Source organism: Alosa pseudoharengus, unplaced genomic scaffold (genome assembly GCF_046254945.1).
Source record: "Alosa pseudoharengus isolate Yale_2024_CS ecotype anadromous, Long Island Sound unplaced genomic scaffold, YU_APseudo_1.1 YU_APseudo_1.1_scf_8, whole genome shotgun sequence".
NCBI lineage: Eukaryota > Metazoa > Chordata > Actinopteri > Clupeiformes > Clupeidae > Alosa > Alosa pseudoharengus.
This window is the reverse complement of record NW_027468870.1, coordinates 22232749-22304837: the sequence shown is the minus strand read 5'-3', so window position 1 is coordinate 22304837 and position 72089 is coordinate 22232749. Positions and strand designations below refer to the sequence as shown.

The 72089-nt window shown below is 41.1% G+C and overlaps 2 protein-coding genes and 1 long non-coding RNA gene across 4 annotated transcripts; 1 reads left to right on the top strand and 2 right to left on the bottom strand.

Moving 5' to 3' along the window:
* Window positions 1-12252: 12252 nt before the first annotated feature.
* On the bottom strand, window positions 12253-21375 carry LOC143112499 (uncharacterized). Its single transcript, XR_012984769.1, has 3 exons — window positions 21313-21375; window positions 12568-12602; window positions 12253-12296 (listed from the first exon to the last, which is right to left on the bottom strand). It is a non-coding gene; the product is annotated as an uncharacterized LOC143112499 (long non-coding RNA).
* A 13818-nt stretch (window positions 21376-35193) lies between these two features.
* sar1b (secretion associated, Ras related GTPase 1B) lies at window positions 35194-48092 on the bottom strand. 2 transcript variants are annotated; one of them, XM_076273473.1, is made up of 7 exons: window positions 47967-48092; window positions 45189-45263; window positions 42208-42327; window positions 40942-41007; window positions 40570-40673; window positions 37726-37857; window positions 35194-36867 (listed from the first exon to the last, which is right to left on the bottom strand). In XM_076273473.1, the coding sequence occupies exons 2-7, from the start codon at window positions 45244-45246 to the stop codon at window positions 36751-36753; spliced, it is 597 nt and encodes a 198-aa protein (XP_076129588.1). In that variant the 5' UTR covers window positions 45247-45263; window positions 47967-48092; the 3' UTR covers window positions 35194-36750. The 2 variants fall into 2 exon arrangements, with proteins under 2 accessions (XP_076129588.1, XP_076129587.1); XM_076273472.1 differs by having other exon boundaries at window positions 47943-48089.
* Window positions 48093-48554: 462 nt separating this feature from the next.
* sec24a (SEC24 homolog A, COPII coat complex component) lies at window positions 48555-71449 on the top strand. Its single transcript, XM_076273519.1, has 23 exons — window positions 48555-48898; window positions 52041-52577; window positions 55494-55673; window positions 56360-56431; window positions 56554-56717; window positions 56852-57033; window positions 57949-58051; window positions 58526-58652; window positions 58780-58889; window positions 59071-59183; window positions 60187-60305; window positions 60895-60950; window positions 61278-61484; window positions 61894-62017; window positions 62291-62449; window positions 62656-62829; window positions 64840-64950; window positions 65794-65969; window positions 67512-67649; window positions 68241-68345; window positions 68705-68797; window positions 69829-69932; window positions 70204-71449. Exons 1-23 carry the CDS (start codon window positions 48841-48843, stop codon window positions 70316-70318), a joined length of 3327 nt encoding a protein of 1108 aa, XP_076129634.1. The 5' UTR covers window positions 48555-48840; the 3' UTR covers window positions 70319-71449.
* Window positions 71450-72089: the final 640 nt, after the last annotated feature.

Here is a 72089-nt window from a genome sequence, read left to right as displayed (position 1 = left end):
TAGGCTACTTGGCTACGCAAAAAGGTTTCTATTACAGCACAACCCCTATTCAATGAATGGCTGCCTTGTCTCGCAATAAACAGCGGTGGAAATCCCGACACTTTTTCAACTGCATGAAACATAACAGTGAACCATCAAATATCTCCCAGAGTTCAGTGCCCATCAGTCCCAACATTTAGCAATATAATCAAACAGTCCAAAAGTAAATTAGATCCCAAACCAAACCGAAAATGTTATGCTTTTGATGGCCTACCAGTATGCCGCTCCAAACGAAAAGCATCTCTAATGATGGTTGTTAGACAAACTGGCTTCAGATATCCAACAGAGTGAATATGAGATTGTGCAGTCTTACAGTACTGTAGATGGCTGTGGTTAGTGATGTGATGCTGTTAATGGGGGGTTTTACATAGTTAGCGCAAACCCTATAGGTTATTATTTATTTAGCCTATATAAGGCTTTTTTTCCTTATCAAAAGTGAGGGGGACGATGGCCGTCTCTTCAGCACTGCGTGGGACACATCCCCCACGTCCTCCGTGCCTCCTGCGCCCCTGGCCTCAGGTATGCCATTTTCAAAGTGTTGCAAGGCGAAAACTGCACCCTTGTACAAGAGCAAGGATTCCCCAAGAAGTGTGTAGTCTTTCTGTGCCATCACACTTTGGTCAAACTCGCTGAAACCCTGTTTCCATCCAAAAGATATTTCGCATGAATATGATGTGGCGCATCAAACATTCAGTAGGCCTACGACACACGTGATGACAAAATAAATCGCTGTAACCTTTGGACAAAAGCGGCTGCAAAATACCATAAAACAACCTTGGTTTTTTTCACGCTGCGTTAATTCGCTTGGCAGAGGTGGTTTACCGAGAGTTAAAAAATGATGTAAACATTAACTACAACCTGACGACCAAAGTGATACAAGCCAACAACTCCACAACCCCTGACTACTATAGCGCGGGAATGATGCCAAAAACCTCCCTTCCTACCGGTGGATCCATCAAACGTCATGTCAAATGCCTTTGGTTTTGTTTTTGGTGCATTTTGTCTGTTTGTCTAAAATCTAAGACAGTAGAAAATTATGTTTAAAGACTTGTCTTTAAACATAATTTTTTACTGTCTTAGATTTTAGTTTCACATTGCAAGTAACGCTTAACATGACCAATAGGGCTACAAACTGTGGTTAACTAGTGTAGATAGCATATTGCGAGTAGTTGTGAACCATAGGAACTTTAATCGTAGCCTATAGCCAAATTGAAATAAATGTGAATTTATGATAAGCCTGTCAGTTCGACTGGCAACCCACAGATGGATAAGCAGGTTCCCCCCGAGCAGTCTGCATTGCTATACTGAGGGCTTCTCTGTCTGCTGATGTTTTGTCAAAGTCCAGGCGGTCCACATATAGCCTTCATGCCATTTCAGCTGAAAACACTTTTCATTTGTTAGCCTACTTAATAAACGTATCTTTATTAGTGTCAACATTACAGTATTTAGGCTATGTTAATCTCAAGCCACTTTAAGAAATGGCCGTAGGCCTACATTTACAGTACAGCACAGCAAAATCTATTCAAATTGCAGTCCTAGGGATATTGTCCATATCGTTGTTAAACTTAGCCTATAGGCTAGGATACATAATCACATATTTGGAGATGATTTGAAGTGGGCTCATATGCTTCCATAACGTATTGATGTAAAAAAGAGAAAATGTGGTAAGGGTTTAGGGAGTGAGGTTTAGGGGGGTGAGTGTAACAGATGCCAGCTAGCTTAGCTGTGCTTGTGAAACGTTGGTAACCTCACTCCCTGACGGCTTAAGAGTGCTGCTGGCATGCGAGCCAGTAGCCTGGGCTATTGGCTCAATTGTTAGCGCGCTCGCCTCCCGATCTGAGGTGCTGCTGTTCGCGGGTTCGAGTTCGGGCGTGTGCAGGGCTAAATCGCGCAGGTTCAACACAACGCAGGTTACACCTATCCCATTTCAATTAGGCAGCACTACACCACCACGAACAAGCTGTTTTTGCGTTTAGTCCTACAACTTTTAAGACGTGACGTTTCTTTGGCATTTAGCTTCACCATCACGTCAAGTTACGTTACGTATGCGCAATGCTCATCTAGGCTATGGATTTAAGTGGATTAAAGGCAGCAAAAGTGGGATATAGTGCAACTGCTTCCCCAAAACAATTCCTTCATAACTGTGTATTTAATCGTTTGATATGTGGATAACTTTCAGTGGACTAAACAAAAGGTAAAGATTTTGTTATCACAAGGCTAGCTGGTTATATGGCGAAGCATATAGCCAACTTTGTTTGCAGCAGTGAAGCCGAGTTTGTTGTTAACATTGTTGGTAACTGTCAGGGAATTTAACCCCAACATACAAGAACCACAACACGTAGTATGGCTTTGCCCACAAACTCTGGTACCAAGAGGAGAGCCTGCTAATGTAAGGAAGAATTCCTCACACCATCAGTCTCTGCAGCCCAAAAGCTGTGTCTTTTATTGTACAGATGCACAGAAAATAGGAAGCAAGACTTAGCGACTTTATTGTGACATACTCTTATCTCACCCACACACACACACACACAGACAGGGTGCAGTTCCTGTCTGTTTGGGTGCACACTTAACTTGTACTCTCTGTTCTTAGAACTCAGCACAACAACATTTAACTTGAACTCTCTGTTCTTAGAACTCAGGACAACAATATTTCTGCTTACAGCTTACACAAATGGTTATAAAATGATAATAATTTCCTTACAGTAACGTTAACGTTTCTTCAGTTAGGAGCAGTAGCCTACTGTTTTTTTATGTTGCATTAATTTTCATTGGCAAAAGCTAGCCTAATATATAATATAAAATGAGAACCTATATAGATTTGAGGGAGCTGCAGCTGTTAGCATCAGCACGGTCATATTAACACAGCAGGCACTAGCCCAGTGAAGGATCGTGTAAACCCCATCTCCAGAAACCAGTTTAAAACCAAGCTTGCGCTGATGATGCATGATCACTGATCAAATTGCTATTTTCTGACAGGATGAGCACTACCATGCAGGTTGTGTGAATCTCAAGCTCTTTAGCCTAGCATCTTAATGCTGTATTCACAGCACGGTGAATGACAAACGGTGACAAAATGCTGTTGTTTATGAGTTCATAGCCTGGTTATTTATCAAGGACTATATCACGTTTGATATGTTATTATGATCACTCGCATCGCATTACCATGGGGTTACTGTGTAGTTAATGCTACGGTTAACTTAACATGCCCACCATTACACTGGAGAGATGTTAGAAAACTTTTAAGGTAGTTTGCTCATTATCTCAGATCAGTGAAGAACAACCAGAGAAAACGTTGGGGAGAAAACTAAAACAAGTTAATGTTAGACTTAGACTAGCTGTGTTACAGTTTCTCGTTGCAAAATTAAAATCTCATGCGCTTTTGTAGGCACGCAGTCTCAAAAACACTGTTTACAGCTCTTGAGTCACGTACTAGGTCATTTTTTTTATAACGATAATTTAGATAGGCCTAGGCTACACTTATGGGGTGGGTGCTAGTGTTTTCTAAGAATCTCCCGTCTTGGTTTTGTACAGAAATTAATATTAAGTGACACATACGTAAAAGGGAGAAACAAGCTTCCGATATTTAGCAGGCTATGGTCTGGAATTTAATTTAATAGCCTATTGTTGTAATGGTAGGATAACTACACAGTTTACACAATAATTACACTGTTGATTATAAATATTGTATATCAATGCATTTATTGTCTGTGAATTACCCAAAATTGTGGCTCTGTATCTCATTGAACAGTAGCTTATTTAATGCATTCTAATTTCTGATCTATTCTTTATAGATCAGTTATTCTAATCCATTGTCAATTACTTCCTGGAACTTTTTGAAGTTTACATGAACCACGTGACCTTAACGAATTTTGAACACCCATTGTCGCAACTCTACCAGAGAGCGTTAAAGCGGAATGCTAGTAGCTAGTAATGAAGGATCTTTGACTCTACCATAGGACCCTTTCAAGAGAGTTCCATAGAGCTGCACAGTCCCGCCCACAGCCAAAATGCGGTTAGGTGCCGGATGTAAGATTCCCATTCATTTGTCCCATTGACATTTGGAAAAATCCGTACCTAAAGAGTTTTACAGCATGTCTTAGGCTAACCAGCTACGGCATAACTCATAAGCATACAACATATAATTTCGAGTGAAAAAACGAAGAGAAAATCCAAAAAAAGTCAAAGGTACAAGACTGTGTACTAGGGCTGTAACGATTTACGATTCGAAACCGAAATCGCGACATTCATATCCACGATACTGTGTCGCGGTGTGAAAAGGCAGAATCGCGACACACCCTTTCTAGTGTTTCACGCAGTGCTTTGCAGCTTATGCGGCTGCAAAAGCAACCCACAACTCCCGCTTTACTTATCGGTAGCCTACGTTGTCCAAAAACAAATAAATAAATAAATAAATAATTATTTAATACCTCGCCTTGCTTTCATTGTAGACTACTGTGCAACTTTACCAAACAGTAGAAGTAAACCCCCTCTCCTTGCCCCGCTCTCTCTCGCGCTCCCTCCCTCTCAGTCTCCCTCCCTCTCCTGCTCAATGAACACGCTGACTTAAATAAAACATTCACAATCGTAAAAGCAAGGACGCATAGACGACTAGCTAAATTACTATTTTAATCCGCTTAGCATCATTAGCATGCTGCACATATTTGTTTAAAACTCTTGCATTGAAGTTGACTGATCATCTCAATACCAACGTTTCCCAAAAGGGCCTGTCCCAAGGAGAACAAGTATTACTTTAAGTATTACTTAAACACACATGGGGAAACTGAACAGTCCAATCAGTAGACTATGATAGGCTAAGCTATATGCTACTTTGTTTACAATATTTCCAGGCTTCAACCAGACAGCTGAATTAAAGAGGTAGAGTTGTAATAAAAAATAGTAGGCCTAGGCTATAGGCTAATCTGCATAAAGTGTGCTGTCATAAATATGTCATTCAGAAAAATATTTTTATATCAGGATATAAAATAAAAGATATATTATATTGTAATCCTCTGGTGTTCTAAGGGAGGTTATTAAAATGTTATTTAATAAAATGCCCCCCCCCCCCCCCCCAAAAAAAAAACAAAAAAAAAAAATCGAGATTCATATCGAACCGTGCGTCAAAAATCGTGATACAAACCGAATCGTGAGGTTGGTGTATCGTTACAGCCCTACTGTGTACATATTTTAATTTCCAAGCGAAAGAACTACTCATCCCATACATCCCTCACTGAATAATATAGGCAAAATAGGCGCGATTTATTTTGCCATTTCCAACCAGCGACAGCACGCGAACCCTTTCCTCCAAACAGTGATTTTTATATAGTGAATGTGCAGTTAATAGCAGTTATTTCAGGAGTAATCGTGTAAATAATAGTGTTTTGATATTGAATTTTATATTTATCATCGTGTATTTTATATCGTGTGTCTGTGAAAGCGGTTAATGTTAACGGCAGGGCTTTGTAACGTTACCTAACTCATCCTATGCTGTCATCACTGCTCAGTCGGGCTGATGCATGGACTGGTGCATGGTCTGCTCTTGGACCACCATATTCAGTTTATTAATTTGCCGTGAATTATTACACAAAATGTTCATTAAATGCACGAAGTATTCCTAGGTTAATGATTGATGTGAATCATACAGTATGAAGGCTACAGTAGCCTAGCTAATGTTAACTAGTACTGCTAGCAGCATTAACGTTACCAACCTCCCTGCTTAACTCACCACAACTTTGTAGGTCTTGTCCCTCATGCTGGCCCTTACAAAACCCACAAACTGACTCTCGGACACACAACAGTCAATAATGTGACCCGATTTAAAGCTTTCACCCCTTTGGACACTTACTAAAACATAATATATTTCATACCCAGACATCCCAAGTCTCCCGGAAGATAGTGGCTCCCTGACGCCCGCAAATTAGATAAAATCTCCCGGAATCTAGAGCGAGCGATCAAGAGCGCGCATGCGAGAGGGAGACCTAAAATCGCGTGTGCATCTGAGTGTAGCGCGCACACGACAGGGGAGAGAGAGAGGGGTGGTGGTGCGTGTGTCTGAGCGCATCCAAGACAGAGAGCATCCTGATCAGTTCAGTGTATCTAGGAACAGGAGAGTCACGAAAGAGTCAGTGCCCCCAAAAAAGGAATATGTAAGACCCATTTTAAAGTGTACCCTTGTTTATAAGAGTAAAAAATAATGATAGGCCTAATCTTGCATGCTGCACTGTTTGTAACAGTGTTAGCATTGCCCATGGTGGGTTAAATGATTGCAAAAACATGTTGAGGTGAGTTTAACTAGTGTCAATTCATGTGCATATTATTCAGGCCTATACTAGATGGCTTAGTTGCCAAGGCTACATGAAAAGACCAAACTGCAAGATCTACATATTTTATTTTCACAATTAGGCTACTATCTATAGGCCTTCCTTATTTGGTGTACTGACTAGACATTATTGAACAAAAATATGAATCTCTATTTCAGTATAAGTAGGCTAAAGTTGTTTTTAGTATTGTTATTTATTAATTTTTATTTATTTTTTATTTTTTTTAATATATTTTTATTTTTTTGGGGGGGGGCTTCGTGATACCTCCCTGAAATGACTTTTTGCAGGTTGGGATGTCTGCATACCTGTGTTGCAGCATGTAGGCTAATGTTAGCTGCATTATGTAAGTTAATGACATACAATGTCGGAAATGCTAAAGGTTAGCCTGTCGGCTACCTGAAAAGTTTAAGTGTTTAAACTAACATTTACAGTGGTCTATTTGATAGTGTATTGGCCCTGACTAAGTTCGTGTGATGTATAAACCCCCAACCTTGTTGATAAAAGTACCAATATTCGTCAAGAAAGTTTTTAATCACATTAATATTTTCGCCATAGGCAGTAAAAGACTCCATCTTTGTCAATATTTTTCGCTGAGAAAGTTTCAAACTATGACCATAACGGCCTTTCCACCAATCAGAGGCATCACTGTGGGATTGTGGGATTGTTCAGGATTGTGGGTAATGAAGTACTTATCCAAGAGATCGCGAATAAAAGGCATTTATCTCAAAACAAGGTTAGTGCCCCATGAACTCTTGGTGTCTATAGGAGCATATACAATCGCTTAGTACAGCCGTAGCTGGTTTTAAGTCTACCACGTGCAGTTAAGTTTTTATGGCTTATACCGCAATTGTCAATGGAGAAATTGCATTGAATTTTTTCATCCGGCATCGGCTGTGGGCGGGACTGTGCAGCTCTATAATCAGCATCATAGTTGGCCCCACAAGACTTCCTTTTTAACATTCCATATGTTATCTTAATAGACCTCTCCGGAATAAGTCCCGCCTCCGTATCCAACTTCCGGGCGTCAATTGTCTATGGGAAATAACATGGCGTTTCGAAATATCATACCGGTAAAACATCTGTAGGTAGCGAAGTAGAAAAAGCTGGTGGCCAGATTGGCCTACACACTTCTGCCATCTAGTTTCCACTGGATTTTTTGATTGTCGGTGCCGTTTAAGTAGTATACTACAGACTATACTACTTAAACGGCACCGAAAAAAAAAAAATCCAGTGGAAACTAGATGGCAGAAGTGTGTAGGCCAATCTGCCCAGCAGCTTTTTCTACTTTGTCACCTACAGCAGCGGTCCCCAACCACCGGGCCACGGCCGACATTCCTAACCGGGCTGTAGCCTACGACAAGAGTTTAAAAAAAAATGCATGCAAACTAAATAAAATCAATTTAATTCGCAATAATGTCACATTCGCAATAATACCCACTGACGATGGTGAGCCAGATACCTCAAAGAAAAAGAAGGGGTCATTCAATACGAAATATGACGAGTCATATTTAAAATATGGTTTCGCAGAGACCGGTGACTCGCATGCACCAAGTCCTTTATGTGTGGTATTTGGCGATAAGTTGTCAAACGAAGCAATGAAACCATCAAAGCTAATTCGACATCTAGAGTCCAAGCATCCTACACTCAAAGACAAACCCCTTGAGTTCTTTGAGCGTAAGAAACGCGAACAAGAAGGACAAAAAACTAGTGCGTAAAGCAACCACATCGATGAACGTGGCTGCGCTAAAAGCCTCATTGTGGCTAGTCGGATTGCTAAATCTAAGAAGCCCTTTAGTATTGGGGAAGAGTTAATTCTGCCTGCTGGTAAAGACATGTGCAATGAACTCCTGGAGGCTGCAGCTAAAAAAATAGCTAGGGTGAATGGGTCACCGTGGTACGCTATCCAAGTTGGTTGGTTGCAGGTCACTGGCCAGAGTGTTTGAGTTGCGAGAGCCGCTGCAGAGATTTCTTACAGAAAAAAAGTCACCGTTAGCTGCATATTTTAGTGATGAGGGCTGGGTGTCAAAACTCGCTTACCTGTGTGACATATTCGGGTTGCTTAATGACCTCAACCTGTCACTGCAGGGGAGAATGACGACTGTCTTTAAACTGGCAGATAAAGTCGTTGCATTTAAAGCCAAGCTTGATTTGTGGGTACGACGAGTGGATCGGGGTGTAGCCTATTTGATATGTTCCAAACAGTAGTGGGGGTTTTGGGAGAGACTGAGGCAGGGCCCTTTCTCTCGCAGCTGGTGCGCGATCACCTTGTTGCGCTTGAGTTTGAGCGTTACTTCCCATCCTCCAAAGATCCATGGCAAACCAATGAGTGGGTCCGCAACCCATTTGTCAATATCCCGAATAGTCCTAACTTGTCAACGCAGGAGGAAGAGCAGTTGATCGAAATTGCAAATGACGGTGTCCTTAAGAGTGTGTAGGCTATGAGGAAACCTCTCTGGCGGGTTTTTGGCAGAAATTTTGGCCAAAGCAGAATATCCCGAGATAGCCGTAAAAGCGCTGAAAACGTTGCTACCATTTCCCACCACGTATCTATGCGAGGCCAGGTTTTCGGCAATGACTGCAACTAAGACCAAATTGCGCAATCGACTGGACATTTCAAACACACTGAGGGTGTCACTGTCTTCCATCACCCCCATATTGTTCAATTTTCACTTCTTCTAGTTTTTCACATTTTTAAGAGTTTGTTACCTTCACTGTTCATACATAACTGGAGCTAGTTCTTTTCAAGTAATGCATGCACAACACGGAACACGGAACTTATTCTGGAGAGGTCTATGCAGAGGAAGTAGATTGGGGCCCAAATAGAACGTTCAAGCATTGTTTTTGTTTTTATTCACCTTATTCCGCACGCAAACATGGGGGCGCTAGCTTTGCCCACATTGTCTCCGAACTTCCGATTGAGCAGTACATCCATTGCGATACATTGAGATAGCAGAGCTCTATCGAGATGACTGGCATATATTATGGATTTTGGTGACTTAAGACATTTCTGTTATACAGCTTTCCTATCTGAAGTTAGGAAAAAACTGACTTTGGAACGGCTGTTCTGTAAGTTAGCCTCTCTGCCGTGTTATCCCAATGAAGCTAACTAGATGTAGCTAGCCGACCGGAAGTTTAAAGACAACGTGGAATTTTTAAAAATGGGCGGGGCTGAATAAGGTTGAAAGGGTCTCTGGGTAGGTCTATGGGTGCATTCAGAGCACCTCGGAATGACAAGGACCGCCCCCATGGCTACTTTGTTTTTCGACAGCAAGTGTTCAAGTGCTTTGCCATCGAATGTGTGACAAACACGGATGCCACAACAAAGGTTGAAACATACACTCACTAATCCTAAACAAACAACTGTATTTGCTTAAAATATAGTGTAAGATGCTCGTGAAAGAAAGATATGCAGCTTTTCAAGTGATAAAAAGGGCAAATTCCCAAGTTCACATTAAAACTGTTGGACATGAAAGGCCACATGGACTACAAACAAACTACAACATGACGACAAAAGTGATGACGAGCCCCTAACTGGGCAACTCTGTTAGCAAAAGTCAGACCTCTGACTCACACATTAAGTGACGTGAATGACGCGGAATGATGATGTTTTCACTCGGAGAAAGGTTTTTCCGAAGCCCATGAACGCTATGTATTTTAATGCAGCTGTCAATTGACAAGCGCGCCGGTATTATCGCTGTAGGCTATTTATTTATTTGTACAAAATTTAACGTGATGGTAGGCCTATGTTGTTCAATAGGCTAGCCGTTCTAACAACAGCAATAACAACAGCAATACAGGACGTTCTAACAACAGAGCCCTAGAGTCACCCACTGTCAGAAACATACCGGTCAACTTTTTTCCAGCTGTCTTCCTGTTTTAATATTTTCCCGTAAAATATCCCATATAGGGCTGTCAAAATAACTGATTAATTTGGATTAATTAATTTGAGAAAAAATTAGTGCAGATTAATCGATTCCGTATGACCTTTGACCCCGAGGCGTTCTAGGGTGCGTTTCCCGTACAACTACGGAGGTTAGCTTTTTACTAACGTGGTACGATGCATCGTTCAACTAACCAACATGCAAGTTACGACTGTTCCCCAAAGCCGTCGTACTTACATAGTACTTTGTTAGTTTGAACCATGTTGGTTTCAACCAACATAGTTCAGACTACAATGGTTGCAGATGTGTTCGGAGAATGTCGGGCTCTGTCGGTTAGAGCCGAACGCATGAAGTCACGTAAAAGTAATGAAATTTGACATTGCATGACGTTTCCTGGGCCCAGCAGTTATAATATCAATAATAATAATAATAATAATAATGATAATACTTATTACAACAATAGGCAGTAATTTCAATAGGCCCTAGGCTATGTATGCTTTTAAAATATATATATATATATATTAGGCTATTAATAATAATAGGCATAATAATGATCATTTTAATAATAACGTCACAGTCTATTGAACGTAGCCTACTAATTAGCCTAATCAGTGAAGCATAAATCGCCAACCGAGCAAATGTGAACAAATAAGTTACCCATTTAATGAAACACACCGAATAGCCTATAGGCTAAATACTGGCCAATATTTTCATTTGTTGTAGCGTGACAAGGTGGCGTGAAAGGATAGACCTCTGCATTTCGGATATTGTAGTCGTGGGTTCGAGCCTAGATAATGATCAATTAATAATGGTGTTGGAATCTTGGATAGGCTCAATCACTAAATATTCCGCTGATCGTTTAGAACCTGTAGTCCTAGTTTTAACTACTGATTGGAGACCATATGCTTACTAGCCTAGGCTTAGGATAAATGTATATTATGTTCTATGAAAATTGCCATGGTTAGATTAGATTCAACTTTATTGTCATTGTGCAGAGCACAAGTACAAATACAACCAAATACAGTTTGCATCTAACCAGAAGTGCCAAAAAGGCAGAAAAGTGCAATGTGATATATAAAGTATAGACAGGTGGTGCATAGACAGGACAATAAATATAGTGCAGTGACAGTAGTATACAGTTGGTTTGCAGAAGGTGGTTTACAGTAATATAAATGAAATATAAATATGTGCAGTATCTTATCAGTTACCTTACAGTAAGAGCAGAATAAATATGGATATGTAATATGAACAATGTTGAACATGTTGTTATGTAAGTGCTTTGGGTTTCACTCTGTTCTAAAAGCGCTATATAAATGAATACTTTACTTTATGATTGCCCTTCATTTCACTGGAAGTTTTTCATGCCTTTATGCAGCATTTTTCCAATGTTGCCCTTGTTATGTGTTTTCACTGTGACACTGAAAATTGAATACTGTTACCACACACAAGTATTTCATGATATTTTAAATGCACAGATACAGTTTTTTTACCATTACTTTTCATCCATTGTAGTTATGAAGTTGTGTGTTGAATCACAACCACAAAATGACAGTTCACATAGCACAAATGTTTCAATGCTCAAATGGTTGAAGGATCTGCGCCAGCTGTACCAATACACACACACACACACACACACACAGTGTTACTGTAGGTGCTGCTGAGATAGTAGCAAAGTCTATACTGTTCAAATGCATGTCTATATTCCCTGAGTGCACTGACATTTCAAGACCTACTTTATTCCATCAACCCCCTATGATAATACAAGCATGTCAACTGCTCCATCTAGGAGCCCAACAGCGAGGCAGAGGTGCGGTACAACAACGCCCATAGCCGGACCCGCGTTGTTGTGGAGAGGGCCCTGGGCATGTGGAAAGGTGTGTGAGCAAATCCTCTGGTGGCCTGAAGCTCCATCCTGCAAAGGCGTGCAGTGTAGTTTTGGTGGCGGCGCTTCTGCAACATGGCCCTTCAGGATCACATCCCACTGCCGACTGATGAGGAACTGTTAGTGGAGGATGTGGAAGAGGTCATTCCAGTGGCTGCTGCACACCTTCCTGCTGGCCTGGAAGCACACTGGGAAATAGTTGCACATATGTTTGGCCCCTAAACACCCAAACCCCACAATTCCCTGCCACATTACCTGTTTTTTCCCCTTTTGTTTATGTTTTTTACATTTCTTTTAGTTTGGTGGGGGTGAGGGGGTAATGTAATTAACTTTCCCACCATCACTTTCTCCCCATGACACACACACACACACACACACATGTTCCCTATGAGCCATGACATCAAAATACATACACAGATTGAAAGGTCACAAAGCAAAGGCAACTTACCATTTTTCCGCCTCCCATGACAGGCCTACCCATACCTGGGCCATGAAGGACAAGTTAAATCAGTGAAAATCATGTCACATTTTGACACTGACCACAGCACTCTGCATGCTCACTTAAGTCCCAGAGGTCTTAAAGTTCTCCAAGCAAGAGGCTACTCAACTTCACAGCAGCATTCTCCAATGTCATTGTACCAACATAATTCAGCTATGTGTTCAAATATCAAGATCATATAATAACTGAGAGTAGCCTAACTTATACACCCGCTAAACATAGCTTGTGATCAGACAAGATACAACACAAACCCCACTCCACAGGCATAGGCTACTCACCTCACACCCATCGACTCAGTCTTGAACCCCTGACCTCTCTAATGTAAAGCACACACGCTACAGTCTCTGCCACAGCACAGTCACTTCACCACATCATAATGGGCTGTAGAGTCCATACCGTTAGCTATGTGTATGATTAGCAGATGCTTCATCCAAACACACTTAACATACGACTACAATGTAACGTTATCCTTTTATAACAATTACAATGCTAGCCTCACATAACAATACCGTTGGCATTCAAAAGCTTTATCACCAGATAACTTAACAGGTGTTCGAAAGAATCTGTGCTGACACATTAGCATTAGGCTACATGTAAATTCACGAATAATAACAACAAAGATGATTGCGGTCACCATAACACTTCACCACAGGCCGCTCTGTTGTAGGCTAACTCCACAACACTTCACTTTCCACTGTACCACATAACGTTGTCCAGTAATTTGCAATTGTAGCTTCCAGCAATGCTATGGTATGGTATCCCACAGCAATGTTATGGGATCGTTTAATGGCTACATCTCAGATCTGTCCTCTGCGTGTTCCGTCATCAGGGTTACGTCGTCTACTATGGTTCTTACTACTTACTACAGGTCGAGAGGTGTAGCTGTAACTACACAACTTTACGATAGTGGTTGCGAACGTTAGTTGCTACTATGGTTTTGGGAAACACTGACGCAGTGACACGATGCATCGTACTATGTAAGTTCCACCACTATAGTTCACACAGAGCCCGTCTACGGAGAGCCTTGCCACTCCGTATTAAAGGAACACGCCACCCAATGTCAGTAGTAATATATGTTCTTACCTTAACTTTCACGAGTTGAGTCATACCTCTCCCGTGTCCGTACATGCACTCAAACGCTCTGGTGCGCGGCTGGACTGTGTTAGCATGTTGCTATGCTAGCGGGCTTTGACGGCAACTAAGCGTAGAAGTAATCAAAAACATCCACGTTTTACCGACTTAAATACAGTTGCACGAGTAGTTGATAGAAATGCTACGGCCACGCAACGTGAAACGTGGCGATTTTCCAAGCGAATAAACCGGAGAACTACAATGTGTGGCGCAATAGCACTTGGGAGTACTTCGACCTAGCGTAGTAGTATTGTTAACACCTACATAGGTGCCAACTCTCACGCATTGGCCGTGAGACACACGCATTTGATTAGTTTCACACGCTCACACGCCACACCCCCGATTTCTCACGCTGAAGTGTCAACCCGGTCGGTCAGATGCCTGAAAAATGAGTTTAGCCTATCTATAGATCTACCTGTTGAGCCACGATTATGCTTTCAGAGACGGTGAGAGGGTTCAAGAGCACGCCCTGTCTGTGGAATTTTCTAAATTTTCTCTCATTTGCGATGCTACATCAGAAGCCATCCCAGGCGCATCCCCCCCCCCCCCGCATTTCCCCGGCTTCAGGTATGCTTTGAGTATTATTGAGTATTTTTCACGCTGAAGTGTCAACCTGGTAGGTCAAATACCTGGCAGATGAGGTTCAACTACACACATCATGTGAACGTGCGGAATCTAAGCTTTCCAATGATATTAGCGCCAAGTTGCTGTGATAAATGGTTCGCGAGAGAATTAACATTGAACCGACGTGCAATTTAGGCTAATCATATTTGCATTTACCCATTACTCTCGGTTTAATATTTCACTAACCCTTCACACAACACGTGGAAAACCCTATTTCACAATAAACAGCAAACCTACCGAATACGAGGATATAAAGCATGCCTCTGTGCAATAAGTGGTTCCTGAGTAATCCGGTTTTGAAATTGCAACACATTTCTACATAGCCTCATTGGGGCGAAATTATAATGTATTCTAATGTTAACTATTTGTCAGTAGGCCTACATACATTTTTGTAAATTGCTCAGCCAGATTATCCCACTATCATGGTTCTTATATTGTCAGGTTCCAGCCAATCCCATTACAGATAAATGAATATATTTATATTGGCATGCTTCATAGTGACATTAATGCAAAAATATGAAGAAAATCAAATAATGAGACACAAATATTGATATAAAGCCTGACATAAGCCATATGCAACCATTCACATCATGCAGATATGGGTACATCCTGAAAAAGGAATAGCATGTAGGCTATAGGCTATGGCCATTACAATGACCAATATATTATCTTAAATAAACTAGCTGAATAACACAGGTGACCACTTCTGCATAATTTCATGGAGTGCTGAAATGTACACACATTTCTGAACTGTGAAATGTAGCATATGTTTTTGTGGTTGTGAACTTATTGCAATATCACCATAACTATTCCACCTGTGTGTGCATGGTTATAATTCTGAAGTGCAAAATAGCTTAGGCTACAGCACAAATATTTCCATAAAAATAAGCAAGTCTGACCTCTGAATTTATTTTGAAAGTGCATCTGATTGATGCAAAATATACAAACATTTCTTAAATTCTTACAAAACACCCACCCACTCTTTAAAATTGTTAGTTTGGACCCCCCACCCCCACTTTTGCCGTGCGAAATACCAGTGCTGTTTTCAGCATCTGTTTAGTGCTTCATTGTCATTTTCATTGGATTCTCCCATTTTCGCGTAAATCGCTCATAAACTTTTTTTTTTTTTGTTACACGCATTCTCCCATTCCGCTTCTGTCACACACACAGTGACAAGCGCCAAATCCCCCGCAGTGTTGAAGAGATCAGTCGTCCCCCTCACTTTTGATAAGGTAAAAAGCCTTATAGGTATGCCAAATAAATAATAACCTATAGGTTTACGCTAGGCTATGTAAAACTCCCCATTAACAGCATCACGTCACTAACCACAGCTAAGACTGCACAATCTCTATTCACTCTGTTGGATATCTGAAGCCAGTTTGTCTACTTAGATACTGTAAATCCTCAAATTATGGCCGGGGTCTTAAGACAAAGTACAGGCCTTTAGGGGCAGGATTGTATTCGAGACAGCCCTTTATTTCTTATGCGAGTTTTATTTTGAGACATGCGTTTCTTGGAGCGGCATACTGGTAGGCCTTCTAAAGCATGACATTTTTGGTTTAGTTTGATATTTAATTTTTTACTTTTGGACTGTTTGATTATATTGTTAAATGTTGGGACTGATGGGCACTGAAATCTGGGGAGGTATTTGATGATCACTATTACGTTCCATGTGTCGGGATTTCAAACAAACCATCCGCTTTCAAACGTTCATTGAACGTCCGCGGTGCTGTAATGGAAACCTTATTGCGTAGCCAAGTAGCCTATTGAGTTATTTTTAAATTATACATGATTTACTTTTTATTAATTTCGTAGGCTGGCTTTATTTTGTTATATAGAAGTATCTAAATAACCTGTTAAAATGTACCAGAATTCAGGAAATTGCATCTAGTCCAAAAAAAAATTTCTGGGGGAGGACCCCCATACCCCCGGCTGAAATGTCCCACCCACTTTCACAATGCCTCCGACGCCCATGGCCCTAGTAGTAGGCTAGATCCCTTTGATACCAATGTTCATATAACTCTGGGACCCTGGTCCCAGGGATGGATTACTGCACGGGCCTTCCGGGCCCAGACCCAGGGGCCCAAGGTGTCAGGGGGCCCTGAAGCCCAAGCCTTTGCATGGAATCATTGCCTCAAATATCAACACATCAGGATGTAGGCTATGAATCTGATTGAATTTAGTATTGCCCATCCCCAAAATGCACCAGAATACAGGAAATCACATTAAACTAATTAAAAAAATTCTGGGGGAGTACCCCCAAACCCCCCTTCCACATATACGACAATTAGTGGGGAGCCCTTAATACATCTGGGCCCAAGGGCCCGAAAGCTCATAATCCGTCCATGCCTGGTCCCTACACCTGAGAACCACTGATGTGCGTTTTTTTTACTGTACGGTATAATGCTGAATGAGCCAAACAAAAATTTACGCAGCAAAATTTTGGTTGGCCCCACCAAATCTCACTCCAAGGTTTTTTGAAAAGTTGGCAGCCCTGCACCTAATTGTAGATCCTATCCACCACAGAGTTTAGAATCCATGCTGGATCGACCCTCAGCCTCTCCCTCCCCTCTGAGCGAGAGAGAGGCACACACACTAGAGATGCGCTGATGGGCTATTATTTCAACCATAACTGCATAGCAAAACTTATCATCCATCAGCCATCCATCAACACCAAAGTTTTTTGACCAATTTTCGAAACGGCACCCGCCCACCATCCGCTGATTGATTTAATGTAGGCTATATGGGTGATGCAGCGCTGCTGACGTGAGGCTAGAAAGCCCTTGCCTGTTCTAGGAAGACTGATCCAATGCAGCAAATATATTAAAAGGCTAAAGTCGTACATTGGCTATGTTGTAGCCTATCCCCAGAATATCAGCAGCAAACTCAGTCTCTGTCTCGCAAAACAGTCTCCAAATAAAACGCACATCGGCCTGTTGCCTATACTGCCAGCTTGTGACAATATATCGTCCAAAATGCTTGATTGCATTGCATTCTCCACATTTTTAGCTACATATTCATGTACCACATCAGCATTGTTGTTCAGTGAATCTTTTGTAAATTGCTTTGAAATGAATTGCGCTGTCTGTCTGAAAAAGACGTGCTTGTGCAGTCAAAATGAATGGGAGTCTTCAGAACAGGCTTTCAGTCACCCTGACATAACAGTGTGTAAAGTAGCCTATAATGTGAATGACTTGTTATTTTATCAAGGATAAAGTACAATAGGCATTAATTAGTAGGCCAGGAGCATGTTGAAATTATGTGGCAAATTGCGTTTTTTATTACAATGATAAAATTGTAAAAGGACGTGACCGAAGCTGAGGCAAGCCAGGCAATAGGCCTATAGGCCCGACGGTAATTGTAAAGCAATTTACAAAAGATTCACTGAACAAAAATGCTGATGTGGTACATGAAAATGTAGCTAAAAATGTGGAGAATGCAATGCAATCAAGCATTTTGGACGATATATTTTCACAAGCTGGCAGAAAAGGCAACAGGCCGATGTGCGTTTTATTTGGAGACTGTTTTGCGAGACAGAGACTGAGTTTGCTGCTGATATTCTGGGGATAGCCAATGTACGACTTTAGCCTTTTAATATATTTTCTGCATTGGATCAGTCTTCCTAGAACAGGCAAGGGCTTTCTAGCCTCACGTCAGCAGCGCTGCATCACCCATATAGCCTACATTAAAACAACCAGCGGATGGTGGGCGGGTGCCGTTTCGAAAATTGGTCAAAAAACTTTGGTGTTGATGGATGGCTGATGGATGATAAGTTTTGCTATGCAGTTATGGTTGAAATAATAGCCCATCAGCGCATCTCTAGTGTGTGTGCCTCTCTCTCGCTCAGAGGGGAGGGAGAGGCTGAGGGTCGATCCAGCATGGATTCTAAACTCTGTGGTGGATAGGATCTACAATTAGGTGTTAACAATACTACTACGCTAGGTCGAAGTACTCCCAAGTGCTATTGCGCCACACATTGTAGTTCTCCGGTTTATTCGCTTGGAAAATCGCCACGTTTCACGTTGCGTGGCCGTAGCATTTCTATCAACTACTCGTGCAACTGTATTTAAGTCGGTAAAACGTGGATGTTTTTGATTACTTCTACGCTTAGTTGCCGTCAAAGCCCGCTAGCATAGCAACATGCTAACACAGTCCAGCCGCGCACCAGAGCGTTTGAGTGCACGTACGGACACGGGAGAGGTATGACTCAACTCGTGAAAGTTAAGGTAAGAACATATATTACTACTGACATTGGGTGGCGTGTTCCTTTAAGTCCCATTGTACCGAATTTTGGATGCAGTTCCACCAGAGTTCCACTGGGGGCGATCGCCATGAGTGCAGAATGAATGGGAGTCAATGGAGCTAGACGGCTAAATTTGTCTCTTTCACCTGATTGTCGTTGACAAATCTCAGATTTGATTGTAGTTTGTATAACTTCAACATGGGTTATAGGTCAAAAGTTGAATGAACGAGTACTTATGTCCTTTTGATTTCTTACAGGTTGGGTCGTTGTTGCACATAACACGCTAGCATTGTGCTAATGAATGACATCATTGACACATTTGAAAGGCTTTTTAGAACAATTAAGTGACTTTAAAAAATATAATACTCAACCAAGTGTATTTGCTTTGCCTCCCGTTTCGAATACAATACTCAAATTACTTGAAAAAAAATTATATCCCGAGAAAAGTGGATTTTGAGGGGTACAGCTCCATAGACCTCCATGCATTCTGCACTCGTGGACGAGCGCCCTCATGTGGAACCACAGAAGGAACTGCAACCAGTTCAGAAACCGGAAGTTTTCCGAGAGTGGCAGTTCTCTAGCCTAGAAATCTAGACGCACCCTAGCGGCGGCAAATTAATTTGCTCAGCTTGTACGTCTAGTATCGAACCATAGGAATTTCTATTGGCTTAACACCGTGGATGACGGCCAATCACAGCGCTCTATTTCGTAAGAGAGTCTTAAGGCGGGCTTAACAGGATAACGACATCCTGCGACGGTGAACAACAAGTAAGGTGGCTATGGCAAACGAAGAGCGGTTGTTTCAATCGGCGTTGGCGTCAACTTTGGAGGAGTTGGACTTGTGCTTTTCTTTGAAAGTAGATCAACACAATGCACTTAAGTCATTCCTTTCGAAGAAGGATGTATTTGCCGTTTTGCCGACCGGATACGGATATGGTCGTAGCGCTGGCCTATTGCATGCCTAGGCAGTTTGAAAGACAATTCTCTGCCCGCCCCTTGGATTACGCGAGGTGAATGATTCGATGCCAGACTATACATGTCAATGATATAGGATGGCTCACCAGGCTAGCAGTTCTCCCCTTATTAGACATTAGGGGAGTTCGACTTGCGGCAGATCTGTGCAGATCTGACTTGATGTGATGCATGCTGGGTTGAACACAATGCATACTGGGATGGACGCAATGCATACTGGTTAGAAATTCTGTCCGACTTCTGTCAGCCGGGGAGGGACTTACCACCGTGACACCATGTCACATGGCCTTAAAATATCGCGGGAGTCTTAGCCTGCAGACAGATCTTGCAGTTGCCTTCCACGAGCTGCACGAGCTGAAACACGCCCTCATGACATCAGTTCAAAGACGTGATAGGGCCATTTGGGAGGAATGTCCTCATGACGATTATGACTAGAGGCTCATGCTGCTTCCTTATGTTGGAATATGCGAAAATAAACAGAAATCGAAGGGATACCTTCTTATACGTGATTTCTGCAACAATGGTAGGCTAGCCTACTGAAAACGTTTGGATAATCTGTTATTTTCTGCTGTTGGCTAAATAGATAGACACACATATAGGGAAAACACTTGATATTGAATTTATGTGCTACAATGCAGGCCTGTTAACTGTATGACAACAGTGGTTTATTTAAACTACATAATAAGAATTTATTTCGTCAGTCATCATGCTCATTTTAATGAGTAAGAATGAAAGTTCTGCTGTGTTTATTGCAAACAACATTCCGCGATATCTCCCGCGATGTCTCCCGCGAGTCACGTCAGGCAGACTGTAGCCTTTCTGTCCGGGATGAGCTGCCCTCTGTTGTAGCTCCTCCCGGCTAGGCTCTGAAGATCACGTTTACGTAGTAAGCCAGACCAAGTCAGACTCAGCCGAAGTCAAACAAGCCTATTCTCTGGTTCACACCAGACATCCCAAGTCTCACGGAAGTTCCGGGAGTCTCCAGCATATTGATAACGGCTCCCTGATGCGCGCAAATTAGATAAAATCTCCCGGAATCTAGAGCGAGCGAGCGAGCAAGAGCGCGCACACGGGACCGAAACTTCAAATCGCGTGTAGGCTACATCTGACTGTAGCGCGCATACGACGGGGATGGAGAGAGAGAGAGAGAGGTAGTGCGTGTGTGCCTGTTCAAGACTAAGAGCATCCTGATTGGCCTGTTTCAGTTCAGTTCAGTAGGAACAGGAGCGTCATGGCAGAGGCAGAGTGCCCCCCAAATAGGAACATTTAAGACCCATTTCACATCAGACTACACGAAGTGTACCCTTGTCCCATAAGAGTTCAAAATAACGATAGTCTTACATGCTGCACTGTTTGTAACAGTGACTTTAGCATTGCCCATGGCGGGTTAAATGATTGCAAAAGACATGTTGAGGCGAGTTTAACAAGTGTCATTTCATGCATATTATTCAGGACTAGCCTATAGATGGCTATTTGCTAACTAGGCCTTCCTTATTTGGTGTGCTGAGTAGAGAAAATTAATTAACAAACATAGGCTATACATCACTATTTCAGTATTTGAGAAGGCTAAAGTATTGTTTTATATATTTATTTATTTATTTTCTTTTCTTTTTTTTTTTTTTTTGGGGGGGGGGGGGGGGGGGGGGTACCTCCCTGAAATTACTTTTTGCAGGTTGAGACGTCTGTCACACTATCGTTTTGGGGAACAGTTGTGTCGTACTTACATAGTTGCAACCATGTTAGTTGCTACCGTAGTTAGCAACGATGCTTTTGGGAAACGCACTCCTAGTCAGTAAAAATTAGACTGTAAAATGAAGGAGAGAAAAGAAAACGTGCTGCCTGGATCATTGATTGGAACATTTACTTTTAAAAAATGGCCTGATGGTGTTGATAAAAAATAAAGTGTTGAAAATAAAGTCCTCTACAATGTCTGCAGCAAGGAATTTGCATATCACCGGAGTTCATCAATTCTATAGACTTCGCACATCAATGCAAAGAAATAATTATTGACATTGAGGGGAGTGTTAATTTATTTTCATTGTGTCCCCCAGGTTATATCTGTGGCCTGAAATGCCTTGTATGTGAAAAAAAAACCTTCTTCCCGAAGCACTTTTGAATTTATTTCCTCAGCATATTAGGTCATATCATAGATTATTATGGCAATTATTTGAACAGTAAAAATAATAATAAAAGATTGTTTGAACTTTAATGTCACTAATACTGATTAATCAATGATTCATTTGAATTTAAATATTTAAAATACTTTCACAGCAAAAATTATATATGCGATTAATTTAGATTAATTAATCACAGAGTATGTAATTAATTACATTAATTTTTTTAATCGATTGACAGCCCTAATCCCATATTTTATTACTCTCATTAGCCCCATTGGACTTGTCCGTCTATGTACTGTTGTCCTTTTGCTACCCCGCCCGATGCCGAAGCACCACAATTGAAAAAGCTGTTGGTAGCATCGGCTAACTAGCGCCAGATTTTGGAGTGCAGGGGACAAGCCGAGATGGGCTTTGAGACATACGTTCACACTCGGTATCATGTTTCAATACACTTTAGGTCAATATCACACCGGAATTCTCCTTTAAAGTGATCAGAACAGTGTGGTAGAGCATTTGACGCCAAACTTTAAGCAAAGTCTCATTAGACCTAGCTTCAGTTAGTGCAGCAGTTTTGTACGAATTCTTGCTCTCACCAGAGGGATAGCAACAGAAAGACGAATGTTGAGATTTCCCTGTATTTTGGGTGAGTAAAACGGAAAATCTCCCTTATTTTCAATGCGCAATGTTGACAGCTGCAGTATGGTCAGAAAACGAGAAGAAAATGACTGAGGAGTTGAGTCAGCGCAGGAGAGACTTGTGGCTAGATAGGATAAACAGGCTAAACTTACAGCCAACTCCTCACATCCATCGCCATTATTATATTTGTATTAAGCTATATACTATATTAAGTTAAATACGTTTTAGACAGTACAGACAGCAGACAGCTGCCCCTATGCAATATGCGGAGACATCAGCAGTAGCCTACGAGGCTGAAGTTAGCACCACTTTCAGATCGCGGGGAAGTTTCGATTCCACCTTAAATATTGCAATTTTCTACCACAAGGGGCCAGTGTTGACCGCAAATCCGCGATAACACAGGCATGTGCCTGTTGCAGATGAACAGGCATTGTTCACAGACGTTCAAAAGCCTGTATCTTTTTTCTGTTGACTCCATTGCCGAATGTTTTGATAAATGTTCTATTAAATAATTTGGTAATTTAGAGGGGGGGGGGGGGGGGGGTAGAGGGTGGCAGATTATGTAGTTTTTTTTCTTAATTTTCTGTGCTGGATCTTTTGATACATGTTGTGTTATTTTTTCTATTAAATAATTTTGTACATATTGCCGTTGGGGGGGGGGGGTGTTATGTAGTTGGTAGCAGATGTTGACGTTTTTCTACAGTAAATGTATTCCCTACGGCCTATATGTCATTTTGCATCGGATTTTTCAACACATTCTGTGTGATAAACCTTTCAGACAAGGTACTTACTACACATCAACTCTCTGTACTTTCTAAAGGATTGAGCTTTGTTCCCACATGTTCCCACACTTTTGAAGTTAAAACAGACTTGTACCGTTTTTTCAGAAAGATCAAGTTAAGATATATGTTTGGGGACTTTAAAACACAAAATGATTCAAATCCATCTCCTTTTAAAAAAAGAAGTAAATTCAATCCTCTATGTCCAAACCCTTCAATTCAAACCTTCTGCAGAATTGTTGAGGGAGAAATTATGGAGAAAAATGAAAAGAATGCCCATCACTCAAACATCAGCCCTGATGAGAAATTGGCTATTCAGGAACTTTCCAGGGACACTGACATCATTATCAAACCGGCAGATAAGGGCGGTGCGATCGTCTTGCAGAACATGACTGATTATAAGAAAGAAGCCTATCGCCAACTTAATGATAATGAATTCTATAAAAAACTTAAGGCAAATCCAACCTCAGACTTTCAGAAGAAGATCACCAATGTTACTGACAATGCTTTGAGAATGCACTGGATATCTAAAGATGAACATTGCTTTTTGAATTGTAAACATCCTGTGACTCCTATGTTTTACATGCTTCCAAAAATTCATAAAAGCCTGGTTAATCCAAAGGGAAGACCTATTGTGGCTAGCAATGACTCTCTGTTAGAACCCTTGTCCAATTTTGTTGATTATTACATCAAGCCATATGTCAGCAAACTTCCTTCTTATGTTAAGGACTCTACTGATGTTATCAATAAAATCTCAGAAATAAGTGAGTTACCTGCAGACATCTTATTAGCAACATTGGATGTGGAAAGCTTATATACAAATATATCCCATGAAAGGGGACTGGATGCCTTGGGTTTTTATCTTCAAGATTGTACAGACCTCCCTCCAAGTTCATGTATTATTGAATTGGCCTCCCTAGTCCTTCAGTTACATTTTTTCTCATTCATAGGGGAATTCTACCTACAACTGAAGGGAACATCTATGGGCTCTACATTTGCCCCAGACTATGCAAATCTGTATGTTGGATTTTTCGAGCAGAAATGTGTCTATAATCCAGATATCAACCCTTTTAGTGAAAAAATCCTCAAATGGTACAGATACTTAGATGATGTTTTTTGCCTATTTCAAGGTACAAGCGAAGAATTAGGGGCATTTGTTTCATTTTTGAATGGTTGTAATTCTGATTTGAAGTTTACTTTGGAATATGACTCATTAAGAGTTTGTGGATTGAGCTAAGTAATGGTAGCCTTACTACTACACTGTATAAAAAAGAAACTGACCGCAATACCTTCCTTTTAGCTACGAGTGCCCACCCCAGAGCCTTAAAAAATGGCCTACCAAAAAGTCAATTTTACAGGTTGCGCCGACTATGCTACTCTGATGAAGATTTTAAAGAGAAAGCAGTAGAAATGAAACAGCGCTTCCTAGAAAGAGGCTATACAGCTCAATGTGTTGATGAAGCGTATGATGGTGCACTCTCTAAGTCTAGAGCTGACCTTTTGAAAAAAAGTATTAAAAAGGAAAAGCACTTCTCAGTTTCTTGTATCACTACCTATACTCCTCAGGCTCACATTATTAAAAAAACCATTCAAAAACATTGGCACATTTTAGCCACAGATCCAGCCCTGTCCAAAAACTTTCAGGATCCACCTCTTTTGTTCATAAAAGAGGCTCTAACCTACGCAACAAACTTGTTAAAGCCTCTATTTTGCCCATCCCTAAACAGGCACTGCTAGCCCCAGTCAAACCTGGGAACTATCCCTGCGGGAATTGTGCCCAATGTCATAATTCAGAGAAAACAAATTCATTTAAACATCCTCTAACTGGAAAGACATTTAAAATCAAGGGAGTTATGACATGTAATACAAAAAATTTAATTTATTTGTTAAAATGTCCATGCGATAAAATGTACATTGGTAAAACTACCCGTCCACTTAAACAAAGAATAAGCGAACACAAAAGTTCAATTAGACGGAGAGATGAAAATTATCCAGTCGCTTGCCATTTTAATGATTGTTCACATCCTATCTCCTCCCTTAGATTCCAAGGTATAGAGCAAGTATTTTTACATAGAGGGGGTGATGTTGACAGAAAGCTCTGCCAACGAGAGCTTTTTTGGATCCATACTTTGGAGACATTACAACCTTTGGGCCTAAATGAGGATTTCGATATGAGTGTATTCCTATAAACAATGAAATGTGTTTTATGCTTTGTTTTTATGACGGCTGAAGCCTGATGTGTACATTGCATTGATTTGTTTCTTGTTTCTTGTTTCCTATTTTTAGATAAGCTTCATTGTCTATCTATGGACTGCATTTCCCATGATGCTTGTTTGGATGTCATGACTCTGTAAAAGACTACAATTCCTAGAATGCACTGAAACTGACACAGGTGTCATGAATCAATGATTATATGTAACCTCATGCACTGTTTCACTTAATGTGCTTTACTCTGCCTGAAGAAGGTCGTCTGACCGAAAGCTTGCACAAAGAGTAAAAACCTGTTTGCAAAGACTTGAGTGTGCGGATTTTTCTTTACTTTTCATTGAATTACTTGCTAATCCAGCACCTCAACAGATGAGCGGTGATTTTTTTTACTTTTTTACCAAAGTTTTTATACACTAAAATTGGTCCCTATTGGTCAAGACTGATTTGTTGCAAACATTTCTACCGTATATGAATAGTTGAGTGTGTCCTCTTCCAATGACTTCCTTCATGAGCAATTCCATCCAAGAAAATAGTCTTTTTTAATTTCAAAATCCTCAGGCTATTATTCTGATTGTGGCTTTCAACACTACATTTTCTCTCTATCACTCAAGTCATTTGGCACATTTTGGGGGCCAAGCAGTGAAGCTGCGAAGCATCATTACTGTTTGTACCTTTTCTTTTTGGGGGCCAGTAGCAAAGCCCAATTGTATATTTACGCTTTCCTATTATTCGGGACCAAGCAGTGTAGGCACCCATTGTGTTTGTACATTTTCCTATTATTGGGGGCCAAGCATCGAAGCTGCAAGACACCCACTGTGTTTATATGTTTTCCCATCCTAAGAACACACAATAAATGTGGAGTCTTTTTGTGCTGTGAGTATCATGTTCCTTGACTTCTCCAGTGCTTTTAACACCATCCAACCCCTCAGACTGGGTGAAAAACTCCTGCAGATGATTGTGGATGCTCACCTGGTATCCTGGATTGCAGACTACCTGATAGAGCGGCCACAATTCGTCAGACTGAAGAACTGCCTCTCCGACACCGTGATCAACAGCACTGGAGCTCCACAGGGAGCAGTGCTCTCTTCAGTCCTTTTCAACCTGTACATGTCTGACTTCTGCTACAACACAGAGTCATGCCACATGCAGAAATTTTCAGACGATACTGCAATTGTGGGGTGTATCAGGGATGGGCAGGAGGAGGAATATAGGAGCCTGGTGAAGGACTTTGTGCAATGTCCGGAGGTCTAAGCCCGCTCTGCTCCCAGTTACCATTGAGGGGGTCAATGTGGAGGTGGTAAGCACTTACAAGTATCTGGGGATACATCTGTACAATACACTGGACTGGTCAGTCAACACTGAAGCACAAAATATGAACACAATTCCCCCATCCTAGCATCTTTACACTGGCTACCTGTTAAAAGTCTCATTGACTTAAAAATATTACTTCTAACATACAAAGCCATAAATGGCTGGTCACCTATATTAAAGATCTTTTAGTACCATATTACCCACCTAGACTGCTACGATCACAGAATACTAGACTTTTTGTAATCCCAGTAAAACAGTTCTTGTAAAACAGTAGAGGCAGAGCTTTCTGCTACAGCGCACCCCTCCTCTGGAAATAACTCTCTCCATCAATTTTATTAGCAGACACCCTCCCTATTTCCAAGTCTAGACTTAAAACATACATCTTTAGTGCCTCCCATAGTTAGGTATGGTGTAGTGTGGAACTTCAGGGTTTTTATTGGAATGGACCACCTCTGCTGTGTCCTCATGTGACTGGCACCCTAGTCATGCGTGTCATGGTGTCAACTGACTACCCTTCACCATGCCTTAGGTATGCTGCTGTAGCATAGCGCTGTCATGGACTTTTCATGTGTCACGCCATACAACTCTGCTTCTTTCTCTCTCTCAACTCCCCCTCTTACCTCTTGTCTTTGTCTTGCCATTCAACTCCCTCTTCTCTCCTAGGCAAGTTCAACTCCCTCTTCTCTCCCTCTCTTGCCTTTTGTCTCTATAGTATAACACTATATAATACCATTGATATACTTATTAATACTAACCATCATGACTTATAGTAATACCTACTATTTATCTCTCTTCCCTCTTACCTCACTTGTGAGATAAACTATTACCAGTCATCAGCCATCCTTGTGTTTGGCCCTCATCGCACCTGGGGCCTCATTTATAAAGCGTTCTTACGCACAGATTTGATCTTAGACGGTGCGTACGCTCAAATCCATGCCAACGCTCAGATTTATAAAAACCGTCTTTGAAGTGGAAAAGTGCTTATCTCCACGTCAGGTTCAAACTTGACGTACGACCATTTCCTTGTGGTAATGCCGGGGTACTGCAAGTAATCTGAGGTCTAAGTGTTTTTCAAAATTCCAAGACCAACGATCTCATGTCTTTCTTTGCCATATGCATGATCAATATCAGAAGATTTTTAAAGACGTTTTTGGACGCAGCTTATTGTTTCATGTTTTGGCATAAAACTGCTAATGAGAACTATAGCCCACTTAAGAAAGTGAAAAGACGTAGCTTACTTATTTCACAATATCTAAAAAAAAAACACCAAGACCTACGATAGAATAATTGAAACATTCTTACAGGTGATCTAGTATATTTAGTGTTTTCACCAATCTAATATTGACCATCAAATGTCCAATGTTGCACTCGTTTAGGAGAGGAAGGCATTCAAAAAGGCATTCGAACAGTTTGATAATGTTGGAGGTTATTGTGCAGTATTGGGAATATAGGATAGTATTTGATCATACAGTTTTGAATGTTAAAAGTGAATAAACTTTTTTGAGAGGTGGATAAACTCTAATAAGAGGTGGGTAGGCCTAAACTCTATTTATGAAATTTCAGAGGTGGATAAACTGCGTTTACTCGCGTTTAGCCTCCACTACATCCTAATTTGCGCTTCGTAACAAAAAGGTCATATTTGACTGTAAGCTATACAATGTAGGCTATAGATATTTTATATCATATATAGCCTACACAACCAAGGGACGGAAGTTATCCTCTGAAAGCAGGGCATCTTCATATTTAGTGTTGCGTCGGAGTTCCGTAAAGAGGTGCAGAGCGCGCACCTGTTTGCTTTTTTTGACTGGCAGTGCCCAAGATCAGATGACAATACGTGAGTTGAATAATGTAGGATAAAATATAAAGGTAAGCCTAAAGCAAACAATAAAGGACAATGTTTAAGCCATTGGACATTATTGAAAGAAAATGATAGCAAAGATATGCAGAATGAATGAAAAATGACCGGCGAACTAGGCTACTTTTTCAGCAAAAACATAGCCTACCCTAAAAGAAACGTTAAGCCTGCATGACATATCACGCTTATAATTTAGTCCTCTGTTTTGTAGGCTAAATCAGCATATTACCCTGGGTCATATTGGATACGTAGCCTACTGTACCATAACGTACAGGATTATATAGGCCTAGAGGTCTTTCCTTAGGCCTACCCTTTTTTTTCTACAAAGTAGGCCTAAACATACGAAATGTTGATTATTCACATTACTGCAAGCAAAAGGAATGAAAGCGAGCAGAGGACAATAGACATGGATGCATACGATCTCTTTCCAGAAAGCTTTGCTGGAAAAAACATAATTAGGTAAGCTATTCGAACTGACGCATATAGGCTAGTTAACATCAGATGGCAAAGGCTAGGCCTATACAATGTTTTCAATATATAATTTTACATAAGCTACAGCTTTTAGGCCATTGATTTCATTAACACATATGCTAATGATAGGGGGTGTTTACAAGGCGGAGACCTAAAACCATCCGGCTGCGCACAAGTTGACGTTCATTTGTGATTTATAATGGGCACATCTGGAAGGGTGGCGTACGCACGTTTTTTTGTGCGTACGTTCGTTTTCTCTGAATCACACGTACGATCATTTCAGAAATGATCTAAGATCAAATGAAGGATGGTTTCTACGCAACCCTTTTATAAATGAGGCCCCTGAAGTCCTGAAGACTATTTGAATTTTCTGACACTAAATAGGATTCATGCATACATCGTACTGGTTATGTAACCATTTTACCTCTTTGTAACATACCTCAGGTTGTTGTGTTCTATTCTGTACACCTAACTAACCTATTCATTTATTATGTATACAGTACAGACCTTACTGCCCTGTAACTGACCCTAGGCTGATGGGTCAGGCCCTTGAGTCTTGTATCCACTCAAGGTTTCTTCCTATATGTATCTCCAATTGTGGAGATACATATAGGTGGCCTGAAGTGAATAAGTGGCCTGAGTAGAATAAGTGTGCAAAGTTTGAGCATTTTACTATGTACATTTGTATGTGCTGCCATGGACTCCCATGGCACTAGAAAGAAGCATAATAACAAATCCTACTCGCCCTATAGGGTCCCTACGCAGCTTCAATGCTTGCCCCCTAATAAGACAAGGTAGAAACACTAATGGCACCAAAAATGACAGAAATGTGGCAAATGACTTTTAAGTGATAGGGACCAAATGTAGTGCTGAAAATGTATAATCAGAAAAATAGGCCAAAATAAATTTCCCATGACAAATGGGAAGTCAAGACCAAATCTAGTGCTGAAAATAATCAATTTCTCAAATACATTTTATTTTCAAGGGCCATTTTTAACGATAGAATTTCATATAGGGGGTGTCATTGGAAAGAGGAGAGGGTGTAGTTTCAGAATGTGGTGAAACATCCCTTGCAAAATCCTTCCTGAGATGAGTATGGCTGTTCAAGTGCTGAAATTCATCAATTTCACAAATACATACTATATATTCAAAGGGGAAAAAAGGCCATTTTCCACCATAGAATTTCACAAGTGGGGTGTCATTGGAAAGAGGAGAGAGTGTAGTTATAGAATGTGTTGAAAAATCCAATGCAAAATCCTTCGTGTGTTATCTGTCGCTGTTCAAGTGCTGACAATCTGCAATTTCACAAAATACATACTATATTTTCAAAGGGCAAAAAAGGCAATTTTCCACCATAGAATTTCACAAGTGGGGTGTCATTGGAAAGAGGAGAGAGTGTAGTTTCAGAATGTGTTGACAGATCCCTTGCAAAATCCTTCATGGGACATCTTTCGCTGTTCAAGTGCTGAAATTCTGCAATTTCACAAAATATATACTATATTTTCAGAGGGGCTAAATATGCCATTTTCCACCATAGAATTTCACAAGTGGGGTGTCATTGGAAAGAGGAGAGAGTGTAGTTATAGAATGTGTTGAAAAATCCAATGCAAAATCCTTCTTGAGATGATTGTGGCTGTTTTAGTGCTGAAATTCTGCAATTTCACAAATACATACTATATTTTCAAAGGGCCAAAAAGGCCATTTTCCACCATAGCATTTAACAAGTGGGGTGTCATTGGAAAGAGGAGAGGGTGTAGTTTCAGAATGTGGTGAAAGACCCCTTGCAAAATCCTTCGTGTGTTATCTGTCGCTGTTCAAGTGCTGACAATCTGCAATTTCACAAAATACATACTATATTTTCAAAGGGCAAAAAAGGCAATTTTCCACCATAGAATTCACAAGTGGGGTGTCATTGGAAAGAGGAGAGAGTGTAGTTTCAGAATGTGTTGACAGATCCCTTGCAAAATCCTTCATGGGACATCTTTCGCTGTTCAAGTGCTGAAATTCTGCAATTTCACAAAATATATACTATATTTTCAGAGGGGCTAAATATGCCATTTTCCACCATAGAATTTCACAAGTGGGGTGTCATTGGAAAGAGGAGAGAGTGTAGTTATAGAATGTGGTGAAATATCCCTTGCAAAATCCTTCCTGAGATGATTGTGGCTGTTCTAGTGCTGAAATTCTGCAATTTCACAAAATACATACTATATTTTCAGGGGCTAAATATGCCATTTTCCACAATAGAATTTCACAAGTGGGGTGTCATTGGAAAGAGGAGAGAGTGTAGTTATAGAATGTGGTGAAATATCCCTTGCAAAATCCTTCTTAAGATGATTGTGGCTGTTCTAGTGCTGAAATTCTGCAATTTCACAAACTATATTTTCAGAGGACAAAAAGGCCATTTTCTACCATAGAATTTCACAAGTGGGGTGTCATTGGAAAGAGGAGAGAGTGTACTTATAGAATGTGGTGAAAGATCCCTTGCAAAATCCTTCGTGGGATGAGCGTTGCTGTTCAAGTGCTGAAATTCTGCAATTTCACAAATACATACTATATTTTCAGAGGGGCTAAATATGCCATTTTCCACCATAGAATTTCACAAGTGGGGTGTCATTGGAAGGAGGAGAGAGTGTACTTATAGAATGTGGTGAAATATCCCTTGCAAAATCCTTCTTGAGATGATTGTGGCTGTTTTAGTGCTTAAATTCTGCAATTTCACAAATACATACTATATTTTCAGAGGGGCCAAAAAGGCCATTTTTCACCATAGAATTTCACAAATGGGGTGTCATTGGAAGGAGGAGAGAGTGTACTTATAGAATGTGGTGAAATATCCCTTGCAAAATCCTTCTTGAGATGATTGTGGCTGTTTTAGTGCTTAAATTCTGCAATTTCACAAATACATACTATATTTTCAGAGGGGCCAAAAAGGCCATTTTTCACCATAGAATTTCACAAATGGGGTGTCATTGGAAAGAGGAGAGTGTACTTGTAGAATGTGGTGAAATATCCCTTGCAAAATCCTTCTTGAGATGATTGTGGCTGTTTTAGTGCTTAAATTCTGCAATTTCACAAATACATACTATATTTTCAGAGGGGCCAAAAAGGCCATTTTCCACCATAGAATCCGTAGGGAATACATTTACTGTAGAAAAACGACACAACACAACATGTATCAAAAGATCCAGCACAGAAAATAAAGAAAAAACTACATAATCTGCCACCCTCAACATACCCCCCCCCCCCCCCCTCTAAATTACCAAATGATTTAATAGAACACAAAAGGCAACATTTATCAAAACATACGGCAATGGAGCAAAAAGATATACAGGTTTTTTAACGTCTGTGAACAATGCCTGTTCATCTGCAACAGGCACATGCTTGTGTTATCGCGGATTTGCGGTCAACCCTGCCCCCTTGTGGTAGAAAATTGCAATATTTAAGGTGGAATGGAAAATTAACTCCCCTGCGATCTGAAAGTGGTGCTAACTTCAGCCTCGTCCGTTAGGTTACTGTGCTCTGCTCAGCTCAAATCTACGCGCTGCAGGCGATTGTCACATACTAGCCTATAGAACTGGAATGTCATATCAACAATATGGCCGCGGCGGTGTTTGCGAATAAGCCATATTAAAGAGTAAGTAACGTTAAAGTTAGATGCTGCTGCATGATCATCCTTGCATATGACACAAAGTTGGTGCATTTTGACATCGTAAACATTCTCGAAGAGATAAGCAGTTAGCAGTAAAGTTATTTATTGGCTACATTTTGGTGCCCCCTCTGGTGCCCCTGTGTGTGATGCGCGTGGTGAATACAATGTTGAAACATTTCCTATAGTTTCTTACCTTTATATTTGCCCTGATGCACTCGTTGACGCAGACACACGCACTCGCTTTGGACTCCTTTCCCTGCTGCTGTTATATTAGCCTACAGAACAACTAGGACAGGCGAGTGTAACTACAAAGTGGGGGTCTGGGCATGACAGTAAAAGAAATGCTTTAATGTCCTCAAGGCAGTCTAAGAGCTTTGTAACTGACTGGGAGTTTTTGAGATTGAGTGGAATGTCTATCTGGGTATCATCTGCATAGCACATGTAAGACAAATGTTTTTGCTGTAGAACTTTGATGGCTGGGCGTATGATCTGCATCAATTTGTATGTATTTTGACATGGCAAATTAAATGGTGCAAAGAAAGAAATCTATTTCTAAGGTTAGTTTCTGAGATGGCGGCCAAAAATAGTTGGACTGCACTCGAAAATCGTTTATCGAAGCTCACTCTTGAATATCGTTGATTCTCTTTCTCTCTCGAATATCATTTATTCTCAAATATCGATCAAGGCATACTTCTTTAAGTTGGGAAGACTGGTGTGAGAAGAGGCAGATGAAGGGTCTACAGTTTCAATTCTGGGAGTTTTTTATGTCAATGCAATTGGTGATGTTCTCTTTGATCAGGTCTTCACTTCACTTTGTATTGTAAGTAGTAAGTAAGTTTAGTAAGTTTAATTTATAAAGCACATTTAAACACAGCATAAACTGACCAAAGTGCTGTACAGCGGACAACTAAAGATAAGGACTAAGACAGGTAATACAGAAAAACACATTGAACCAATAGTCATAAGAACATAAAACATAAATAAAAGGAAATCTTCAATATCAGGGCACACAACACAGACATACATATAGGATGAGCAGAAGTACAGGGTTACAGGGAACAAAGGAGCAATTGTCAATCATGGAACAATATTGTCAATTGTCTACACTCATCCCCTTCTTCTTTGCAAACAATAATGTCAACTATGCTAGATGGCTTTCCATACACCTTAGAGACATGGTCTCTTTACAACAAACACATCCTCAGTTGGCCAATGATTTTCAGCAAGTCCACAAGACCCACAAAGTGTTTTCCGGATTGGCTTTTGACCAAGCCCAGGCCAATGCAATTGTCAATTTTTAGGAGGAGTCCAGAGATCTTCTCACGCTAGAGTCAAAAGCCATTGCACACCATAGTGCCACTGAGCTTATTGGCCCTCATCTTGAGAAAGGTAAGGTTTCTTTCAAAGACTTTTTCAATGATTTGGGTGATTAAGCTTCTACAAACCAATTAAAAAGAACAAGACTGACTTCTTTCGCCAAGAGTCAGACTCAGGTACAGGTGACCGTAAGAAGCAAGTTCTTTAATCATGAAAACCAGTCTTTCCCTGCATCATTGAGCGACTCCACATGGGTCAGAAGTCAAAACTTGTCAACATTCTGGAAACTCTTATTTCTCCTCCAGACAAAGAACCCAAATGTGATGCAATCATAATCGATGGATCTTCTCTTGTTTATTCATTGTCTCCAAAGGCATCAGTGACATTTGAAGAATATGCTGTTCAATAGGTTATTCCAAAGATACATGCCTATCAAAGTATACTACGACAGACATCATATTTGATGTCTACTGCAATTCCAGTCTGAAGGCTGAAACACGATCAAACCGAGGCAAGGGCGGCAGATGTAGAGTGTCTGGCGTTATCATCCCTTTTCCTGAGAATGTCCAGGGAACATAGACTACTGCCACAGGCTGGAGATGAATTAACTTGGATGAACGAGTAACACTTACATTGCATTGGTCATGTCAGAGATAATATGAAAACTGTGTACAATGAAGGTATTATAAACACATTTCCCCTGAATTTCCCCTGGGGATCAATAAAGTATCTATCTATCTATCTATCTATCTTATGTTGAAATTGATTTATCCATTCTAATTTGTTGGTTGGCTTTGGTATTGAGACGGTAACTCTACAACCAATGCACTGATAAAATGTACGCAATACTTAATTCTTCAAGATAATAAACATAGCTTCCTCACTTCAAGGCAGCATGGGGCATGACCGATTTTAAATAGCTAAATAAGTTATCGACACAGTTCATGTTCCTCTGAAGTAAATGTTTATTTCCAATACTGCCATCCATTGGCCACTTGCTGTACTGCACTCAAATGTTATTTTAGGTCACAAAATCATCTGTCTTCAGCCTAAAGGCAACCCTGTATGTACATTACAGCTAAAAACGTCCTATGTAAGAGTTCATGAGGACTAAAACCTAAACCTTAATCCAACACCTGGAGCCACACTACACCATTTCTACTCCACTGTGAATGTGAAGAGTCATGTTGTAAAACACTCATCTTTGCAGTCTGATCAAATTTACTATCCAGTGAAATGAGATGCAAATACACCCCAGCCAGTTTTCATTGCAAACATTTATTACAATTTATGATGCAAACAACAGTTTCTCCCTTACATGGAACAGCTCATGGAATGAAAGAATGATGACACGAAGGGACAGAACAGAAAAACGATTATGTGCCATTCCATTTCGCCTCCTCTTGGTTTTTTTTCTTTAGAAAAGACTACTGAGCCTATTCTCAGTTCTACTCGTGTTAATTTGGCATACGATACCCCCATGTTGTAAATTTCACTCGCTATAGTCTCTGTATGTAGTCATTAAAAATTAAGGAACAAGGCATGCATAATAGTTCTTTTTTGTAATGCACATTGATCAAATCAAGAGCTACTCAGGAATCCACTTCTTTAAAAAAAAAAAAAAAACTCCATGTATGGTGTTTGTTTACATTACATCTGGTCCGCTCACTCATTCAGGAATACATCCCTCTTTCTTAGCGCTCTCCATCTCTCTTTTAGGTTGGGGGTCACGGTTTGGTCTCCTCCCCATACAACCATCAATTAGCATTCGGAGGAATCACTTCTATCATGTCATGTAGCACAAATCTGTGTTCACTCCATTACTCTTTCTAGTTATTCACAGTCATGTAGTCATTTTCCTGTAGATTTACCATCAAAACCACAACCCCCAAAGATAAGAGACACTTTTGGTCGATCAGAATATCACCATGTCCTTCCTAAAAAAAGAAATTGCACTTCCTCTGTCTCGTGAAAGATTTATTGCCATGTCTTTCGTTTACCTTTAGATGCACTTGGTAACACAAGAGAATGTGTGAAAAGTCTACGTTTCAATAAAAGTTGTGAGGATTAACATTTTAAGAGTTCACAAGAGCTGTCTGAGTCAGGTGTCAATTTCACTTTCAATTTCAATTAGTAAAAATGTCTGATTTCATGACTTCCAAGTTTGCATGACAAAGAGCTGGGAGGACAATGGACTGCCAGACAAAAATCCTTTAAAACCAGATATGTCTACATGGCCATATATATATAATATTATTTTTATATTTATAATTATACAAGTTTAATGAAATCATGTTTAAAAAAAAAAACAAACAAAAAAAAACAAAAGAAAAAAAACATGATGGACAAAGGCAAATGTCTGAATGTTAGCCTTCCTGTAGAAAAGTGTATTGCGCAGAGAAAGGACAACTTGACAAACTGTTTAAACTGAGTTTCAAAACAGCTGGGCCCCATATACCATCGGAATCACCTACAACGGAGTTGCATTTCACACACCAACGGGCTTCTTGTGGAGGGAAAAGAAAAAAAAAGAAAAAAAAAATCTTCAGTTGAGATTTACATGTATCTGCACAGTCAAGGCTAGGTTATTCTCTTAGAAAACAAGTGTGTGAGAAGAGGGTGTAAGACCAAATGTTCGACCAATAAAAGTCTATTGGGCTCGAGCTGTACTGGTGGTGTTTTTTTTTTTTTTTTTTTTTGTCGTTGGTTGGTTGTTTTTTCAAGAGCAGACTTTTCCAGACATGAAACTGGGAATGGTGTTGGCGGTCTGGGCTAGGCTGGGCTCCTGGAGCGCCCTCTGTTGGCCTGGAGGGCATCTAGTCGATGTATTGCGAGAGCCAGCGGAAGCCCTCGCCGTAACCCTGTCGCTTCAGCACGCTGCACATGAACACCTCCAGTGGTCTCGTGTTCAGGTCCTTCAGAGGGACATTGCCCTGGAAACCAGACCAACAGCATTAGCAAACATGAGCTAGCATTCCCCTCGCACCCACATGCATGCCATTTACCTTGCCCTACTTATCAGAGGCTGAGGTCTAAAGCTTTGCTTTGAGTCATGATGGAATCTGGCATAAAGACCTTTGCTAAACTGCCACCTTCTGACTATGCCTTAAGTAATCAGTGCGTTTATCACTCCTCATTATTTGAATACCCCCTCCCCAATACATGCTTTATATACACAACAGTTAGGTCCCGTCAAACCATTTATTAACTTTTGCTTGGGCAAGAAGTATTCCACAGTGGGAATATCCCCAGGACATCCCCACTCGGATTGTTGTTCACTGCTAGTAATCACTCCGACGTGAACGTTCCATTAATTCAAAATGACAGAACATCGATTTCATTACGTTAGTTTTTGAGTGAGAATTCGCAGTAAATGGAGAAGGGTGAATGTTCAATATAGCATGACCGTATAGACAAGCAAGTGGGCTCTAAAATGTATTGTGTGCACAACCACATATAACCTCACTCACTGAATTTGGCTCTCACATGATATGCTGCAGGAGATGCCAAGACTAAGACTGGATTTTATTTTTGGGGGTGGAGAAAGAAAATTGAAATACTTGATGCCTTTAAAGTCGATTAGATGGTAGTAGAACTATTGCATAAAAACAATATTGCACTTGTGATCATGGGTTTGGTAAAAAGTATATACCCATGGCCAAGGATATACCCCCTCTGCCTCCAGACGAACCACAGCCGTGGGTATATTCTTACCAACCCTATGCTGCCATATTGCTTAACTAAACACTACAATCAAGAACAACTACTCAGCTTCGAAGACTCCCACTCACCTTGCCTGTTGTCTGACCGTACAATCCAAAAATTTCACGCAGTTTCTCCTCGCTGATGGCTTCTGGTTTGTCGATCTTGTTTCCAAGGATGAGGATAGGCACATTTCCAATGGTTTCATCTGTCATGAGGGCCTGTTCCAAGACACAACGGCCATGATGACATTAGGCACATATTCTACAGCTTGGTGAGCACAGAGCTTATGGTTTCCAGTAGTCAATCGTTAGAAAACAAAACATAACCAAGGTAGCCTACATGTAAACACAATGAAAACAAGAGCTGTCCTATTTGGTCAATAATGGGTAACGCAACGTGAAAAGAAATTGTTTTGAGTTCTTGACTGGGAGAGGAGAGGGGGTACTGACAGTTGTTGACTGAGTGACACCCCTTCCAGAACTCATTACGTGCACAGTTACCAACAGGCGTAGGCCGCATTTGCCTGCAGCAGACATCAAAACAGACATCAAAAGTGTTCACTGCTTTCTAACCATCAATACTACCAGTCAAAACAAAACTGCCAGTCCACCATAGGGTACACAGTGTGCGCATTTTGTGTGGGAGTGCCACTGCCTTGAGACACAGTGGTTCTTTCATGCCCATAGACTAGACCAGTGATCCCCAAACTACGGCCCTCCACCTCATTTTGGGTGGCCCCCCAAAACATGTCTGTGGTATATAGCATCTGGCCCGCACGGGAGTACATCGTCAAACTATAACCTAGTGATGGGCAAATGAAGCTTTGGTGAACCACTAAACCACAGCAGTGTGAAGCTAGCAACACTAATGAAAAAATCCAATATGGCTGCCACATGTAGATTTTTCAACATAAAAGTCCTTACCCAAACCAGTATATGTAACCAAAAATATTGGTTTGCTAAGGACTTTTATGTTGAAAAATGTATGTGTGGTAGCCATCTTTTTGCTTTTCAGCTAGTGTCGCTAGGTTCACACTGCTGTGGTTCAGTGGTTCACCAAAGCTTCATTTGCCCATCACTATTATAACCTCCTTAATTTCCCCCATTCATTCTCTATGGCGAGTCTTAACAGTACACAGGTAATACTCTTTTTGTCCACTAGTGGTTGTTTTGGCGCCGTTTCACGTTTACCATCAAAAACGGAATGAAATGTAGGCCTACCTGCAAACAATGTAAGAGGCCTATACTGACTGGAGTGCTCAAAGTATTCTAAAAGTGTATCAATTAATTGTTAATAACGACCTAACTTCTATTCAAGTCATATTTCTGGGACTTCCTGGGATAATTATTTCTATTTTTTATTCACTCGTTCAAATGTTCATCCAAATTCACAAAGTTCTCATCAGGTGAGTGAAAGTTAGAATGGTGGTCATTCCAGATGTTTTTGCCAGAACTTCATAAAACTCTCATAGTTTGAGAACTTTAAAGGAACCATATGTAAGATTGTGGCCAAAACTGGTACGGCAATCACTTTCAAATTACTGTAGAGAGGTGTATCCCCTCCCCCCTGACTCGAGGTTGCCAACCCGGATGCCGAAACACTACTGACTTTGTGATTAGTAGATAGGTGGAGGGTGGCGCATCAGGCCAAAACACAGAATGACATGACAAAACACATCAACATCAGTCGAGGGCTGCAACTTCACTTTTTAAATGACAATATCCTGGCCGGACTACTGTTGTCAGTGTACTGTTGTCAGTAAGTATTTGAAATGAACATGATTTCTTAATGTCTAGTGACATATTAGGGCCATTTTATGATTAATTGAAATACATTTCTTACATACGGTTCCTTCAAATTATTTGTAGGATATTGTTTGTTCACAACTTGAGCTGTGTATGCAATGACACAGAGTTCAGAGTGGACTCCCTGCTAATACTTTTGGGAATGCTAAAGTCTTTATTAGTATTATTTCATTTGAGCTACATTTTACATGGCGTGATGGCAATATAAACACAGCTATCAATGGTATTAAATTGCAGTAGCCTATGATTAAATGTAACGGAATATTCAACCAAGGTAGAATGTTGTTGTTCACAGCACTAAGCTATTTATGGTTACTGATATACTCCGAGTCTCTGGCCCTCTCTTAGAGCCAGGCATAGTGAGCTGGCCCTCGGAAGAAAAAGTTTGGGGACCACTGGACTAGACCATCACGGACAAGTGCTAATGAAAAGGAGCGATGAAAATGTGACAAACGACTGACACTTAAGAAAAAGAAAAAAAGACAAACAAACAGAAAACTGCCAGGGTGTTGAGGACAGACACTGCATCTGCAGGGCTAAAAGAAAGGGCTTCAAAAGTCTTTGAAATGCATCCAAGTCTACAAGACCCGTTGGATTAGATCACCCCATTTCTCTTTCGTTCATTTCACATTTAATGACGCAAATAACTGACTACACACTGAGTAAGGCACTCTCGCCGTATTCTGTAATGATGGAATATTTGTTAAATACTGTCCTCATCACAAGTCCAGCGGCACACCGAAGGCCTGCAAGTGTGGGGAAATTTCCAGTAATCGGACTACAATTTATCTGTTAAATGTCTACTCGGGTTGCTGTTGTCCAATTGATTACATGTCAAGGACATTACAAGGACGGTCATCACGAGTTATTTTGAGTTTCTCTTGTCCATGACATCTGAGGTCAACCGCCTTATGGGGTCTGAGTAATAACAGCCTTCTTATATTTAACTTTCTTAATAATGACAGCTTTTTTACTTTCGTTTTATGTAATCCATCAATACCCTGTTTAGTCCTATAAATAATGGTATAAATAATGGCACGTCCCCACTAAGTTTTACACAATAACTAGATCAGGCATCCCTTTGTTGTCGTTTTCAAGAGCACATTCAAGGCATTGGACACTTACATCAAGCTCTGCTTTCGATTCTACCAGTCTTGGATGGTCTATGCAATCCACCAGGAAGACAATACCATTGATTGCAGGGAGGTAGTTTTTCCACACTCGTCGTGCTTTACATACACAAACAGAGAGAGAAAGAGAGAGACACAGAGAGAGAGAGAAAAAGGAAGAGCGAGCAAGAGAGGGAGAGAAAAATGAGACAACAGCATTCATGAGATTATGAAAGCTCAACAGCAAATTTCCAGTTAGTTTATTCAACCATCAGCCTCTACATTAGTATAAACTACCACAGAAGCATCACTGCACACACTCTCAAACTCTGTCTTTGAATGTTGTAGGATAATAAACTCCTACACCTAAACAGAGATTGGTACTTACCCTGTTGGTGACCTCCCAAGTCAAAAGTGGTGAAGGTCATACCAGCAATCGTCAGCTCTTCTGAAGCTGACGAAGAAACAAGCAGAGGATGGGTTAAAAGCTAATTAAATCACGGCAGTGTTCTTTGTCATATAAAATGAACAGTAGCCCTTTTTGCATACGATTTTCAAGCTAATTAACTCATAATTTGATGTAATTTTGAGCTATATTAGAAGCACCAAAATGGTTTTCCATTCAACAGACCGATTATAGTGAATTAAAATTTTCTTAAAGGAATTCTCCGGAGTAAAATGCACTTTAGATCGATTTACGGATGATTGGGGGTACATACGTTGAGTTGACATCAAAATCATGTCATTCGGATGTGTTTTGAGAAAGTTCGATTGTACCGTTTTCAGTCACAACTCGTAGCCTGGAAGTGAGCAGGGCATTTCAATTTCGCCGCTACAAAACGCTATTTTTATACCTCTTCTACAGTTCCAAACAACATAACACTTACGTGGTAGTGAGTAGAGGGTCCCTAAAGCCAAACCGAAGTATCCCGAGGTCTTTATGTGGTCGAATAGAGTCCAGAATGAATTTCATCAAGCCAGTACCTTTCCGGAAATGTTGCCATCTTTGCTGTAGGAGTCTTATTGCTGAGTGTGTTGTAACACGCTCTGGAAATTCACAATTTCGTCGCCGTTTAAAAAAAAAAAAATCATAGTCCAGTCCATACAACTTAATTTCAATTTCGAAAGAAGATACTGGACTATGTTTTTTTTTTTTTTTTTAAACGGCGACGCAATTGTGAATTTCCAGAGCGTGTTACCAATCATCCGTAAATCGATCTAAAGTGCATTTTACTCCGGAGAATTCCTTTAATGTCCCTGTTAATGGGCATTTTTCTACTGCGCTGGATGGTTTTCCATCAACAGATGTAGCGAATGGAACATTATTGTGAGGTGAACACCTTGGTATGGGCGAGACAAAATTCAGATTTTCGCGCAAACTTACATCGCTCAGACTCTTTTCCATCACATTATTGTCGAATTAACTCTCGTTAATCCACCTCTGGCGAGTGAATTAACTTAGCACGACAAAACCCACGTTACAGCAATATGAGTCCTTTTCCCATCACGTATCGCACAAACTTTTTGATGCGCATCGTTTTTAAGCTAATTATCTTTTTAATGGAAAAAGGGTTACTGTGACGTTGGCGAAGGTGGCCTGTGACAGACAGACAGCCTTGGTCTTCATGCTGCGCTGAGTCCAAAAGCCACTTACTTGGGTGTAAGGTTGGCACATGCTGTCCCAATCTGTCATCTTTGAGCATGTGCAGTAGTGTGGTCTTTCCAGCATTGTCCAGGCCCAGGAATACTAATTTGCCGGATTTCTTGTACAGTCCTGAGGGCGCACACACACACACACACACACAAATACTTGTTACCGGTATGTCCCGTTTTTTTTTCTTGTTAGAAAGGAGAAAGGACCTCAACTCTAAGGCTAATGTAATTTCATTTTTAGTGACAGTTAAGACTAGCTGAATGGCCGCTGTGTGTTATATAGCTCAGCTGTTGTTTAACTGGGTTTGATCTACATTTGAAGATTCATATTAATGAATTTTCATAAATAATTTTTCACATTTTGTTTTCCAAGTAATTTCAGTAGAACTGTAGTTGGATATTGTTGTTGGATTTATCTTATTCAATCAAACTTATCTTATTCAATCAAAACAATACAACAGCAATTTTATTGATATTACCCAAAAAACACAATTAAATTACATTACTTTTTATTTATTTTTAAAAATGGAGATATAGCATTTTGGAACCAAACTCTTCATTTAGCAGACACTTTTAATCCAAAGATCTGGAAACTAAAAGAATACTCATTACCTCCAGAGTTTCAGTTCAACAATTTTAGCCTCATCTGTGTCTGATGGGACAATTTGCAATTTGGAGAAGTTCTGCTTGCTTACGTCATAACGGTGGTTATAAAATGAAAGAATGACTACACAAGGATGTCATCATGATGGCCTTCATTTCCCTTTACCCTACTTACTTACTCTGAAGAAATGTTTGTTCTGCCAGCTTGCATATTTTCATTCTAGTAAGTACATGGATGCTATGGCTGGTTGATATGCAAACATTTATGATGATATGATTCATGGAGTGAAACCAAAACAACAGCAACTGTTGTTGAGGTATATCTGTTTATTTATATAGTATGATGATGCGGTTAAGTGTTATTTGATCCCTTTGGAAATGCAAAAGAGGGAGCACCTCCTTAGGTGTGACAGAAACCTGGGCCTGGCCAGATACATGGTGTTCACATGTTGAAAGTGGTTTAAATCCTGTCAAGCTGTGGTTGAGCAGCCTCATTTAGCTACATCTGCTAACAACTGCTTCATAACAACCCTTAATGGAACAGTATACCTCTTCTCAGACCCAAAATTAAATCTGGCACTACACTACACTACACATCACTCTGCTAGTCCTTTAGACAACTAAGAAACCGACTAACACTTCATAAGACTGAGTTAAAAGAGCAAAAGTCCACTCCCATGATGCAATCAGCTTCCAGGAGCTAGAACAGAGTGGTGAGAGACAGTGAGCTAATCCTATTGCCACCACCAGGCAGAGCATAACCAATCACTTTCTTCCCCAGAATAAAATGTGGTGATTGAAAATCAATACCCATCAAAACTTTGTGTAGTTATGTTAATATATAAATACATTTCCAAAGATATCAGACGAGCACAACAGACATCAGCAGGGTCACACACACACACACACACACACACACACACACACACACACACACAACACACACACACACACACACACACACACACACGTCAGCAAGCATTACCATCTGGCTGAACCAGCCCAGTACCTGTCTGACAGGGTACGCGCTTCTAAGGGCGTGAGTCAGTGTGAAGTGAGAGAACACAGCGTGTCACAATGTTACTGATATGTAGGACAGCGGAGAGTGTCAGGGAGTGGTGGCTATCTGTTAAACCCTGTGAAACCCATACCACCACTTACACTAAATCACAGTTCTAATAGAGTAACCTTAAAAACAGCATAATGAACTGGCAATATAAAAACATTTGGGGAGAGGGAAGACTGAGAGCTGACAGATTTCATTACAGTTTTTTTCAGTCGCTAACTAGCGTTTGTCTAAGCAGTTGTCACATTTTCAAAACTCTAAACACAATTAGCACAGCATCAGTCTTTTGTGGCCATACCATTCACACATTTCATGTCGTTTTCACACAATATGCAGTCAGTGAACACATTTCCACAATGCTTACATTTTCTTAACAGACAAGCTATACCTCCCAACAAAACTATAGATTGTTTTTGTAGTATTTACGAATGTTAACACACAACATCCCACAATAGCAAACACAATATTCCAAACCTTAGATACACTATAAAAACCTCTGCTTCTGCTCTGCTACCAAATGGTTTTATCCCAGGTACATCGCCTTGGATAATATCAGATGCGATGTTGATGAAAACATGTGGCCTAACCCTGAAGATCGCAGTCATTTTGTGTTTTTTTAGTCCCGCCCCCTTTTTATCTGGGCTTTTTGCTGTTTTTTGTTCAGAATACTCTTGTGTGTTTCATGGATATTTTGTTCACTGTAAGCAATACTGTAAAACTTTTTCTGTTCCATCATACTGTAAACAGTATTTCTACTGTACCTCCTGTAGTGAACAGTAAAGGGAAAAAAATATTTGCTTTTTACTGGAATGCTTTTGAATGTGAACATTACATGTGGATATACAGTTCCAAACCAAGAAATTTAGTGTAAAAACTGTGGATAGAGCATGTTTTGCATGCAAATACCTGTAAAACTGAAAAATGAAAGTCTATGCCGTTTTTGTAATGTCAACAATAGCCAGTATTTTGAAACCTGGTGTACTTTGATTGACTGCATGTGCCTTGTGAAGTGAAAACAAGTGTTATTCTTTGACAGAATAATTTCATTTTGAGTCAGATTTCCAGTCTCTTGGTAAAGTTAGTGTGTGCAGAGAAAGATGTGTTCTGTTTTGAAATGAAGAGTTAGTATATATTTAACAAAATGTGTTTTTGAGAAGGAAATTATCCATTTGGCCAATTGTGTTTGGTAGGTGTGAGTCTGTGTTAAGAGTTTAGAAAAAGTATCTGAAGTATGGGTATGCGCTTGTTAGCCATTGAAAAAAACTGTAAGTTGGGAATTAAATAACTGATCATTTAATTGAATGATTACTTACCTAGAAATTGCAGCACACTACTGACACTACTATAAATCCAATCAAATATGAAGGACATATCTGGAGCTGTGAATCCTGCAAGGCACAGACAAACAAATGAAACTGTATTAGACAATCCATGAAACTTGTTGCTACAGCATTTAAAAGACAATAGATAATAATACAAAAACATAATCAAATCTGCAATCACACCCATCATTAGACAAAGGGATTCAAAGGTTAACACACCAGCCAACCCACTGAAATTATGTCTTCGACAAAAAAATCTAACTTTAGGTTAACTGTCTTATGTCAAGCCAATAAAAGTACTTATGCCAGTCCCAGAGGACACTTTATTCCTACTACGGGTGTAAAGGTACATGTATTTGTACTGAACCGTTTAGGTACAGGACATTAGGTTCAACACCGATGGGTACCGAATGTACCAAATGGAGTCTTTAACAGTAATCAACAGTAGGCTTTTTTGCTTGCGGACCATGCTTCAAATTCGAGTTCCCACACAAGCATAATAAGTAGCCGACCATATATCAGTTTAGTCAATTTATGTCAAAATCATTTGACATCTTTTCAAAGTACTATTTCCATTGCACACCAAAAATAGTCAGTGAAATTTAAGTTAGCAGTACCTAGTACAGGCGTACTGTAGCGAAAATTAACCGAACCATGACTTCAAACCCGACATACACACCAAACCGTGATTTTTGTATACCGTTACACGCCTAACTCCTACCCCCAGTGAGCTAGTAGCAAGGAGGAGCGTCACAGAACAATAAATCTGTCATCATGGGCTTAGTCCTCTGTTTGAGTAAAATATTACAGATCAAGACATTTAATTAATGACAGACACCAAGATGTATTTGTTCCGTTGTAGTAGCACATGCATTCAGCACAGATATGTGTACAATAACTTGCAATTTCAAAACTGCTTTTTGGATAACAGCTAACCTTTTAAACTATCTACTCATTTTGAAGTAAGTATAAACCAATACAGTTCAGTAGCCTAATATGCATGGAATGATATTTCAAGATTGAACTAAAACAAACATGGAGGTCTATATTGTTTCTTTCTATATGGTCCAATTATAATACACCTGATTCGCTATAGCAACTGTAAATAGGGTACTCTTATTGGCATTATGTGATACAAGAAGACATCAGTGTGACCTGTAGTTCTAGTTACACAATAAGTAAACAGTCACCGTGCTAAAGTATACTGAAGACAAAGGTTAGGAACATGCAAATACAGCTGAATTACACGTCAGCACGTCTCTCCCTTGCCCTCTCACAACACGTGCCCTAAGGGAAGATCCCTACATGACGTGATACCCTGTGGGCAGATGTGATACATTCACCGACGTATGGCAGTTAACTTCGAGAACAACTTTTCAACCGGAAATGATACTTTCACTTGCAACTGTATGCACTTCAGCAAGTCATGCTAAGGACATAACACACAATTCAGGATGCACCCGTAAAATAAATGCATCTATAAATGCATCTGTTGAACCAAAAGGTGTGTAACTGAGTTGGAAAGAGCAAGTCAATGTCAAAACAATCGTGGATCTTCAGTAGCCAAGGTTTTGTTCTAGTCAATACTAGAGGATACATTAACGTTACCGAGGTGTGTCTGTTCTTTCATGAAAATATAAACATGATTAAATGATGACAGTGACTTACAAGTGAAATGAACCCATATGACTTCTAGACTTTGGTCAAAATTTAGACATGCTAGCTATCAGGCTGTATCAAAACGTATTCGGCATCAACATGACATTGGGGTTCATAAGATACATGAGAGGTAGAGATGGTCGATCAAGTAGTCAAAGCATAGCATACCGATTTCAGTAGGTTATCTACCACATCTGATTGTGCAAGAGTAGACCGTCAACCACGTAAATGTTTATTTAAATTATTTCAAACGGAGCAAGCTCCGTAAATTCCACATTCTTCAGTTAGACTCTACCAAATCAACTATTGTGCACACAGCCATCGAAGAACCCAGAGGTTACGAATGCATCTCGTAGATTACGTTCAAACAATTCCAAATTGTACAATCATGTTGAACTTTAGCTCATGACATCTAGTTTTTGATACAACGTTAGCTGACCAAGTTTATGCAGCTAACCTTATGGTTAACGTAAGATGTCAGAACAAATACTGACTACTGCCATTTTCGCTTACTTCAAGCATATTACATCTTATGTTTTTGTAAAACAGGTTAAACTGTGGACAGAGGCACTGGCTTTGGTTAAAAAGACACAGCTAAACTAGCCACTCAGTCAGAGAAGGCCACATAGCCTAAATCGCTGAGATGGTCTCTACGTGTCACAGAAAAGCCAAGCTGACGCTAGTTAGCAAGGCCGAAGTGCCCATCGAGCTGTGACATCCAATATTCGCCATGGCTAACGTTAGCAAAGCTATCAACTCAATTGTTCATAACGTAAATACCTGATCGCTGAGTTTTCAGAAAGCCTTGGTAACTTAAAATGTCATGTCAATTAAAAGTTTACAGCCTGTGTTCTCTACATATGTGTTTTAAATACCCCACATCATAGCTAGCTAAAAGCTAGCTAGCCGCTAAAGTAAAACCAAAGACCCTTGGCTACCAATGTTAAACAATTAACTAACGTTAGCTTGCGCTAGCTTCAGCGGCGCTTCCTCTCCAAAAAACTTAGCAACTTCATTTAGCCTTCTACCACCCACGAAGACATCAGTAAATATTACAATACATCCAATGTTTAGTGTTGTGCTTACCTATTATCTAAGAGTAGAAAATACCTGGATTTGTGCGTGTTAAAACGACGAAAAGCCTCTTCAACGTAACACTGCGGCTTCAACTCACTGCCTCTTTCAGTCTCCGTGTTTTGTTAGGCTACAGAGCCACGACACAGCAATGGCTGACTACTCCCGACCGACCTGCCCAGCCGCTTCCGGTATCTGTAACTCACTAATTTGTCCGATTCCAAAGATTTACCTTACAATAAATTCAGTGTAAATAAATATATATATATATATATTCTGAGGAATCAAATACGAAAATATGACTTTCGCAATTATTGTCTTATTTTTCTAAAATGTATTTATAAACTTTTGTTTATTTACAAAGTTTGACTTAGTAATGTTTCAGTTAAATTAGTATTAGTAGTTAGTAGTATGAGGGGGGAAATTGTGTTTATATTTTGTATAATGGATATATATTTACGAGGTGCTTTGTAATTACTTTCTTAGAAAAAAAATCTACATTTTATCCATTTTCCCCCTCCGGTTAGTAATAGTTTTGCACAGGAAATGCCACGTGTACCATCTGCGCATGCTTCAAGGGGGTTGACGTTTCCTGGTAGTGTGATTTCGACTTCCTGTGGAAGAGGCAAAGAAACTCACGGCTGTCTTCTTGACAGGGCCTGAACCCTAGTAAGACAGGGAACGGCCTCAGTCATGGTCCTTTGGTAGATTGTTGACAACTTAGCGAAATAACGCTCAGAATCACTGAGGGAAAACTCTGTATCAGGTTAACTGTCTACCCCCGCTGGGAATTCGTTTTACCTGGTTTCTTGCTAACCAGGTAACCTCGTAACGTTGCGTTACTTTGATAGGATAGTTAGCCATTCACTACGAAGAACCTCTACAATTTGATCCCTGTGTCTATTCCAAGATGTCAAACGCTGGTTTCAGTTCTCAAAATGGGGCAGGAGGACAGGCTTACGTAAATGGTAAGTGAATTGAAGAGTTGCATAATTTCTAAGATTTTCTCAAGTTCAAGCTTATTAGCTCCGCAGCTAGCTAGCGGTATGTTATCAATAATCGGGGTGGGTTAACGTAACCCGTTTAGCTTGCTATTGGCTAGCTAGTTAGCCTTTCGATAACGTTAGCATAAACTTTTCTCAGGATGTTGTGGATCCAGCCATTTAAGTTGGCTGGCGTAGTGTTTCTCTAATCAATAACGTTAGCTAGATAGCTATGTGTAACAGACACGGCTAGCATATAGACGTAAATTGAGTGATTTTGTAGTGGGATAGCCACTGATAGTAATACGTATTTAACACTGAACATATGAACTGTTGAAAGCTGTTACCGCTAGCTTGCTAGTTGGTTGATTTGCGTAAAGCCAATCAACTCGGGAGCAACGAATTGGCTTTACCTTTTTCATTATTTATATCTAGATCACCTAGGTCGCGACTTTGAAGCATTTCAGTTAATAGTGGTGAGTCCAATGCACCTGTTGTTGATATACGACACAGTGATTGGGTCCGGTTATAGTCCCTAAGCCGTGAACGATTGTTCGCTCGCTAGCTTTCTAGCTAGTTCTAGCCAACGTTGGCGTTAACGTTACCTATTTCACAGAATTGGAATTACAAAAGTTTGTATTAACAACTTGCTAATTAAGCTAGATAGCTAGCGCTAGCCAATTAGCCTCTACAGCTAGTATTTGGCGTAATAAAGATAACCAGGTGTGCTTTATAATATTAGCATAGTTGGTCGACCACTGGTTTACGAGGCCTGGTGCTTCGAAAGTTTCGTCTTGAGTTGTCCTGGGGAGCGCTAGCCAAGCTACCTACCCAACTTCGGGGTCCCTGATTACGTTGGTGCTCTTTTGCTTATATTGTCACAATAGCAATGTTGTTTTTTGTTATCGAAAAGCCTTTCAACATTTGACATTCTACACCATTTGGCTTTCGTTTTCCTTAGGTAACGTTATCTATATGATTTCCATTACTTCTGAGCGATGCGGCAAACAGTTTCACTTATTTGGGGGTTGTATGTAGTAGTTTCACATATGCTAATGTACGGTAGTCTCATACAGCACCTGCAACGACTCGTGCTTTTAATTGCTTATTTGAAATAGTCTAGATGAAGACCTATTGAGCAATCTCATCAGTGGAAGATCCAGATTTCACTCTACAATACCTTGCCTTGACGCTTTTGGCGCTCTTCGGCAGTGTACATGTGGCACATTTGAGTGATCCAGCTGTTTTGAAATCTTTCCAAAGGTTAGGCAGCGTTGATCTTTCACTGCTCATTTCTCTTTTCCCTGTGATCAGAATGCTGTGTTGTTGAGCCCTCTCGGTATGTCCTATCCAAGTTTCTGTCGTTGTAAACTGTGTAAATTTGTGTTTATTGTGCATGCCATGACTTGTGTTATGACTACAGATAATGTGTCTCTCTCTCATCAAGAGGTGGGAATTGTCCAGGTTTTTTGATAGCTATGTAAGTGGTTGTAGATTTTCTACTGCATGGTCATTGGGTCATCTTGTCTGACCATTGCTGAGTGTCTTGCAGAACTTATCTTTTTCTCCTGTTATCTCTCCCTCTTGGACCTTCTCCCTGTGAATTACAATCTTGGTGTTTATAATTGACCTTTGAATTCAGAAACGGTTAGGGATATGTCAGATATGTTCGCAATCAATTGGGGAAGTAATCTATAGAGAGAGAGAGTATTTGTGAGTTAGCCTAATTTGAAGTAGGTAATTTCTTAAAGCTTTTTTTGACAAGGCAGTTTTTAGCGTTAAATTTTCTTTGTGTCTTTTCTTTCAGTCTCCTGTTCAAGTCTCCACAAAATTGTCGTGAACGACAGGGATTAAGTTGGGAACACAGTGTGTCGTGTCATTGGAAAAAAGAGCAGACAGAGTTCCAAGCAAAGTACTCTGCTGTAGCCTAGACTCTTCAATCTAGTCTGTTAGTCTGTAACAAAGCCATGGTGTCTCTCAGTAATGTTGGTTGACCTTGGTGTCAGTATGTTCAGGTTGGAGGTTCTTGGTCAGGACTCGGTGGGTATATTGAAGTGTCAGTATGTTCAGGTTGGAGGTTCTTGGTCAGGACTGGGTGGGTATATTGAATGAGCTGGAGCTTAGTCCTGGAGATTTTTCCTCAGCCCGGAAGTGCAGGGATTACACTGTTTGGCAGAGAGAGAGAGAGTCGTCTGCTAATCTTGCTATACCCCCTGCCCGAGCTCTTCTCTTTAGCCGAGTGTATCAGTGAACATAAGGACACTTTAAGTCAATTACTGCAACAGTAGAATGTAGACTTAACAGATCACCTATATTTAGACAGACTGTAGTGGTATGGTTCTGTGTGCAGAAAAGCATTCTATTTGTGGTCTCTTGTGCTGTTGAGAAGTATTTAATTTCCTTTAATTAAGACTTGGCCCACTGGAACGTTAACCTATCTGATTGGTGAGGCAGGTGATGTCACACTGATTACTGTTACCTGCTTAGTACTCTGGGTAACTTGCTGTGAATGTTCATGTGACACCAGTGTTTCCCATACATTGACTTATTTGTGGCGGCCCACCACAATATCAACACTGACCACCACACAATGATTTAAATTGGATGTAATTCTTTCAATGTAGAGCTATGTGCACCTTTGCACAGCCTCTCCTTGTCTCTCAACAAACCTACATGCACGTTTAAAGAAAACTTTAACAATCTTGCAATTGTTGGCATGAAAGTCGACTGGCTAAATTGTGCTTAAATCTGCATCATAACCACAGTGGGCTAATTTGTTAAAAACGGTTGCATTCAAGGTAATTCTGCAAACCTACCACCACAAATAGAATTAAATTCTGTGGGAAACACTGGACACACTGTGATATTGCTCATTCTTGACATTTGTTGAATAACGATAGTAAATGGCGGACGTGACACCTGATGAGTGTATTTATCATCTATACAGTCTCTGGTGTCAACATTAAAAAATAGTTTTTTTGTCCTTGTCCGATGACTGTTCAGATTTTAATTAAGCTAAAAGTGCACGTTAGTTTTGATCTTTGACTGTTTTGATTTTAACAAAGCTAAAGAAAAAAGGCAAGTTTAGTTTTGATCTTTACCTTGTCTTTCTTTCCTTTCTTTTTAGGCCCCTCACAAAGCCCTTTTCCAATGCAGCAAGTGAGCCAAGGTTATAGCACACCTGGTCAGCTCGGCTATCATAATCCAGTGCCTGCAAAGGCCCCCATGCCGCCGGGGCCTGGACTCTACAACGCTGTCCCTCCAGTCAGCTCCTATCAGAGTGGCCCCGGGCCCCACATGCCAGTCAGGCCGCAGATGGGAGGCCCGCCACCCATGCCCCTTGGTCCGATGCCCCCCGCTTCTCAGAACTCTGTGCCGCTCCCCACGGCATCAACAAACAACTACTACCCCAACGCTCAGAACCCCTCACCGTCCAGCTGGAACTACGGTGTGCGCCCTCCCATGGGCGTGGCGGGAACGCCGCCTCCGCAGCCAGGGAACCACGTGACGTCGACGTCATCGTCTCCCAGCCCAGTGCCGAACCTGCCCCCCTCTCAGGGGTTCAGTGCAGGACCCCCGCCAGGGCCCACTCTCACTCCCGACGCCTCGAGGCCCCCTGGACCCCCACTGCCTCCCGCCTCACTCAACAGCTGGGCCCCACCAGGTAAGGAGCCAAGCGGAGCTGGCAGATCATGCACCTCGCTGTGTGTGTGTGTGTGTTTCTGTCTGTCTGTCTGTCTGTCTGTCTGACTGTCAGTCTGATGGGACATTAGCATTATTATCCTTTGCTCATGCAGATTAACTTGTAATACCTGGTTGAACTTTATTGCTTTGCTGTAGTCTGAACTGAGAGTGCTGTCTTTGCTTACATCATACATTATCACTATATGAGGGATTCAGAACCCAGTTAAGTTAAAACTAGCAAGTCAGTAAGTGTGAGCGCGTTGCTTCATATATTAGTTTCTGGAGTCTGAAACATATCTTTGTAATTTACTTTAGATATCCGCACACTGCCTTGTATGCTCTCAGTTTAGTGGTAGGTTACAAGGTTTCAACCACTCAGGTCTTCGTCAGGTAACTTCACCTGAGTGGTCGAAACGTTGTAACCTACCATTAAACTGGGAGCATACAAGGCAGTGTACGGATATCTTTTCTTTTTTCTACGTATTTGCTAGTATCCAGCACCTGTCAAATTTTTATAATGCGTACATTTCTATACTACGATTTGTAATTTTCTTTCTTTTTGTGTGCTTGCTTACTAGTAGAATAGATCGCAGTCACAAAAGACAGGGAAGCATTTGAGACCAGTACATTCCTGGAGTGCTGATGGTAACGTAATACCACAGGGGTCTCCTGTTGCAACTTTGAGGTCATACATTTGTTCGGTTGACCACTTTTATCAGGATCACGTATCAGTGGAAAGTAAATCTGTGCACCTGAACTCCCATCTTAAATTAAGACTACATTAATGATGGCTTACTGCTTAGAATCATTGAAAATGCATGTGTAGAGGTGAAAAGAACAGTGTGTTTTTCGGTGAATGCGTAGTTTAACTGACTTATCTGGTCACTATACCCAGCCTGCCATAACCAGAGTCCTGAGGGTTTTATTTTAACTTTATGCTCATATGGATATCCCATGAGAAGTGAAATCGGAGAAAATCAACAGGGACCCACTAGATAAACTTATCAGTACATCTCTGGCAGAGCCTATATCTTTAGGGGCTCTCATGTGAACTGATCACTGGAGCAGGCTCCTTTCCCCCTCATTCGTTTCACTGCTTGACATTACCACTTACTGAGTCAGCAACGTTAGCACCTTAGCGCTGCCGGCTATAAGGTTACTTGTGGCGGAGGGTAGGCCTAGCTTATCTCCTGGTTGTTTTTCAAAAAGGGAGAAACTGAGAAGATGTATTCAGATGTGGTAAACTACAATTTCATCTCTGCTTAAAAACTGAGAAGGCACACTGAAGAATTGAAAACTTAAAACTTGAATGCAACTTCAACTAGTGTCTGTAGAGTCTGAACAGTTGTTGAGGAAGAGCAGGATGAACAACAGCAGGCAGTTTAATTAGAGCCTAGGACTCAAAATTGAAAGCAGAATGAGCTGTTGTTACAAGATCCTTTAGTGTAAACAGTGTAAGACAAATGTGAGATGTCTCAAAAAAACATGATAAACGTGACATAAAGTTAATTTGACAAATGCTGTGGGACAAATGATAATCTTAAACAAAGTTAGGGCATAGTTGTGAAATATATGTGGAAAGTTAAACCATTGCACATAAAGGTGAATAGAGTCTACTAATAACACTGCAAAGTCTCAGGCACCACTGTTTAATAAATGCTTCAGATGTTAAACCACCAACAGACCAGTGTTTTGATCTGAGGTGCACTCTATGGACATAAAGCAGTGTAATCTGCAATGCATTATCTGGACCAAGACCACATAATGCTTTGTGGAAGAGCATTCAAATCTTGAAATTAATTTTGAAATGTATTCAGGAGCGTTATTAGGGGATGGACAGGGGGGACGTTTCCCCTTGAACTTTCAAAACGGTGGTTTGCCCCCCCCTTCTGGTGGTAGCTTGCGAATCACTGAAGAAAGATGGATATGATGAACATTCTGAAAACGAAATGAACTACAGTCGCACAGTGCACACCGACAGAAGGAGAATGCCTCATCATAGCCAACGTGTTGAGCGCAGTGATTCTATGCTTTTGTGAGAAAGCACGCCATTTATGAAGGCAAGAATTTCCAGACCTTTACAAAGTATTACCGCTGTGTAAGTCATCATTAATAATACTAACACCAAACACACCTGGCTCTTACCCACTCAACCACACAGTTTGAGAGCCACTACCTCCAAGCACTGTCGGCTAATGCACTAAGCTGGAAATCTGGTCGGATGGGCCTACATCTTGTTTTTTTTTAACACTGATTTCCACACAAAATGTAATTTCTGTTGATAAAAACATAGCAAAATGTTTTTATGGGTAACCTATGGCCATGTCAATTTCCCTTGTGAGTTAAATGTTTTCATGCAGATGTCTGGATAATAAGTGAGGTAACAGATCATGCATGCATGTTTTAGGCATAGTATAGGTCCTATTCTCTGACTAAAATTGTGCAGAAACTGCACATTTACTTAACATTAATTATGGAAGAAAAAGATGTATTCACCATGAGTGCCAAGAGAATTGACCTAGTATGTTCAGGTCATGTAATTTTTATCATATGTCACTGTTTGTTCAGATAATAGAACTGGTTATTGTAGAAAGCAATTTGTGACCACTTTAAAGCTAGACTCGCCTGCATATCTTCCCAATTCATGATGAATGATTTATACAAACTCTCACTACCCTAATCATCACCTCACACATACCACCAGTGCATAGCACTCTCCAGGATACATCTGTTGGATCAACAGTTTTGTCTAACAGCTAAATAATTTGCCGAACCTGCATGTATTTTAACGGTGTGGTAACACAAACAAGGGGGGGGGGGATTTGGTACCAGAATTGTAGCCATGTTAAACTTGACTATGAAAGATGATTGATGATTGTCACACCTCCTTTTTTAGGGTCTGTTCCACCTCTGCCTATGAACGCAATGACCCCACAGACATACCAGCCGGGGAGGCCAGCGTACGGGCCCCCTCCCACAGCGGGACCCCCGCCAGCCATGAGACCAACTCCGCCTCCCACCGGACCCCCCCTCGGCACAGCCACCCCTCCCCCACCCATGGCCCCCCAACATGAAGGTAGGACCCTAACAGAGCTCCCACAATGCTCTCTAGCATCTCATCAGATACACCTTCAATGTCTGTGGCCAGTTTCCTGAACATGGATTAAGCCTTAAGTCCTAGACTAAAAAGCCTCGGACGAGGCTTAATCGATGTACGTGAAACCGGCTTCACAATGTCTGAATATTGCTGTGTGTGAGATGTTTGTGTTTGACGTTGATGCACAAGTACACACTGACCGGCTTAAAACGCCGCTTTTCCTCTCGCCATGGCAGCTGGTCCGAGTGGAAGTGTTTCTAGTAACGCATCAGCGTTCAATGATGTGGAGAACATGGACTGGGATGTTAATCAGTCAGGTGTGACTCAGTGGATGGATAGTGGTGCTGTCTTAGTGCTCGTTCAGTCACTAGAGGTCTTGTGATAGTTGTTGTTGTTGTCCTAGTCAGTGGCGTACTGGTATTTCCTCAGTATCTCCTGCATGTCATCATCTTCTTGGTTCCATTCCTCTTCGTCTTTGGCTCCTCACATTCTCGTGTCGTCATGGCAGTCTGTCGTCTGTTGAACACTGTTTTCCTCTCTGTAGATCTCCATAGATTGTTCATTGGTCCATTTAGTATTCTGTAGTTTCATTGACTTTAAGTGTGTGTTTTTAATGGTACTTCTCTGTTATGTCTGTGCTTCATGGCGTCTCTCTGTCCTGGCAGGAATGAGACAAACTCACGCGCCAACCAACTCTCAAGCTCCCAACAGCTTTGAGGCCGGCGACCGAACCATCCGTGAGTTAAATCATGATGATTATCTGTTTTCCTTTTCTGCCTGTTATGTCTTCATCTGTTGTCAGTTGGAAGGCTGATTTATGATGAAGATAACCTTTTGACCACTTGTCTGTCTGTTGCAGCGGACCCCCCCTCATCTCAGCCAGGGCCAGGGCCAGCAGGGAGGCCAATGGGTCTTGCCTACCCTTCCCTGCCCCCGGGGTACCAGAACATGGCCCAGCCTCCAAACGCACCCCCTATGCACCCAACACAGCCTTACAGCTCTGGTCCGGCGGCATACCAACAGGTAACACAGACAGACAGACAGACCGACAGACCGACCGACCGAGACAGACAGAGAGACGGACAGAGACGGACAGAATCAGTTGAATTAGGCACTGACCTGTTTTTTTCTTTTGTTGTTGTTTTTGTTGTTGCTAGACGTCGATGGGCCCTGCCCAGCTGAGTCCCTCAATGGCTGCGATGAGCCTGCAGTCTCAGACCCCAGACGCTCTGCGCGTGGTCAACCTCTTGCAGGAGCGGAACCTCCTCCCCCCCACTGCCATCGAGGCCCCCACGCCCTGCCTGCCACAGGACCTGCAGAAGGTCAACTGCAGTCCAGAGTGAGTGCACGGCCATGCTAGCCAGCCACCTGTATGCCAGCTGTATGCCAGCTGTACCAGCTTTGTGCCAGTCTAGAGACCAGTTGGTTTGTGTTGTGGTAGCTGATGGATAATGGGAGCTGTAAATCAGTAATAGAAACAGGCTGTACATCAGAAAATTGAAATGAGCGTTGTACAGTAAAGTGACTGGCCAGCATTAAGAACCAGCACCAGGATGATTTTGTGATTATCATGTCCAGAAGTGACTGAATTTGCTGTGAGAATTCTCAAAAATTGTCATTGTTGCAGTATTATTATTATGACCGCTAATGTGGTCAATTGCAACCCTAAATTTGCATGAAATTGTATGAATTTGAGAAATTGCAAGAATGCAAAAGCCAGGAGGGACTGATTTAAATAATGAAGATCATCCTGTACTGCAGTGTATAGCATTTTTTGTGCACCTTGTAGATTCTATAAAAGCGCCCACCAATGCTGCTTCTACCAGTCTAGTCCTGTGCTGTTAGACCTGCAGCAGCTCTGAGTAAGAGCTGTCAGAACCTGTTTTCATTCATCTAGTGTGTCTGATGAACACTGAGAGAGGCATTGTTCTGGAAATGTCTATCAGTCTTTCAGCCTGTCCTGTCAGATTACCCTCATCACAAAGGGAATGTCTGAAGTGACTGCTTTATAAAAGAGATTACATCTGAACTGGGCTTGTGTCTCTTTGTATTAAACGCAAGCATAATTAAGGACATGGCCAGACTAGCTTTGAAACAATGTAGCTGTTTAACAGTAGCAGCTGTATTAAGCACAATTCAGTTATTCATTTATAATTGTTTGGGCTCTGTGTCGTTGCAAATGAGAAGCTTTCCTAAAGATCCAGAGTGATGTATGTATATTTTTGTCCCTCTCCTCTTGCCGTCCCTTGTGCAGGGTGTTCCGCAGCACTCTCACCAGCATCCCCCAGACGCAGGCCTTGCTTAACAAAGCCAAGCTGCCCCTCGGCTTGCTGCTCCACCCTTTCAAAGATCTCTCGGTAAGACGCCTGATTCTACACACACTCTTTTGTTCACCCGTACTTACTAGGGATGAGCTGATCCGATACTCAGGATCGGTATCGGTCCAATATTGGCCAAGATTACTGGATTGGATATGGGAAAATAAAAATAAAAAATTACAAATCCGATCCATCCTTCATCCTCTTCTTAGGATTTGCTGGGATCATTGCTGAACCGTCTTAGTATTAAGACATTTTGGTGTGAAAACTAGTGACCTAAACTACATGACGGGCATACAATAACCTTACAAAAACATTCAAATGAATTTTTGAGTATGACTCGGGTTGGCTAACACTAAATTAATTGCCTCAAAAAGTGGTGTACTCTTGTTTTGAAAGCCCACATTTTAGATCCTCTTGTGGGGTTCAAGCTAAGGACAGGAGGCCCTTTTCTTCCTGTGGTTTTGTTTGTGCGTGTGTGGTGATGTGCTCTCCTTGTTTGGGACTCTGCAGCAGCTTCCCGTGGTGACCTCCAGCACGATCGTCAGGTGTCGCTCCTGCAGAACCTACATCAACCCCTTTGTCTCATTTCTGGACCAGAGAAGATGGAAGTGCAACCTCTGCTACAGAGTCAATGACGGTCAGTGATGACATGGAATTAAATTACATAAAGTGTGAGCTGTTGAGAGTTCAATGTGACCCATAGTTTAGTGGCTTCGAGTGTTGGCCTGAGTGTTAACCACAAGGCACGCTGTTCCTCCTTCCAGTCCCAGAGGAATTCATGTACAACCCCGTCAGCAGATGCTACGGAGAGCCCCATAAAAGACCCGAGGTCCAGAACGCCACCATTGAGTTTATCGCTCCCTCTGAATACATGGTAATGTTCCATCGCCACACTGGTTCTGTCTCCTAACAATGCAGCGATGTGTTTTAATAGATCATGTGTTCTGTTTGTGAGTGCGTATCCGTGTGTATGAATGCTTGCATGTGTGTGTCTCTGTATGTGATATTCTGAGTGCTCTCTCATCTCAACTTTTATGGTCTTGTCTTGTCCACAGCTGCGACCACCCCAGCCAGCTGTTTATCTGTTTGTCCTCGATGTTTCCCACAATGCCGTGCAGACTGGATACATCGATGTTGTCTGTCAGTCGCTTCTCGAGAACCTCAACTCGTAAGTCAAGCTAATTATGTCAAATTATTGGATGCAGCATCCCTCTTAAAACTCAATGCATTTTGAAGGCAGCCCATCTTTTAAGCTACCACAAAAACAGTTAAAGAAGCACTATGCAGGTCTGGTTATTCCTTTGCTGTTTCTGGGTTTTCGCCGGATTTGGGCTCGCATTTTTCACTACACAGCTCCCCCTGCAGCTTCGGAATAGGCGACAAATCAGGCGACATTCGAAGGCCGATCTAGATATCTTAATACACAACGAGAACCTGGATTCAGAACGTAAACAAACATGGTTGGTAGCAAGTGACTGCTTCGCTATCAAGAAACCAAGCTAAACACATACAGGGCTCACAATAAAACGGTCGAGCAAACACATTGTTCAAGAGACTATCAAGCCATTACAAAGACGAAGTTTACCCAAGGGCAGGCTACTTACAATTTCAACAGCAAGAAAGCCAAGTCGGCGTCCGTTTTGCTGTCTTCAGAGTCTCTCACTTGATGCCATTCCTCAAAAACTCGCCCCATCACTCGTGTCTGGTCTCTTTTTTTTTTTTTTTTTGTCAAACTCCCTTTTCTTCTGTTCCTCCGACAGTCGCTTCTTGGGTTTCTTATTTGTCGATTGATCCATGATGAATGCAACAATTGCCTTGCAACTGGCTGTTTATCTAGCCGGTCCCATGTTTGGGGGTGTTTCTGCCGTAAAGCATTTTCGAAACTACAATCTGACTACATTTTCAAAGCGATTGGATACTTCCGCTGAGTCACATCCGGTTTTACCCGGACCGGGTCCAGAAAGTTGCATATTCGTTTTTTCCGTGGAGAAGCCAAACGACCCAGAAAGAGTTGTAGAACCATCAGAAAGACTCTCAACCTGCATAATTAAAGTCATTTTTGCTAAAATTGTTGCATAGTGCTTCTTTAAGAGACCTGACACCACCGGTTTGCTATGTTTGGTATGTGATACGTAATAAGTGCTTTACTGATAAAGGTCTTGTTATTTCAGGCTTCCTGGGGATACTAGGACGAAGATTGGTTTCATAACCTTTGACAGTACGATCCACTTCTACAACCTCCAGGAAGGGCTCTCTCAGCCTCAGATGCTTATTGTGTCTGATATAGAAGGTATGTAAGGCTGGCAAGCTCCCAACAGGCACACAGCTTTACAGCAAACGCAAGGGCAGCAATAATGTATTTATTAACAGCAAAGTATAAAAGAAATGCACATACGTACCTATTCAGTTTGAGTGGCAGATTTGGGGTGCGTGATTTATTTTGCAAAAGTGTCTTTTCAAACAAACAGAAAAAGCATCTGTAATCTGATATTGTGGTTTTGTGCTTGTGGTTAGTTTGGCTAAATGGGGTCCGACAAGTTGGTTGCTGACTCATGCTAGTGTTTGCACAGAGATCCTCCAAGCCTAGAGCTGACTAGCCGGATCTAGAATCCAAAGGTTCTTAAGTCAGCTTTTCTTTAAACTGTCATCATGTGTGCCAACTTCCTTTTTCTTTTTCTTTTTAGTACGTCATTGCTTCTTTTTCTTAAGCTTTCGTCACAAAACGTTTTTTGTTTTGTGAGATGTGTTTGGTCAACTTTTGACCAGTTTCCAAGAAATTATTGCCTCCGACACAGATAAAAAAAATATGACCGTGGAGAGTGAGGACAGATTTGTGTGTTTGATATGAAGATTCATGTTCTTTTTTGTGTTCTTTGTAGATATATTTTTACCTACACCAGACAGCCTTTTAGTAAACTTCAATGAATGCAAAGAGGTAAGTTTGCTTTTGGGTTCTTTGCTTTGTGCTTTGCCATTTTATTTGGTGTTTTCTGCTAGTTGTACTCAATATAGTTCATATATAACGTGCTGTGTGGGTATTGTGTATGTGTGTGTATAGTTCATATATAACGTGGTGTGTGGGTATTGTGTATGTGTGTATAGTTCATAAATAACGTGGTGTGTGTGTATTGTGTGTATAGTTCATAAATAACGTGGTGTGTGTGTATTGTGTGAATAGTTCATATATAACGTGGTGTGTGTGTATTGTGTGTATAGTTCATGTATAACGTGGTGTGTGGGTATTGTGTGTGTGTATTGGCAGCTGGTCCAGGACCTGCTGAAGAGTTTACCACAGATGTTCAGTAAGACGATGGAGACCCAGTCTGCCCTGGGCCCATCCCTGCAGGCCGCCTTCAAGCTGCTCTCGCCCACCGGGGGCCGTGTGTCCGTCTTCCAGACCCAGCTGCCCACTCTGGGCGTCGGGGCACTCAAGTCCAGAGAGGACCCTAACCAGAGGGCATCTGCCAAGGTGAGGGCCAGTCCGAGCCATCAGAATGGGCACTACACTCTGGCATCGAAGCATTGATTTTCAGATTCAATTTTATAGTTGCATCTCAATTTATTTTCGCATATTATAAAAAAAAGAGCAAAAATCAAAGGTCTTGCCCTCCTCTTGATCTGCAGTAGCTTAATAAGCCGTTAGAATGGGCATTACACTCTTGGCATCGAAGCACTGAGATTCCACAAAATCCTGCGCAATGCACCTTGACCTTGACTTTGACCTTGGCATTGTAGTGGTGGTGCTGGTGAAAAACTCTAACGCTGATGCAGCGCTGATGTCTGTCTGTTGTGTTGTCTAATGGTTTCTGTTGTGTTGTCTAATGGTTTCTGTTGTGTTGTCTAATGGTTTGTTTCCCCTCTCGTGCTCTGGTCCCTAGGACATCCCGCATCTCTCACCTGCGACCGACTTCTACAAGAAGCTGGCTCTGGACTGTTCAGGACAGCAGGTGGCCGTGGATTTGTTTATGCTGAGTTCACAGTACTGTGACCTGGCCTCTCTGGGTAAGAAAAGCAAAAAAAAAAGTATGCGTTGGTTAATAAGCAGTAAACGAGAAAGACGTGTATGGCTTTTATCCCAGACTTCCAGCGTGATTCCCTTGCATTTATTTCTGGGCTCGAGCAGTTAGCCATTACTAGATACTATTGTTTGTATGCTGTTCCATAGAACTTTTGTTATTTGGGAAACGTTTAAATGGCGAGGAGTGGATGACTTGGTTGGCGTGAACCTATTTGTCAGGGCGCTGACGTCCTCCTCCCTGTCCTCCCTCCGTACAGGCTGCATATCCAGGTACTCAGCAGGAAGTGTGCACTATTACCCCTCCTACCACAACCAGCACAACCCTGCCCAGACCGAGCGCTTCCAGAAAGACCTCAAGAGATACCTGACCCGCAAGATTGGCTTTGAGGCCGTGATGAGGATACGATGCACTAAAGGTGAAGTCTCCATGGTCTCCTTGTTCAGAAATTGCTGATCGCACGTCAACCTTTCTTCCCCTGTAAATTTGTTGTCATTTAGTCACATTCCCCTCAAGATATTTTGTGTTTCTCTCCAATGGGAACACTAATGTTGTGATCTGAAGCGTGTCTGCGGTCAGTTCAGCGATTGGTGGAAACCTAATTCTCTCGTTTGGCATCCTCAGGCCTCTCCATACACACTTTCCACGGGAACTTCTTTGTGCGCTCGACGGACTTGCTCTCGCTGCCCAACGTGAACCCGGATGCCGGTTTCGCCGTGCAGATGTCCATCGAGGAGAACCTGGTGGACATGCAGGTTGTCTCCTTCCAGGCTGCGTTGCTCTACACGTCCAGCAAAGGTATCAATGACATTCATGAGCCAGCAATGGCTGTTGCAATGACACGTCAATATTCAGAAATCTGGTTTTCTATTTTCGGCCGAAGCTGCATTGTTTCTGCATTTTAATATGATGGTAAACAGTGGCTTCTGCATCCTAAGCCATATAAAAGTAAAGTTAGATTTTTTCTTTCAGTCAAACATTATATAGAATATCCATATGGACTGCAGAATTGTCAACATTTCGAAAGAAGTAGAAGTTGAAGAATATTCTAGTTAGCCTGCTGAGACTGCGTTAAGTTGTTATGTAAACAGAATGCACGGAAGATAAAAACTGGACGGAGGTAGGGTTTCAGGAATAAGGTGGATAGTCCACTCTTCACCAGTACCACAGCAGGATGGCCTCTGCTGCCTCTCAGCTGGAGTGTCACTCTAGACTAGAGACTGTGGTCAGTGGTGACCTCAGAAGGCATGGTTGGAATTTTTTAACTCCAGTTAACCAACGGTAGTGTGCTACTATTTTTAGGGATCAGTTTACTAAGTTGTTTGAATTTGTAGGAACATCTAGTTATACAGCTTTCTTGTGATCAGTCTGCTCTTTGTGTTGATCAGTGTGTAAATAATGATGGACTTTTGTTTTTTTGAAATCAAGCCAAACGTCCTTCGTCAGAGTTTGTGTAGTAAACAGAAAATTGGTCAGGACCGCTAGGAATTGACCATAGTTTGTTAAATCTCTAAAATCCTGTTCACACCTTGTTGGCACTCAATCTGCATTCGAGATCCGGTACCTTAAAGGTGATCTCTCAATTTACTTCAATTACAATTTACATGCATATGCACCAATGGCTCATATGTAAACCACACACTAAAAACGTACTTTCTTAAATTAATATAGCTTATTGTGTCTTATTGCTTAATATCAAAGTTATTACACACCTTGGGACAATATAGTAGATTTAAGCAATAAGCCCCGAGAGGCCGTAAGTGACACTGATTCTACAACAGCTAAACGGCGTTGTTAGGCATGACGTGCTAGCAGAGTGCCTAAAACCCCCCTTAGCTGTTATAGAATCAGTGTAACTTACAGACTCGAGTGGCTTATTGCTTTTCTAAAACTCTTACTATAAATACCTGGCAAAGTTTTATAAAGTAAAGGCACAGCAACTAGAAATGGAACTGATTTATAGTCATATATTTCCGCTAAGAAATATATTTCCTCTATCTGAATGGTTGCCAAGCAACGTCGAGACGCAGCTACTTTAACGTTTTTATCAAGTTATGGTAGTGCAGAAATATAGAATGCAGTCAAGGTGTATGTTTATGCTGGATTTTACCAGGGACTGAGCCTGTGATTCTCCTTACTATGCACAGAGAATCACAGGCTCAGTCCCTGCCTCAGTCATTGCAAGCGCCTCTTGATTGATTAATCACCACTATGTGGATACTGTTTTTAGAATTGATTTAGATTAAGTGTTAGTATAATTTGTATTTTAGTATATTTAGTAGATTCTTTATCTTCTACTGTCCTTATTGCTTAGTTGTGTTTTTTATATTATATACGGTTAATTACTTTTTCTGCTGTTAGTGAATGTGTGTGTATTGTCTGTATGCTACTGAGACCTTGAATTTCCCCTGGGGATCAATAAAGTATCTATCTATCTATCTACAACGGCATTGAACGCCAATCACAATCAAGAACCGGAACTATCAGTTTTAGAATATTAATTAATCACGTCTTGCAGATTGCAGTCAACATGTGATGTTCGGCTAAACACCAAAATGTGCATTTAGAAATGTCACAAGACACTTAAAACCCCCACGTTATGAGGTGTGTACGGAACTGCTTAAAGGTGTGAAATGGCCAAGATCAGATCCTTCCTACCTAAGATGCGTACAGGGTCGAGACATGTCTTCCAGTGACCTCGCTTTGACGATGGACGTGCACTGTCCATCTTTATTTTCAGATGTATTGGTGTAGCCACTATCCTGTGTCAATTTCTCTTGCTGAGGTGTGCATTTGTGTGTTTCTCAGGTGAAAGAAGGATCCGAGTGCACACCATGTGTCTACCCGTGGTCAACTCTCTGTCGGACATCTTTGCTGGAGCAGATGTACAAGCGATCACCGGCCTTCTGGCCAGCATGGGTAAGAATCACTGGATGGACAGAAATTCCATACTGATGTTGCATATACTACAACTCGTGCATTTTTCAGTTTGTCCTCCTGGTTTATGCCATGATAATCAAGCATACTACCAATCATCATCGTAGCTCAGCTGTCCGTATTTTGGGGCAGTCGTGGCCCACTGGTTAGCACTCCGGACCTGTAACCGGAGAGTTGCCGGTTCGAGCCCCGACCAGTGGGAGCGGCTGAAGTGCCCTTGAGCAAGGCACCTAACCCCTTACTGCTCCCCGAGCGCCGCTGTTGTAGCAGGCAGCTCACTGCGCTGGGATTAGTGTGTGCTTCACCTCACTGTGTGTTCATTGTGTGCTGAGTGTGTTTCACTAATTCACGGATTGGGATAAATGCAGAGACCAAATTTCCCTCACGGGATCAAAAGAGTATATATACTTATACTTCACATGCTGGCTAGACTTTTTGCCAGAACCACGCCTTACAGGGAGGCTACACCAGGCACGTAACTGAATGGAGCATCTGCTGCAATAATTAGCTTACACAATTATCAATGCAACTGACTGCACCAGACATGATGGCGATGGCTACATTTGAAAAACAGTCTTCTAAAGCTATTTTTACGCTCTTCGAATCGAATGTTTCAATTACGCACCTGGTGTCTCTGTTAGTCTCAACCTTGTCCTGCCTAGTAGCCACTTACTCCACTTCATATTGAAAGATATCTTCTATAATTAGTTATAATCAGTAGTTTACAGCCTCCAGTCATCTTATTCAGTGCAGTGTGTCCTTAATGGAAAGCCTCATACCAGGTTAGTAATGTTACCGTGGGTGTTTTTCCCCCTCTCTCTTTAGCTGTTGATCGCTCCGTGACGGCCAGCTTGAGTGACGCCCGAGACGCAATGACCAATGCTGTGATTGACTCGTTGGCCTCGTACCGCACCGCTGTGCTGACCATCCAGCAGCCCGGGCTGCTGTCCCCCACCTGCCTGCGTCTCTTCCCCCTCTACATCCTCGCCCTGCTCAAACAGGTAAGTGGACGCCTGTCCAATGCACACCTACACACCTGTCCAGTGCACACCTACACACAGCCAGCTCTGTCTTTCTGTGAATTTTGTTACTCACGTTAATTAATTAAAGGGACCGTGTGGAACGTTTTCAGTTGTTTGTTAACTAAATTAACATTTCCCATTTATGAAATGTGGCCTCATTCATGTTTAATTACCACCACCACCAATTCGAAGCATACCAATTGGCTTAGAAATCGGCATTTACATATACATAGCGTTTGGAAACGCTCCATCTACGTGCGCCGTTTTAAAAATAACGGTGACCAGTTAGGGACATTTGCGAAATACAGCTCCGTCTTTGGCATGCAAAGAAAAACTTTATTTTGGATTCATCTGCTGAATTTCCCTACATTTAGCGATGTAAGTTATGAACCAATTTTCTACAAGCTACATGTATTCCTAACATTCCTACATTGACATTGCATTTTCCAACCAAACAGATGAAGAAAAAGATGATAAAAAAAAAAATGAGCTACGTACAGACGCATTTGATAGACATTCGTAGTGCCCAATAAACGGCTCTGGGCATTCGTAAACCACGTTTCAAATACGAGAAAATAAATGCCTAGTTCCCAGACCCCATCTCAATGAGATGAGGTCTGACTTTAGCCAGGCTAACAAAGTTGCTGAATGTATGTTATTTCAGGTTAGTTTGCAACAATATACAAGTTTAACCAAAGTCCTTAGCTGCTACCTACCTAGCCAGCCAACATCACTAGCCATTCCCATTCACTTTCAGTTTACTGTGCTAACGTTAGCTAACTAGCTCGGTTAACAGGCAAAATTAAATGATTTATGTCCGAAAGTGTGTTTCATTGGCATCATACACAAGCAATGACAAAAGAGAAAAGTTTATGTTTTGACATACAGTACCTATTTCGGAGTTCGGAACTACGGTCATCATCTAGGTAGAATAGATTCGCAACTAGATGAGCTGCGACTAGATATGGTAGCCTAAATGCTTTGCAACAGCTGGCAACGACGTGCACCATTTAGTATTTAATTCACACCGCTGCAACTCTTTCTGTGACTGTTTCGTCTCGACGTGGATCTTTGGTGTAAATTGGGTGTTATGTTTTTGATGTGCGACGGCTACCGTAGTTCTATTAGGTTGCAATATATTCCCTAAACACTAGATGGGAGAAGTTCTTACACATGGGACCTTTAAATAAGATGATTACAGTTAAGATTGTATTTATTTACTTTGGTTAAAGTACAGGTGTCCAGTTCAAGGATATGAGTTGACTGCTGCAAATTTGAATATGACGTCAACTCATTCGAATGCCACTCAGCAACCGTAGGATGCTTGCTGTATATTTATCAGCAAGTTTTTAATTATTAAGTATAAATTCTTCCTGCTGATGAAAACCATGATTTGATCCAAGATGAATACTCTGTACACAGAGGAACTGCAAACTCTGAAACTCTGAAGCTCCCCTTATCTGAACATATGAATTGCACTGAGTTAATGTGCTTCTTGATTTTCTTGTCGGATGTTTCCAGATTGCCTTCCGGACAGGCACCAGTACTCGACTGGACGACCGTGTGTTCGCCATGTGTCAGCTGAAGTACCAGCCACTGGCTTACCTCATGCTCATGATCCACCCAGCACTGTACCGTGTGGATGACCTGACCGACGAGGTAAGGCCAACGAACAGCAAGGAGGATGTGTATAGTGAGTGTACCGCTCCATCTTAATTAACTCACGTGGCCATTCCTTTAACTGGATGGACCACTTTGTTAAAAACCTAAACCTGAATGTGTGTGTGCATAAATCCACATGGTGGTAGTGTTAAAGGAATAAATGCCACATTCACCAATAACAGGTGGAATTCGAGGGAGAGTACAGCTGAGGCAATGGTATCCTTCCAAGATGGGTTTATTTGTGTCCGATTAGATGTTCGTTTGTCGTTATGACTAACTGTGGCCGCCAGCACACACTGCAAAGAAAACACTGTCCACAAATGTAAATATTTTCTTCCTGCGTGGGTTTATCTGCTGGGTTGGTCCAGCTCCAGTTTCAGATGGAAACAGTGTCCCCTTTCAAAACATTTCCGATTTTGACTTGAGATGGTTTATGAAATTTCATCCTGTTCAGAAGGACTCATGTACACAAAGTTTAGTTTGTTTATGGTCTTTGCCGTCTTTTGTTTCTGGTGTCAAGTGCTTCGTAAGGGCACTGCTGTGGAAGTGTCACTGCTGAGCTGTTCTGTTCTACTCTCTGGTCCATAGGGGGCACTGAATGTCAGTGACCACACCATCCCCCAGCCTCGCGTGTTGCAGCTGTCTGTGGAGAAGCTGAGCAGAGAAGGAGCCTTCCTCATGGACACTGGCTCGGTAAACACACGCCTCCCACTCACCCCACTCTCCATATCTGTGAACACTCTTAAAACGAATGTGGTGAAAACAACACATGCGTTATTTTTCACACATCTGTGTCCAGATAGGGACAGCACAAACACATTGCTTTTGTTATTCGTTACACAGTAGGTGTTGAAAATAACACAACTTGCATTGTTTTTAACACATCTCTATGTCCAGATAGGGACAACGCAGTTTGTGGTGTTTCCAACACATTCGTTTTAAGAGTGTAGACAGATGCTATAGGTCTCTTGATCACCTAAAGCTTATCTAGCATGAAGGATATGGTGGAGAGGAATTTTGTCAATTTTGTCAATCTTTTTTCTTTGTCCTAGGTGCTGTATTTATGGGTGGGAAGGAACTGCAATCCTCAGTTCTTAACTCAAGTCCTTGGGGTTCCAAGCTATGCAGCTCTTCCCCAGAACATGGTAAGACAAGGAGGGATTTTGTCCATTGCATTCCAGTAATCTAGTACTACACAATGTCGTCTTTTCACTTAAAGGTTGTATCAGCGATTTCAGTCCCAAAAAAGGCCCAAACATAAAGGATCACATTCATCTAATCTTTCCTAACGATCCGCTAGCTGTCTGCCCCATAAGCAGGCCGTCAAAAAAAAGCGTCTCTGTAGGCAGCCTAGGCTCCGAGATATGCACACAAAAACAATTCCTATCAACAAGGGTTGGCAAACCACTCAAAGGCAAAATAAAGTGTTTCAACCAATAACCAACGAGATGCACGATTAGGAGAGTTTTAATTGCACGGGAGGGAGGGGGAGGGAGTAGCGAGCTAGCTCTCTGTTTTGTTTGAACAACAACAGAAGTGACGTATCCTCGCTATCGCTGATACAACCTTTAATTGTACATTGTCCTTTGGTGACTTGAAAGACGCTCATAAATAACATCTATTATTATATGATTATTAAACTTGTTTAGAAAAGAAATGTCTGTCAGATCACTGAAGGACTGAAAATGATGGTTTCTCTGCATTTCTCTTGGCTATGTTGCGGTTTTGTAGTAAATTAACTGCAAAGTCCCTACCATTACCCTGTACAAGATAATCAAACCCTATGGGCAGTGGGGGCCCATAATAATAAATTAAAGTAAATATTAGTAAATAATTAGATTTACGATTGCTTACAGCTGTACCTGTCAGTGAATCCAACCATGGATATGACTGCATGTTTTATGTACAGTGTCCTTGGGTACCTTGAAAGGCGCTTTTCTAAATAAAATGTATTATTATTACTATTACCTATTTAATATGCAAGTTGCACGCTCCACTACATTGTGATAGTGTTGCAATTAAATGTATATTGCAATGTGATTCTGTTCAGAATGTTAATGTATAGCAAAGGTTTCTGCAGCAATGTCAAGCAGAGGAATCATTTTTATAAAGGTGTTGCATGACTCTGCCGGGATCGTCTGCTGTGGAAAAACATGCTGTTTTCTGTTATCCTCAGACTCAGCTCCCAGAACTGGACACTGCTGAGTCCACAAGGACGAGAGCATTCGTCGGCTGGCTACGGGAACAGAGGCCATTTTATCCCACCTTACATGTCATCAAGTATGTGAAAACTAGGTTTACTACTTGCAGTTAGCTATTACTCAAGAAACAACTTTTCTGTAGAAAACTGCTGCTGCTGTATATTGTTTTGTATTCATTTTTTAATATTTCAAAGACCAAAAAACAAATCGATTAATTGAGAAGACAATGGCCAGATTAATCAACCATGAAAAAGATAAATGTTAGCTGCAGCCCTACTCTTGTGCCCTTAAGTCACCACAATAACTGTTGATATGACATTCATTTTATCTATCTTTTTTTTCTGCTGCAGGGATGATAGCCAGCTGAAGGCTAACTTCATGCAGAGCATGGTTGAGGATCGAACAGAGTCGGCGCTGTCCTATTATGAGTTCCTTCTCCACGTGCAGCAGCAAATCTCCAAATAAGCTGGTGCTGCAGGCGAGAGGGTTGGGAGGGGGTGCGGTGGGGGTCAACGCGAGGAGTATGCAGTTGTTCTGGCAGTATTGATGGGGTGGGGTTGGGGTGGTGTGAGGACAGTGAGAATGTGTCCGACCGTATGACTGGCGTTCAGACTCCGAGCCTGTCGGTACGTTCTGTCGTCCTGTCGGTACGTTCTGAAGGACACCACCACCATTTCTCTCTCTCTCTCTCTCTCTCTCTTTGTGTATCTTCTCATCAGTTCCCCTGGAGACAGACTGGTCCACTTGGCTGCTTATTCTCAAATCAAACTTCTTATTCAACATGTCAATGATGAGGGGCAGATTGTTGATTTCCTAGTAGCATGTGGAAATCATTTGGGGGGTGGGGGGGGATAAAAATAATAATGCATCCATGTAGGTCGATAAATCAAGTATTTGACCTTCTCGGGAGAGACAGTATGGAGACATTCAGATGATGAAGCACAGTTGTACTTGCTAATAATAAAGTAAAGTATGTATCACACTAAAGTCTTTTGAGCTCCTAGCTCAATGTAGAGCTCTACTGAGGGGCACAGTCAGTAATAAAGTAATGCTTTATGGTATGACAGAACGGCATAAATATTCTCTTATTTCGATCACTGCTATTGTCAGTCGAACAAATCCACAGACTTGCAATGACAAAAGAAATGTGGCAGATGGAAGTTAGAAAGAGAGGGGTGGCCTCACTCCTTTTGTAATCTTTTGCTGTGAGTACATTGATCAAGTGGAATGCTGTCTTCACCTTGTGGTTTCTGGCAGTCACTCTGTGAAAAATTTCAAACTTTTCATGTTTTTATTTTATTTCCTTTTCGTTTGTTAATTTATGAGAATCCCATTCTAATTACATCTGTGTTTGCCTTGTATGGGAACTCAGTTTTTTTAGGCTTCTGTTAAAAGGCAAGACATTATGTATATGAAATGTTTTAATATAATAGGATATGGGAAATTTCTTTAACAGACATAACAAAGCCATTTGATCTTTAATCATGCTTTATTAAAAACTTGTATATTGAAAAGTACATTATAATGATAAAGATGGATTTTAGTATGACCTTAAGGTGAATTTATGATAAAAAAATAAACTGGTTGGGCCTTTTATATCTAGTGGTTGTTCTGTCGTAAATGAAGGACTATTTTACTTAATCCATTTCTCTTCTGATAAATGTTGTCTCTGCATACACATTTTGTTCTTTCAAAATGACTTACGTTTTATCTCAAGTTTTAATCAAACAATAGGAGTGTGTATCACAGAAAACATTCAAACTGTGATAAAGAATCCAGTTACATGTAGTGTTTAGTTCTTCTGGTGTGTGAAATTTCATGTTATAATTTAAGTGTTTCTTAATTGTAATGCTGAAGAAATAAGTTATGAATGATGGTGAAGATTGGACTATAGTTTTGATTTGCTTCTTTATGTGTAATAATCAAAATCTACCAAAACCTTTTAACTTCCCAAGATATAACAATGTTTTTCCCATGTAATTTTGATACTGCTTTCCGTCTCAGAGATGATAAAGCTCACTAAATCCTCAGCGCAACAGAGTTTTTTTGTACTTTTTATATCAGATCCCAAGTTGGTTTGTTTCTCTTAAAGGAACTGAATTAATATATCAGTCAATGACTGGCTTGAGGGAGTTTTGTACCTAGCTGACAACTAGTTTTGTAAATGTGTCTTAAAATTAAACCAGAATTCAGTATAAAACTGTAGCAAATTGTGAGACTTATTAAAGTTGCTCTA

Excerpts from the sequence above, each read along its gene's own strand:
- sec24a (XM_076273519.1), top strand. The coding sequence starts at position 48,841 with ATGTCAAACGCTGGTTTCAGTTCTCAAAATGGGGCAGGAGGACAGGCT. Across the intron at positions 58,653-58,779 it reads CTGCTACAGAGTCAATGACG|TCCCAGAGGAATTCATGTAC; the intron begins GTCAGTGATGAC and ends TCCTCCTTCCAG. Across the intron at positions 62,450-62,655 it reads GAGGATACGATGCACTAAAG|GCCTCTCCATACACACTTTC; the intron begins GTGAAGTCTCCA and ends TGGCATCCTCAG.
- sar1b (XM_076273473.1), bottom strand. The coding sequence starts at position 45,246 with ATGTCCTTCATATTTGATTGGATTTATAGTAGTGTCAGTAGTGTGCTG. Across the intron at positions 40,674-40,941 it reads CTTGGGAGGTCACCAACAGG|CACGACGAGTGTGGAAAAAC; the intron begins GTAAGTACCAAT and ends GTGTATGTAAAG. Across the intron at positions 37,858-40,569 it reads AATCGAAAGCAGAGCTTGAT|GCCCTCATGACAGATGAAAC; the intron begins GTAAGTGTCCAA and ends GTCTTGGAACAG.